Genomic DNA, 72,089 nt, shown 5'->3' with positions numbered 1-72,089 from the left:
TAAAATAAATTAATATTTTATATTTAGGATCAAATTAAACTATTTCTTATATATTAACAAGCAAAGGTATTATAAGACAAGACTTGAATTCGAGGGATGGATATGAATTTGCTTTTCCAGAGAGAGACTTTCCCATCTGCCAGTGTTATTCCAACTACTATTCTTGCTTTTGGACTCTATCGATCTCTAATAATTCCCCTTTTCTCAATTGTACGTTAAGAAACGATACGAACTGCGCAGTCGATGACGCAGAATTTTGATTCTTGTAATGTCATTTCATATCCCCAGCGACTTCAGCGACTTCAGCGAACAAAGCATTTAGCAACTTCGGTGCAATTTGTAAAAATATCCACGTTGATCATAAAAAATAATTTATTAAAAAATCCTTCAGAAATAGGAGTAAGCAGTTTCTTTTTTTTCTGAGTAAATAAATAAATAGTTTCTGAATTTGGTCATTGCGAATAATTTTTCAATTTTTTATGATCCCTTTGCTTTTTTAAATTGTCCCCTTAAAAATTAAAAAGATTTCAGTTTCATTAAGGACTCTTCAAATTACAATTTTTCTGCTGACTTGTGCTTAAAAAAGTGTGCACACGCACGCATGTGCGTGTGTTCGTGTGCGTATGTGACGATTCTTTTAGATTGGTAAGCTTTTTCATGTTTAGGGTCCAGTATTTACGTGTTTTTAATCTTGACAATCAAAAATATTTTTTAGAACAATTTAATATCCAATCTCACTGCCCAATCCAAGTTTTAAGTATAGTTGAGGCTAAAAAAAAAGAGGGTTTTGAGGTTATGAAACTCCAAAATATATAGGGATCATTTAGAATAGTTTACAAGTAGCTTTTTTATTCGTGATTTACAGAATATTAATAAATATGTGAAATTAGTTTTATTTTGGCTCATGTAAAAATATATTTATAAATGATTTCTATTATGATTGCAAATGCGGGGCCATAATTGAGGGGTGCTTTCCGACATATAATTTTTTCCCCCTAAAAACTCATACTTAATATGGGTTTTATTAAGTCTCTTCCACTTAGAGGGTGTTTTGGTAACCCTATAATTATTTTTCAGAAGTACTTTTTTACAAATTGAGATAAACTCTTCCTCATATTTATTTTGTATACTGTAAAAGTACCTCTGAAACTATGATTTTGTTCTTATTCAAACACCCCTTTAATCCAATTATCATTGATTTGGAATATTTCTGTGTGTGTATATAAGATAGAACGAGAAATTGAGAAGGTGTTAAACTTCACTGGTGGGGTGAGGCATATGTGGAGGAAAGTGCTCCTTTGATTGTTTGGGTGCTTCCGAGAAATTACTGCGTAATTGAAATGCGACATCACGCCCATTTGAAATCATATTCCAAAGCACTTATAAACGTTTTTTTTACTCAAGTTAAAATAAAATTTTTATATTCTTATATCATATTTTGTAAATTATAATTGAAAAATTAATTATAGGAGTATTTAGATACTATAAAAAATATTTTTTTAAAATATTTTTTCACAAATCAAAATAAACTCTTCTATATATATACTTTATATGATATAAAATTATTTTTAAAATTTTAATTTTAATTCCATCTAAACACGCTTTTTAAGCAAATTGAAATTGATTTGCTCTCTTTTTTTTCACTTTCGGTGCGACAGCACTTTTCAAAAAGCAGAAGTGACGACAAGAGCCAACGGCTATTTCTTTTTAATTTCTGTTTGATTCTTTTTTTCATATTTTATTCCAAAATTTATGCTCATGCACCTCTGTCTTATAAAATGTCATTTTAATAATATTTTTTATAATTTATTTTTCTTGTATATACTACTTCCGATTCTTAATATAAGATCTTGTTTGACTTTTATTTTGATTCTAAATATAAGACCCAAATCCACTTTATCTCTCATATTTATGTATTTTTTTCAAGATAGTCTTTCCAACAATAGTAGCTCTAACCAATATACTTGATTAGTAAGAATATTTTAAGAAAGATAATATATATTTATTACAAATAACTAACTTAACTTCTTTCCTTAATCTCCTCAAATTAGTCAACTAGCTTTTATAATTAGGACTAAAAGTAGTACTAAAAATATAATAAAAAACTTATTTTATTGCATAATTTATTATTTTGTACATATTAAAAATATAAACAATATTATCATCAAAATATAAAAGCACAGGCCACAAATTATTTTGTTTGGAATTTACTATTATACATAAATTAAAATTCAAAAATAAAAAAATTCATTGAATTGCACATTTACTCTTTTTTTAATACAATTTGTGTAAATTACAGCTAATATTAGGATTATTATAACATGCAGGGCCTGTTGCTTTAAGCGATTAATTAGGAAAAATCATGCTTAACAACTAATATTAGGATTATTATAACAGGCGGGGCTCTTTATTTTACAAATTACTCCCAACATCCCAATTTATAAGAAACATTTGACTAAATTACATAAATTAAATAGATAGTTAAAATTAGTTAAAAACAATAAATATGTAAAAAATTATAATTTTTTTCAATAATTTTTTTATTTATGAAGGAGAGAGTACAAGGTAGAGAATAAAAAAATTATTAAAATGAAAAGAATGATACTTCAAAAAATAAGATGGTAAATAATTGTGTATTAAAATAAATAATTAATGGGACAAAATTTAAAACAAACTAAGAAAATTTACGATATCTTGCGAATGTTTTTTAATAAATGAGGACAGCATATAGAATGTAATTGTCTCTGGACGGAGGGAGTAGCAACTAGGGATAGGAAATGCAAATCATGCCTATTAACGTGGTGCCAGGGTGATACTAAGAATATGTCCCCCACAAGATGAAAATTAAAATGCACGATAGTTGGGTGCCCCTATTTAATATTTATAAAGATAATTTATGCCATAATTAATATTTTTTTAAGAAAATGATGCTTTTGATCGATTAAGAGAAAGAATAATACATAATAAGTAAGGAATTTTTTTTGGAAAAATAATGAATCATTTTAAACACAAAAATTAATTTTCTTGGTTTGTTTAAAGTTGATAAAATTGTCTGATAAATACAAACCAATAGGGTAGATACTCACCTAGAGATTTTATAATCACAAATATTGTAAAATTGTCCGATGTGGAAGTTTTTGTGAGTAGTAAAGGAATGGGATATTCGTTTCATCTGAACTCATTTGGGGTGGAGACGGACGCCGATACGGCGGAGCAAACGGAGGGTCTGACCGCTAAGATCAGAGCGTTCATTGATGGCCACTGAAAAATGAACAAAAGTTTCATGAGTGGTCGTTATCCTTCTAATCAACGATTCATGATTCACGGGTCGTGGGGGTGTGTTATATTTACATTTACATTTTTATTTCATATGAGATACGGTGTAACGATAAAATAAGAATAAAAATATGTAAGGGCTGGTTTTTTATTTTCCCTTCTTTTAATTTTTTGGCAGCTATTTTCTCTTCTTTTACGACTTTATACATTTCACACCAAAAATTTATGTTGGAGTAAGACGTAATGAATTTAGTTTTACTGCTCATCATCATCGATCATCGTTAGTGTTTTTTTAAAGAAAATTTATCTCTTGGTTCTTGAAGTTTTAACCCAGTTATGATTTAGTATCTTAACTATAACTTATCTTAACTATAGCTCAGTTTAATTCAATTGTGATGTTCCTCCTATCCTAAATATAAGACTTTTTTGTAATGTGTTCTAAATATAAGATCATTTTGTAATGTAAGTTATATTATAAAGGTTTTATATTTAGGACAAGAGAATATTATTTATTATATGTTGTTATCAACTATTATATGTATCGAACATGACAAAATTACGTCCCATGAAAATTTAAAGAGGGAAATTAAATTTTGGATTGGCGCCAGTGAATTCCTTCTACACATATCCCTCACTCCCTTATATGATTTTTTTCCAAGCCTTTTAAATAGTGATTTTTTTTGAGAAAATAATTGAAAAATATGAAATTATATTATCAGCAAAAAAAAAAGAGAGATAGGTGTCAAAAGCATAGAATTTCTTGAAATGAATTTTGAAAATAATTAATATTGTTTTTGACCACGTATTGTAGAAGAATTGCTCACAATTATATATCCTATGCCTGTTGGAAGAATTTCCTATGCCTGGACAAGGATGCGATGGGGTGTAGATAGACGAAAGTCTTCCTTTCCTTTGGCCGTTTGGGTGCTTCCGGGAAATTACGGGCTAATTGAAATCCGACACAACGATTGACTTGCATTTCCATTCTTTGCTTTCGGTGCGGCAACACTTTTTTCGTATTTCTTTTTAATTTCTGCTTTATTCTTTTTTCGTATTTGATTTCAGAGTTTATACTCAGGCTAACGCACCGTCTATCTCATAAAATGTCATTTTAATAATATTTTTCATAATTTATTGCTCTTGTATATACTAAAAATATAATAAATAACTTATTTTATTGTGCAATTTATTATTTTGTACGTATTAAAAATATTTTTTAATTTTACTGTATAATAAATAACTCACGCTGAAATCCCATATTTTTATGAAATTATGGTTTGGATCCAAAACAATAGTTTGGCCTACCTAAACCATGGTTTTATGAGAAACAGAAAAATTTTTGCTTCTTGGAAGGTTAAAGATGGTCCTTTTCTTCTCTGCATTGTAATGGTACCCCAATGCTTCGTATAAAAATTAGTTAACTAATTTGAGTAAATTAAAAAAATTACTTAAATTAATTATTTATAATAAATAGTTGTTGTCTTTTCTAAAATACCTCTATTAATCATGTGTATTAGTTAAAATTAGCATTTGATAAAATATTTAATATGTGCAACTATTACAATGACTATTTTAAAAAAAATAGATAAATATAAGAAAGAAAATAAATTGGGTTTTAAATTTACAGCCAAATTTATTATGTTGGAAAAATATATTATTAACAAATTTATTACTTCAAATAAAAATATATCTTTATATAATTATGATATTAACTTATGTTACATAAAAAAAAGTGTTTATGATAAATTAAAGATGGAACAAGAAATTGAGAAGTTTTTAATGCTTCACTAGCGAGTGTGGGGCATAGAGAGGCGAAAGTCTTTAGTTGGTTGTCGGGAACTGTGGATGGTTCGAAGAAATTGCTCCGAAATTGTAAAGTACAAGATGAGGCTTGAATTTGAGTGATGCATGTGAACTTGCTTGTCCAGAAAGACTTCTGAAAATTCAACTTCACCACCGACCAGTCATCCAACAGCCATTCTTGAATTTGTCCTTTACCTACCTCTAATAATTCTCCCTTTCTTGTTCGTGCTTTGAAAAACGATATGAACCACAAGCGAGGATAGAGTATTTTGATTCTTATTCTATCCCAAGCGATTGGAATATTAATTAATGGGGGAAAAGCCTTCAGCAATTCCATGGCAATTTGTAAAATATCGAAGCTGATAGTAAAAAAGATAAGATATTACATGAAAAGCAGCTAGAAAAATAATAACATCAAACAATTAGTTTTTAATTGATTGTTTTGCACTTTTCCCCTCTCAGCACAGGTTACTAGTTCCATATTATTCGAGGCAGCAAAATAAACCATAAGAATATAAATAATAACTTGTGTTTTTGGGCTAACGTTCATAACCTATGGTTTTCCAGAAGAATTCCCAACTCCTGTTGGAAGAATTTCCCCTTTTCACATTCGTTCCTCTTTTGTTTGCCATAATTATTTGGAGGATTCATCTCAATGGTATGCTCTTCTTTTACCTTGCGAGAGCCCCATTCAATGTAACAATATTACTTCACCTTTTGTTTTTTTAATCCTACTTTTGCATCATCATATTGTGCTTAGAAAATTTTGGAAATATTACTAATAAAGACTAAATTCACAAATTATTTATTTCTTTTGATTAAGTTCAGGTTTTTATCAACCCTCAGATTATGAAAATTTACAAGCATTCATTCAAGCGTTTCATACTTAAAAAGCCTATAGAATAAGTAGTTTCTGAATTTGGTCATTGTGAATAATTTTTCAATCTTTTTCATGATCCCTTTGCATTTTTAAATTGTCCCCTTAATAAATTAAAAAGATTTCAATCTCATTAAGTGCTACTCTCAAAATTATAATTTTTCTACTGACTTGTGTTTAAAAAAGTGTGCATGCATGCACGTGCTTGTGTTCCTGCTTGTATGTGATGATTCTTTTATGCCCCATTTGGTGGCATGAAAGTGAGGAGATGAGAAGTGGAATTGGAAGTGGAACCCAAAATTTAATTGTTTGGTATGGGGGAAGACACTTCCTTGATTGTTGGAATTTAGTCCCCCCCAAAAAAAAAAAGAGCTGGGTCTCTGACCATTTTGCCCCATCCCCATTCCTCTTTGTCTGGCACCCACCATGCCAGCAACCACGACCTCAGCTAGCACAACAGCCGACGGCACCGACCCCGATGAGCATGAGATGATGGTGACGACTTCGATAAGCACCATGGCAGATAGTGCCTCCTTTGCCAAGGCTCCTGGATTCCTCAAAGCCCCAACGATGTTCCTGCCAGTGTTAGATCTGGAGCAAAGCGACCCAACGTAACCAGTGGTGCTCATGAGTAGGATTGGGCTGAGATTCACCTCAACCGAATGCCCAACTCGATGTGCAATACAAGCCAATATCGGTACCTAAATGATAGTGTCGGACTTTGACCCAACCAGAAACTTTCTTGAAAAAATATTTTAGAAATATTAAAAAAAAATTATTCATCAAGAAAAAATTGTAGTTAACATCATTTAAAATACATTCTTTATAAAATTAACTAGATTTCATGCCGCACGCAATGCCCAAAGACATTAATTCTTTATTCGATTAGGGGGGATGAAGGGGAAAGGAAAAAAAATTTAATAAGTCCGATTAAAACACTTGATAATTGAGGTTATAAAATTTAAAAGGATAAAAGAAAATGTAAGATGAAAGAACGATATAATTGTAATATAAGTTATGATTGACATGTTTCTTAAGCAGTAAATATTAGTTGACCTAATAGCTGTGGTATTTTTGTACGAATGTAAAAATTTTAAGTATTTTTGCACCCAAAAAAAATCTATGGTATTTAGTGCTCCTGTCAAATTACTGCCCGAGTAACTTTGCATTTGAAACCTTTAAAAAATTTTAATTGGAGGAAAAACTTTTTTTGCCATCAGGACAAAAGGACTCATTAATACTACATCTTATTCTTAATATAAGAACTAGTTTGATTTTTATTTTAGTTCTTAAATAAGATCTCAATCTATTTTGTCTCTCATATCTATCCATTTTTCTAAAGTAATCCTTGTAATAATTGCAAATATTAAAGATTCCATCAAGTGGTAGTTATAACTAATACGTATGATTAGTAAGGGTGTTTTAGGAAAAATAATATCTAATTATTACAAATAATCAATTTAACAAATTTTTTTAATTTATTCAAATTAGTTAACTGACTTTAATATTAAAAACTGGAGGTAGTATAATGCAACGCACCATAAATGTAATTAACTATTGAATTGAAAAGTGGCCTTTATGCATCTTTTTTATAATTTGTAAACTTTTAATATAAATTTTTCAACGCGATACAAGACAATTTGAAATTGACAGCTAAATTTGGAAAACACTTGGGACTTGATTTTTTTTTTTTTGAAAAAAATCATGAACAAATTTTGGGCTGGTTATTCATTTTTTTTTTTGACCAGGGCTGGTTATTCATTTAGTATCTGTGATGGGGTGATTTTTTTTTTTTAATCCTATCGAGTGACGTTGTGATGTTATTTAACATATTGTTATCAGCTATTATACATATCGGGCATCATAAAATTACGTCCCATGAAAATTTAAATGGAGAAATTAAATTTTGGATTGGGACGTGCGGATTCCTTCTACATATGTCCTTTGCATGATTTTTTCAAGTCTTTTAAATGGTGATATTTTTTTCAAGTTTTTGAGAGTAATTTTAAAAATCTGGGGTCTTCTTATTTATAGATAATTGATTTAATTGTATGATCCTTTTTTCCTAGGGTCGCTTTGTCGTGATGCCTAGATCGCAATATCGTCCAGCAAGTCTCGAGCCTTAAAGACTTCATGTTTGAGTCCGTAAAGCCACTTCTTCACACGATGGCCTCTGTATTGCCTTTCCTCTGCATCTTCAACAATTTTGTCCACAGAAATAAGGATGACAAGCAATTTTCTCCGTAAATCATTATTGATCTTTCTTTCTCTAAACTAGTTGTTTAGAGAATTTTGATTCTTATTTTATCCCAAGCGATTGCAATATTAATTAATGGGGGAAAAGCCTTCGGCAACTTCATTGCAATTTGTAAAATATCCAAGATGATAGTAAAATAATAAGATATTACATGAAAAGCATCCAGGAAAAAAAAAAACATCAAACAATTAGTTTAATTGATTGTTTTGCACTTTTCCCCTCTCAGCCCATGAATTAGTCCAGCGAAAGATGCCTATTTTTATTTGGGCAGCTTTTACTGGGTTGGGTTGAGTGCTTTTCTTGCGGGCTCGGACGGGCTTATTGGACATGTGGGTTACATGCACACCCCTAATTAAAACACTTAATTAAATTAGATCCTAATTAATTTGTAGTTTAGGATCGACCTAAATTATTACTTCTAAAGAGCAAGTTATAGGTTTCTTTAGATAAAAATTTAGATAATAAAAAAAATACAATAAATAGGACCTTAAACTAAAATGCAAAATTCTAATTCTAAATGTAAGATGCAAATATCCTAAAATCTATATGAAACTTAAATCAAACTAAATGAATGCTAATGCAATTTTTGGGGGGATTTTTTTAAAAAAAATAAAAATAATGAATAAAGAAAATTAACTAGAGAACAAAAGAATTAATAGGTAAAATTGAGAAAAAAAATTTTCAGGTACGGTAAAGGGAACAACTTAGAATTTAGATGAATCTAACCTTCTTAACCTTAATCAGTTAATTAGACCACAAGAAAATGATAAGAGAGTGAAATTAATAAATATAATCATCTACTTGAAACAAAAGGAACCCTCAATTTTAAAAACTCTTAAACCATTAGAGAACTCATAACAGTATAAGGTTGGTTAATTAAACTTATTAAAACCAATAAAAATAACTCAAATTAATTCTGAAAATCATGTTTGAAATTATCCAATTAAACAATTAGAAAATTAACTAACTTAATTAAACAATTAAGAGGTAAAAAAACCCAAGTTTTGCAATTCAAACCATATTGATACTTAAATTCATAATGAAAACTCAATTATAAATTCAATTAACAATACAAAAATTCATAAACATAAATTCCATCAAGTGTCTCAACACAAATAAAATCCAAATATCAATCCAATCCAAGCATAAAGATAACAATCTAGAACTAAATTGTCTCACAAAAAATACAACTTAAAATTATTTAAAACTAAATAATCTCAAGACCTTGAATTAAAAAGATAAATAAAATATCACTCTTTTGTGGTCTTCAATTGCTAGCTCAAAGCTCAAGCCTCCTCTATCCTTCTCCCAAGTTGCCTCCCAAACAAGTTCAAACTGCCATGAAAATTATCTTTACGGCCATTGAAGGAAAGCGGATGAAAGGTGGAATGATCGGGGACAAGGTCAAACCGATGCAATTGTGGTGGGTGAGTGGAAACAGTATAATAATAGAATTGTGGGGATCATGGGGCGAATGGAAAAAAGACCAACAACAAGTGGCTACAGTGGTATATGTTGGAACCGTGAGGTATAGTTGGTTTTTTCTTGAGCTTTTTTTAAAAGATAGGTGGCGGCTAACACATTTAATAGGAGGAGAGGGATTCTTTTTGGATCCAAAACTCAAACCTATTAATAATTAATTGACCAACTTGATATTAGTAATTGGATTGTGCTTAAATTCCAAGAAATAATCTTGCACTGTTGGATTTCCTATATTCTCTTTCTTAACCTACAAGAATTTGAGTGCATTCATTAATATTGATTATATCCAAATATAATAAAATATATATATCAAAAACTAAATATTAGATATACACAAAAATTAGGCAAGAAATTGTAAAACTTTCTAAAAATAATCTTTTTAAAAATATGAAACTTGTTTCCAAAGAAATAGGAAAATTAATTCCAAGTCAAAAATAGGAAATCATAAAATATTTAAATTTTTAATCCAAAATCTCAATTTTTATAAAAATCCAAAAATCAACCAATTAATTTAATAATGCATAAAAATCCATTTAAACTCAAAATTGTCACTTAAATCCTAAATTAATGTGGGATAAAATGCATTAAAAATAATGAACTAGTTCCATATTAGTTCCATAAGAATATAAATAATAACTTGTGTTTTTGGGCTAACGTTCATAACCTATTGTTTTCCAGAAAAATTTCCTCCTCCTGTTAGAAGAATTTCCCCTTTCCACATTCGTTTCTCTATTGTTTGCTATAATTATTTGGAGGATTCATCTCAATAGTATGCTCTTCATTTACCTTTCGAAAGCCCCATTCAATGTAACAATATTACTTTTCCTTTTGTTTTTTTAATCCTACTTTTGCATCATCATATTGTGCCTAGAAAATTTTGGAAATATTACTAATAAAGACTAAATTCACAAATTATTTATTTCTTTTGATTAAGTTGAAGTTTTTATCAACACTCAGATTACGAAAATTTACAAGGATTCATTCAAGCGTTTAACACTTAAAAGCCTTTAGAATAAATAGTTTGAATGTGGTCATTGTGAATAATTTTTCAATTTTTTTCATGATCCCTTTGCATATTTAAATTGTCCCCCCTAATAAATTAAAAAGATTTCAATCTCATTAAGGACTACTCTCAGAATTATAATTTTTCTACTGACTTGTGTTTAAAAAAGTGTGCACGCACGCGCGTGCCTGTGTTCCTGCGCTTATGTGATTATTCTTTTAGAATTGTGACCATTTTCATCTTTAAGGATAGTCTTGCATTTGTGTGATTAATCTTGACAATCAGAAATATTTCTTTAGAAAAATTTAACATCCAATATCACTGCCAAATCCAAGTTTTAAGTATAATTGAGGCTGGAAAGAGAGAGAGAGAGAGAGTTTTCAGCTCAAACTAAAAAATATATAATTGAGTCTCCAAAATCTCACACACACGGTCAACTCACTGGTGACTGTTGCCGTAGCTCCATCCCTGGCGGACAGCCGACTGCCGGTGGTGGCTGGATGCCAATGGGTCTCCTGCAAGAGCTGTTTTCTTTTCTTTTCTTTTTCTTACAAATGGGAGTATTTTAGTCTTTTCCCTAATATTTCGAAATTCATAATTAAGACTTATTTAATAAGAATGACAAGTACTTGTTTTCCGCAAATCATCATTGAGTTTTCTGTCACGACAGTAGTCGATATTTTGAATTTCAATTACATTAAGTTTTCTGCCATGACAGTAGTCGATATTTTGAATTTCAATTACGCAATAATTTCCCGGAAGCACCCAAACAACCAAAGGAAGACTTTCGTTTGTCTATGCCTCAACTCTCAGTAGTGGAGCATTAGCACCTTCTCATTTCTTGTCTTTTTTTCCTTCCCACTGAATATTTTCTGTTAGCTTTTAACGTGGCCGAATTGGTGGTTGGAGCGTTTCTTTCCTCTTTTCTTCAGGTGGCACTTGAGAGATTTATGGATAAAGGGATGGCAAATCATGTTTAACAGCTAATATTATGATTTATTGTCACGGGTGGGGCAAGAGGAAATGCAAATTATCCTTATTAACATGGTCCAGGGTGAGTGGTGCATAGTTTGGCCAATTGTTCGATGCTGACATCAACACTAAGAATACAAATGAAGATATAATAGCTAACGCTACTGCTATGTTAGATAATATTAAGCGTCATCAGAAAGCACTTTCGGGTGCGTCACTTCCGGAAATCCGACGGGCTACTAGGAAGCATGGCTGGCAACCCCCGGCACAAGAATGGATTAAAATCAATGTGGATGGAGCTTATTCTTCTGTTAATCACAGCTGTGCGTGTGGTGGTTTACTACGAAATGCAGAAGGAGAGTTTCTATGGGGGTTCCTACATAATCTGGAGCATGGGGATGCACTTCATGCAGAACTATGGGGGTGCCTACATGGAATGAAGCTTGCTTGGGATTGTGGGTACCGTAAGATTATCTTGGAGTCTGATTCAAGCAATGCTATTGAGCTTATCACTTCTGATGCTGAGGAACACCACTATGAGCATGATGTCATTCGTGATATTCGCTTGTTGATGAGCAGGGAGTGGGAGGTGAATATTGAGTACGTGAACAGGGAATTTAACGAAGCTGCTGACTTCATTGCTAAACAAGGACTTGCTGCAGCGAGAGGTTTTCATGTTATTGTTGATATTCCCAGGGAGTTATCTTATATTTTGGTTGGTGACCGCAAGGCTATGGCAAGCGGTCATGTAGGCTCTGGATAAGGTTTCTCATTATGATCCAAAAAAAGAAAAAGAATACCACCCTATTTATATACTACTTTGTATCCTTATATAAAACTTAATTGACTAATTTACAAAAATTGAAGAAGTTACTATATTACTTTAAACTATTTATATTTATTGTTTTTTTTAAACTAATTTGCCTTACTTATAAATTGATATATAATTTAGTGATCTACATAAATATTTTAGAGAGATTATGTAACGCTTTATAATTAAGTAATTTAGTAATTTCCTTAAATATTTTTGAAGAAAAATGATGCTTTTAAATAATTAAGAGAAAGAATAAGAGAAAATCACAAAACAAGACCGTCAAAATAGAAAAATTACAAATAGGAACCCGTTACAATGTTAGTATAGGTTTTGATAACAATAATATAGATTTTAACAATAATTTTTATGGATGGGTTCTTGTGTGTAATTTTTTAATTTTAGCAACTTTTTGGTGATTTTTCCAAAGAATAATACATAAGTAGCCGTATTTTAGTGGAAAAATAATGAATCCAACGTAACTAGGGGTGAGCGTAAGGAGGATTGGGCTGAGATTCACCTCAACCCAATGCCTAACACGATGAGTAATAGCGTTGGACTTTGACCCAACCAGAAACTTTGTGAAAAAAAATATTTTAGAAATATAAAAAAAATTATTCATCAACAAAAAATTGTAGTTCAGATCATTTAAAATCATTTTAAGGACAAATTTTGTTTTTTCAAATAAGAATTTTCAGTTATTTTCTCAAAAAACAATGCATTCTAAAAATTGAAACAAATTTAAATCAAGTTTCTCATATCTATCATGTTAAGTTCTCTAATTATACAACATGATCATGTGTTTTTTATTTCATGTAAATTTATAATTAAATACTACTCTAGTTCAATTTATAGGACAGAGAGAAAAAATATTTTTGGATCCTATTTATAGAGCGTTGAGAGAAATCTTTTATATAGATGTATAATTTTGTTTATATAAGGTATAATGTATATTAAATAAGGATAAAGTTAAAAAATTATTAAATTTTAAATGAGAATTAATAAAGTTCATGGTTTTACTTACTCTGTGTGAAACATGTTGAGAGTGACTTATAAATAAAATCAAAAAAATATTAAATACTAATATTTTAAAAATAAAATACATAGTAAGTGTGATTGTAAAACCTTAACATAATAAAAACAAAGAACTTGACAAAAGTGTTGTCTTTACTAATCTTACTATTAATTAATGGCTATAAATTTGGCCAAAAAATTAATTACCATTTATCGTCCTTCAAAATATTACTATTAATTAATGGCCATAAATTTAGCAAAAAAAAATAATTACCATGATGATTATATATAAAACCCTTTCACACTGAAAGGTTCAAAGTCTGTCAATCGTCACCCTACCAGTCTCCCACACTGCCATTCCTGTCATGGAGACTCCAAAGAAGCTCATTGACCAAGTCGGAAATTGGCTCAGGCTCTATGACGACGGCTCTGGGATCGCTCCTGGACCGGCCCTCCTGAGTTCAAATTCCTCACTGAACCGGTTCTTTCACACCCTGAATTCCTCGACGGTGTTTCCACCCATGACGTCGTCATCCCCAACTTTTCCGGCCTCCGTGTAAGGATTTATCAACCGGAGACGAAGCCGGGTGATAAGCTTCCGATTCTCCTCCATTTTCATGGCGGTGGGTTTGCATAACCCAACCCAACTGGGTTTTGTACGCCCATTTCTACAGCCGGCTCACCCGAACTGCCCGGGTCATCTGCATGTCGGTTTATCTCCGCCTCGGCCTGAGAACCGCCTGCCGGGGGCCATCGATGATGCTTTTTTCGGCCTTCTTTGGCTTCAGTAGGTGGCAAAGCATGAGACAAACCCGCCGGCATGCCTCGCTGATGATGGTGCCGACTTCAGCCGTGTTTTTCTTATCGGGGACAGCACTGGCGGGAAGCTAGTTCATCAGGTCGCCGTGAGAGCCGGGAAGCATGACTTAACGCCACTGAGGCTAGCTGGAGGGATAGAGCTCCAACCAGGATTCGCCCGTTCAAGGCGGAGCAAGTCGGAGTTAGAGAATCCCGAGTCACCGTTCTTCACATTAGACATGGTAGACAAGTTGTTCATCTTGGGGTTGCCAGTTGGGAGCAACAAGGACCACCCGATAACGTGTCCGATGGGGGAGGCGGCGCCGTCACTGGACGACGTGGAAGTTTCCGCCGCTTCTGGTGTGCGTGGCGGAGAAGGACTTGATCGTGGATACGCAGTTGGAATACTGTGAAGCGATGAAGAAGGCGAAGAAGGAGGTGGAAGTGTTTGTACTAAAGGAATGAGACATGGGTTTTATCTGAACTCACTGGCGCTGGAGACGGACGCCGATGCCGCGGAGCAAACGGAGTGCCTTGTTGCTAAGATCAAAGAGTTCATTAATAGCCACTGAAAACAGACAGGCGACGTTTCATGAATCCTCGTTATCCTTCCAAGTTCCAATGATGGGCTATTTTGTATGAGATATGGTGTAACGGTAAAATAAGAATAAAAATACGAAAGGGCTGCTTTTATTTTCTCTTCTTTTATTTTTGCCAACTATTTTCTCTTCTTTTACGACTTCATGCATTTCACTCCAAAAATTGGTATTGGACGCAATCGACTTTAGTTTTAGTGTTCATTAGATAATGAACACTGGAATCTTTCAATGGTTTGGATTTATTTTGTTTCCTTCATGTTTTGTTGGAAAAATTATTGTAAGACGTAAAGAGTCTAAAATAAAGATATTATCGTAATTATTTTTTTCAAAATATAATTTCTTTCACTTAAAAATAATTAATTGATCAGAGATTAACACTAAAATTGTCTGGCAAAAAAGACAAACACCAAAACTGCTTCCGACACCCTAACATTAATTAAAAATGTTCTCATTATAAGATTTAAATTTGTGTGATAATTCGTGTGCCAAGCCTTATCACTTAAATGAGGGCATGCTTAAAAAGTTATTAGTGTGATAATTTATGATTTTTTAATACAGTGAATAATAATCAGTGTTTTTTCCCCCCCAATACATGCAGTCAAGCTAAGCAATGGCTCACACAATTGTGACAATAATAATCAGTGTTAAATATAAAGTCAACGTAAAATAGAGAATAATAATAGGAAATGTTCATTTTAAAAGCGACACTTTGTGCATTTCAGATAAATTTGTTAGCTTAATATAAGATATCTTGAAATTGACAGCTAAATTTCGAAAAGGCAAGTTGGAACTTTTTTTGGGGGGGGGGGGTGTTGGGGGGGGGAGTAATTGCTAATTTTCAATTTCCCATCCACCTTGGACTATTTGGTACCAACTACCAAGGAAATGGGGAATGATACCCGTAAATTTTTTGTGAAATCTTTTTAAAAAAACTCACATATTGTCAACTCCCCATCATTAAAATTGATTAAAAAAAAAAGAAATTCACTGTTAAATTTCGTCTATGTATGTCATTGTATGATTGTTTTTTTCCCCCTTCAAGTCTTGTGAAGACTAGGGTTTTTGAGAGTAAATTTAAAAACTTGGAGTCTTATTATATATATATATATATAATTGATTTAATTATATGTTCTCTCTCTTTTTTTTGGTGGAGTCGCTAAAATCCATTCATTACCCCATTGATAACATGAAATGGTATAGGTTGTGAGATAGCCACCCACCTTAAAAATTACAAAGCTGGGCACTTTTAATTAATTTATACTTAAAAACTAATTAGTAATTAAAAAAATAGTTTTCATGTCAATGGACTTAGAGCATAATAGCATAAAAACTCCATTATAAACTTGAGGTTGTAGGATTGATCTCACTTATAACGTTAAGTCATTAGTGCTTACCTCTTTAACTTAAAACAAAAGTTATAAAAGCAATTCAAATACCAGTATCTAATGCATGGCTTAGTATATTATTCGAAAATAAGAATATAACTATTGTTATTGATTATTTGAGATCCAAAGCATAGATAAGAGTAGAACAATTATTATCATTATTGAAGCAATGAGGTGAAGATGATCAAATTAAATGAGGAGGTCCCTCACAGCAAACACAAAAGCCACCCTTGCACCTGCTGACTGAACCAGGCACATCACATGTCCTGGGACAGAACTTGACGCAGTCTTCATTCTTCACACATGACTGCCCCTGTGCTCTTATTTTTGGCACCATTCCTACATATCCATACACACAATATGTGAATAGAAATAGATGAGTCCTATTTAGTTTTTTTTTTGAGTAAAACTAATTATTAAATTTTTATTTTTTATAAGTAAGTTTTTTGGATACAAGAATCAATAATCTATATATTTATTATATAGATTAAAGTGTAAATTTGCTTCAGAAGTTTTTGCTAGGCATTGAGAGTTTTTTTTCTCTGCAAATTTTCCCGAGAAGTTTAAAATTGTAACAATATTGTCTCATACTATTAAAAAAATATTATTAACTATTAAAATAGTGATATTGACAGATAACATTTTTAATAGGAGAGGTATTATTGCTATGATTCTAAACTTTTAAGGTAAAGTTGCACCCAAAAAATAAAATTCTGGATGCCCAGTGCTCTTGAATGAAAACTTCCAAAACAAATTTATGCCTTAAACTTATATATATAATACAAAAATCCTTTACCAATTAGATTGTTCATGATTCATAAATAGTGCGACTCATTTATTAATATCATGATTCATTTTTTTTTTTCATTTTTCATCCATTAGAAAGAACTCACAAAATCATCATACTCTATTGTCTTACATTTGGAAAAAAGAATTGAAAGAAGTACTTAGTGTCATCGTGTCAAAAGGCCCGACAATTCAAAAGTATGCTTAAAAGATTTATTTTCAGCCTTAACTTGTATATAACTTTGCGCAATGTTTATTGCACACATATTGGCGCTGTCGTTTTGTTATTGTAAGAAATATTATGAATTCCCCTAATCTTTGAGATCAATCCCCCACAATATATATATATATATATATATTAAACCTGAAATTTTTAAAAATTTACATTGTTAATAATTCATGAACTACTAAAATTTTTGAAAAGAAGGGGGAGAGAGAGATTTACCTGATGCAATGATAAACAAAACCATTAAGCAAACCAACTTGTGTGAAACTTTTGCCATGTCTTTGATCTTTTTTCTTTGGCTATCAGCACCAGAAAATATTGTTTTTGTTATGTGTAGGAAGGAGAATGGCTTCGAATATATGTGCGAAACCAAGATGAATTACATGGAAATAATATATTTCATACAATGAATATTTAATTGTTCATGCAAGAAATAAATATTATAGTTATGGTTTTACAAATTTTGAATATATAATTCTTTAAATGATTGATTTCCAAAATAAATTAAATGGATTCATATTTTGATGAGTAGTATCTGATAAATTTAATTAAATACCTAGTTATTGTGGCAATGATAATGTCTAACAACTTTTAGGATATGCTTGGTTGTCGCGTGCTTGTCCTCAAAATTAGAGCTGGTAATTTAGGTAAGAAAAGTGCCAAAATCTTTAGGACCCTGCTCAGAAAAGCTAAACTTATAATTATGCCGTTTGTTTACCTTTTTTTTTTTTTTGGCTACAAATAGCCTTGCCTTGTCAGTTAGCCTAAATTGGGGTAAAAGAAAGGTTAAAGCCCATTTAGGTTTGGATTAGCCCAAATTTATGTACCTATTGATTTTACATGTTAACTAATTATTAAACTTAATATGAGTTAAAAAAATAATTATTATATATATAAATATAAAGGAGAATCAATTTTCATTGTTTTGTTTTATATGTCTACTCTTTTTTTTTTTAATGAAGAACTGGATTCATCAAAAAATAGTACAAAGGCTATCAGGCCTAGGTCTTATCATCAAACTCCTCATCTAGTTGCATATGTCTACTAATTTCAATATTGTTGTATAATTTTTTTCTTATTTATCCGTTTTTATCTCTCTACTTGATCCAAAATTTTTCCTTCCTACCTTTTCTTCTTTTTCCTAATGTTCACGGAGAAGAAAACTATTGTAATCAGGAATTTCATTAGTTAATTAACTGTATATATTTATCTCATTTTTTAAATATATGTGAGGCATGTATTGGTATCTTAAGAAAGTATGCATACGCACGCACATGTTTGTGTTCACACGCGTGTATATAATTTTGAAAATATTAAAATAAGATCCCACCTGAAAATCATTTACCGACTTCCAGCACCAACAGCCCCCAACTCTGACCAAACAGTGCAGGTCATACTGGTGCAGACATATGCTATCGACATTTGGGAAAAAATAAATGCAAAAGATAAATAACTTCTGAGGGTGTGTTTGGTCGGAAGGGAGGGTAGGGGAAATGAGCCCCTCTCCTCGTTTGATTAAAATTTTCGAGAGGAGGGTGGCCAAAATGTCCTCCTCCCATTTTAGCTCCTCCCAAATCGAGATTTTTTGAAGGGAGGTTAAATTTTTAAACCATCATACCCTTGTGTTTTTTTAATATTCCATCATTATCCATAAAATATATTATTATAATATTTATTTCAAGTAAAAAATATATTATCCTAAGTAAAAATATATATATAAATTATTATAATTAAAAAATATATTATAGGAAAAATTAATTAAAATAAAAATTATAATATTATAAAATTAATTGTTTTTTATAAATATATTATTTGTTAAATATATTTTAAAGTTGAAAAAAAGGATAGCCTAAGAGAATAAAATTTCATTTTTCTTAGAGCATATAAAATTTGTTAATTTGATTATTTCAAATATATTATTATATTAATTAAAATAAAAAATTACTATACCAATTTTTTAATGCACATATTAGCATGATAAGACGGATTTTTCACTAAATTATATAATTTAAATTAAGATGTAAGTTAATTTATATAATATATCAATAAAAAATATAAACTAATATGTAAGGATAAAATAGTAAATTGATTATTACTATCCCTTTCCTCTCCTTCTTGAATCAAACAAAAGATCATTAAATATCCCCCTCCTTTTCTTTTTAATCAAACCAAATAAGATGAGGATAAAACCTCCCATTTCCCTTCTTCCCTCACCCTCCCCTACCGTCCCCTCAAACCAAAACGACCCTAACAAACTCTGAGTTCAACCGAAACGCCAGCTACATAAAAAAGTACTTCACAGCAGTAAATGGGGTGTGTACACCCAGCTTGAGAATAAAAATTGAATATAATACAAGTACATAAACAACAAAGAAAATAGTTCTTTTCCCAAGTCATAGTAGAATAAGCATAAAGATAACAGAGCAAAAGCAAAGATGAATATAAATACACACACATATACTATCTCTAATTTTTAATATAAGATTTTATTTAATTTTTATTTCGCTTTGAAATATAAAATCCCAATTTACTTTATCTCTCATATTTACATATTTTTTTTCAAGGTAAATATGTTGTTAGAAGGATAGTTATATTTTGATGACTATACTTTCAATTGTCAATACATACTTTAAAAAATACAATTTGATAATTAAATAAATAAAATTTATCACAAACTTCAAAATAATTTAATAATTTTAACAGATTTTTTTGTATTTAATTCTTTTAAACGGGACCTTATTGTAATTTTTTCCAATTTCTTTTAGATTTGATAACCTTATTCCTCCATAAGGATAGTTTTGTATTTTCACCTCTGTGGCAAGTCTTATTACTTGAATGAGGGTATGCTTAAGAAGTTATTATTAGAGTGATAATTTATTATTTTTTAATACAGTGAGTGATAATCAGCGTTTTTTATTTTTTAATACAGTCAAGCTAAGCAATCGCGCGCACAATAATAATCAGTGTTAAATATAAAGTCAATGTAAAATAGAGAAAATAATAGGAATTGTTCATTTTAAAAGCGACACTTTGTGCATTTCTTTTGTATATTTTGTCAATTTTTTAAGATAAATTTGTTAGCTTAATATAAGACACCTTGACAATTGACAGCTAAATTTCGAAAAGGCAAGTTGGAACTTTTTTGGGGGGGGGGGGAAAAAAAGTAATGCACTAATTTCAATTTCCCATCCACCTTGAACCATTTGGCACCAACTACCGAGAAAATGGTGGGGAATGATGCTCGTAAATATCTCGTCAAATCTTTTTAAAAAAACCTCACATATGGTCAAATCGCCATCACTGAAATTGATTTAAAAAGAAAAAAAGAAATTCACTGTTAAATTTTGGATTAGCGCGTGTGAATTTTTTCCATGTACGTCATTGTATGATTGTTTTTTGTTCCTCCAGTCTTGTGAAGACTAAGGTTTCTGAGCGTAATTTTAAAAATTTGGGGTCTTGTTTATGTATAATTGATTTAATTATATGATTTTTTTTTTTGGGTAGGGTCGCTTAAATCCATTTATTACCCCGCTGATAACATGAAAGACGAAAGTATATATTTGGTCTACTAAAAGTTTATTTTTTAAAATTAATGGATCAAAATATAACTTTGCGTAAAATTAAAAGATTAAAAATATACTTTAGCCTAATATGAAATGATATAGGTTGTGAGATACTCACTCACTTTAAAAATAATTAGTAATTGAAAAAAAGTTTTCGTGCCAATGGACTTGTGGCTTTATAGAATAAAAACTCTATTGTAAACTGGAGGTTGTAGGATTGATTCCACTTATAATCTTAAACCATTACTACTTATCCTTTTAATTCAAATATACAATGCATAGCTCAATATATTATCCCAAAATAAGAATATGACTATTGTTATTGATTATTTGAGATCCAAAGCATAGATAAGAGTAGGACAACTATTATCATTATTGAAGCAATGAGGTGAAGACGATCAAATTAAATGAGGAAGTTCCTCACAGCAAACACAGAAACCATCTTTGCACCTACTGACTGAACCTGGAACAACACAAATTCTGGGACAAAACTTGACGCAGTCTTCATTCTTCACACACGGCTGCCTTGATGCTCTTATTTTTGGCACTATTCCTTCATATCCACACACACAATATGCGAATAGAAATAGATAAGTCCTAATTATTAACTTTTTATCTTTTATAAATAATTTTTTTTGGAAGCTAGAATCAATAATCTATATATTTATTATATGGGTTAAGACACAAATTTGTTTTGAAAGTTTTCACTTATGTTGGGCACCAAACAATTTTTTTCTGTACAACTTTGTTTGGGAAGTTTAAAATCCTAACAGTATTGCCCCAGTACTATTAAAAATTTATCGTTGACTGATCCAACAAAAGCTAACAGCTTGGAAAGCAAAGACCTTATCTTTGGCTAGACGGATCACTCTTGCCAAGTCAGTTTTGTGTGCAATACCCTTTTACACCATGCAAACCACTCTCCTTACTGCTAGCTCCTGCAAGTTAATCGAGAAAACAATACGAAGCTTCGTATGGGGGTCAGATGAATCCCATTGAAAGTTAAGCCTGGTCAATTGGGATGATATGTGTCGGCCAATGAAATATGGTGGCAGTGGACTGACAAACCTCAAGCAGCAAAATCATGCTTTCCTGTCCAAACTGGCTTTCCACCTCATTAGTCAGCCTAACAAGCTTTGGGTACAAGTTCTTAAAGCTAAGTACAATTGGGGGCCCAGGCAGAACTATGTTTTTAAGACAAAAATTGCTTCACATGTCTGGCAGAGCATAGCTACCGTTTGGCCCAACACTGAATTAAATGTCACTTGGGCTGTTGGAAATGGTAGAACTGTTAGATTTTGGCTTGACCATTGGGTTGGTGATATGGGACCCCTCAAACATCTTAGCTATTCGGATGTGCCAGATTCAGACATAAACAAGACAATAAGCAATCAGCAACTACATCAATAGTCAAGAGGAATGGGATTGGATCAAATTCCAACATCTCTTTCCACTGGATCTAAACCTACAAATTGCTGTGAAAGGCCCTCCACAAGAGCTAAATGTAGAAGACTCATGCTACTGGAATCTCACAGCTAACAGCGCCTTCACGGTCAGCTCAGCCTACCAAGCTAACCAACAGCTGGAATGGGAAACTCCTGATAAATGTTGGACGTGGATATGGAAATGGCCTGGCATTTAGAGGGTACGCACCTTCCTGTGGCTAACAAAAAAAAATAGATTGCTCTCCAACGCAGAAAGAATGAGACGAGGCCTAACCATGGAAGGCACCTGCAAACTATGCGACACAGCTTGTGAAGATCTTGACCACATACTTCGCTTTTGCCCTATAGCGCACGCATGCTGGTTGCAATTACTACCTCATAGTAGGACGCAGGAATTCTTCTACAAACGTTTTGATGACTGGTTGCTCTGGAATCTCAATCCTCGCTGTATGGGTACTCATTGGAGACTCCTCTTTGGCACGCTATGTTGGAAATTATGGGATAACAGAAATAAACGCATCTTCGCAGACAATCCCCTTTCCCCTGAGAGCATTGTCATATTCGTACATACTTTTGTTAATCACACCTCCAATGCAAGGCGCCTTTTAGATACTATTGTTAGCACGAACTAATTGGCTTTTTGTGTAACTGTCACTCTGTACATACTTCAGTAATACATTCTCATTTTCCATTCAAAAAAAAATTTATCGTTGACTATTAAAATAATGACATTAATCGTTAAAATTTTTAACAATAAAGGGCATTATTGCTACAATCCTAAACTTTCAAGGTAAATTTGTACCAAAAAATTTTTTTTTTGAGTATCCAGCATTCTTGAGTGAAAATTTTTGAAACAAATTTGCGCTTTAACTCTGTATATGTAATACAAAAATTCTTAACCAATTATATTGTTCACAATTCATAAATAGTGCGACTCATTTATTAATATTATGATTTGATTTTTTTTTTCATCCATTAGAAAGAACTGACATAACTATCATACTCTATGATCTCACATTTAAAAAAAAAAAAAAAAGACTTAAGAGAAGTACTTAGTGTCATCGCGTCCCCAACGATTCAAAAGTATACTAAAAAGATTTATTTTCAGTCTAAACTTGTACATAAATTTTTTTGCCCAATGCTTATTGCACACATATTGGCCCTTTCGTTTTGTCATTCGAAGAAATATTATGAATTCCCCTAATCTTTGAGATCAATCCCCCACCAAAATATATATATATATATATATATATAACATAAACTTTTTAAAAACATACACTGTTAATAATTCATGAACTATTAAAATTTTTCAAAAGAAGAAGGGGAGAGAGAGAGTTACCTGACGCAATGATAAACAAAACCATTAAGCAAACCAAATCGTGTGGAACTTTTGCCAGTCTTTGATCTTTCTTTTTTTTGGGCTATCAGCACCATAAAATATTGTTTTTGTTATACGTAGGAAGGGGAATGGCTTCGAATATATATGCGAAACCAAAATGAATTACATGGAAATAATACATTTCATACAATGAATATTTAATTATTCATGCAAGAAATAAATATGATAGTTATGGGTTTACAAATTTTGAATATATAATTCTTTGAATGATTGATTTCCAAAATAAATTAAATGGATTCATATTTTGATGAATAGTATCTGATAAAAATAATTAAATACCTCGTTACTATGGTAATGGATACTAATATGTAAAAAATTTTAAGATATGCTTGGTTGTCATGTGCGTGTCATTAAAATTAGAGTCGGTAATTTGGATGAGCAATTGCCAAAATTTTAGGACTAAACTTAGAAAAGCTGAAGTTATAATCATGCCTTCTGTTTTTTTTTTTTGGGCTTCAAATAACCTTGCCTTTTCAGCAGGCCTAAATAGGGTTAAAGCCCATTTAGGTTTGGATTAACCCAGATACATGTACTTATATTTTTTTTTGGGTGCAAAGATACATGTACTTATTGATTTTACATGTTAACTAATTATTAAACTTAATGTGAATTAAAAATAATTATTATACATATATATAGAGGAGAATCAATTTCCATTTTTTTTATGTCTACTAATTTCAATATTATTTTATTTTTTTTATTTATCCATTTTTATGTCTTTGCTTGACCCAAATTTTTTCTTCCTTTCTTTTTTTCTCTCCAATGTTCACGGAGAAGAAAACTATTTTATTCAGGAGCGATCGAGAATAATTGTATTATGGTATTAATTTCATTAGTTAATAAACTGTATTATATATATTTATCTCATTTGTTAAATATATGTGAGGTGTGCATTGGTGACTTATATTTAAGAAAGTGTGCATACGCGCATATATGTCTCGTGCGCGTGTATATAATTTCTTTCAGATTTGAAATCCTTATTCCTCTATAAGGATAGTTTTGCATTTTCACCCTCTGAAAAATTTTAATTGGAGGAAAAAAACTGGTTAATATAATGAAACACATCATAAATGTGTTTAATTGTATGATCCTTTTTTCATAGGGTCGCTTAAATCCATCCATTACCTAATTGACAACATGAATTGGTATAGATTGTGAGATCCTCACGCACTTTAAAAATTACAAGCGGCCTTAACTTAATCTATACTTAAAAATAATTTAGTAATTAAAACATAGTTTTTATATCAATGGTCTTGAAATCTAATGACATAGAAATTCCACGATAAAGTGGAGGTTGTAAAAAACACTAGTACAAAATGTTAGTTTGAAGGAACAGAAATAATTTTACCCATGGCTTCTATTGCTTTAAAAACAGAAGCCGTAAATAAGATTATCATTCTATCACCACTGTTATATATACAACAGGCGCCATACATAAATATATCAACTATATATGCACATGTAAATTAACTCTTAAAAATTTTAAATAAGATGTAAATAAATTGCCACTTAAACTAATAAATTTTTTTAAAACATGTTAATCAATATATCATATAAATCTCATCCCCGAAGCCGATCATCCAAACCAGCTCAAATTCGGCTCCTGAGATAAATATGCACTACACGGTATGTGCATGGCTCAATTGCAAAAAAAAAAAAATTATGTGGCTCCGTGCCTGTCCTTTGTGGCTCAGCAACTTGTTTTGGGCTGCTCCATACATATGACCAGTCCTTGTCAAATGTTATTCAAATTATCCCGCCATTTTGCCTACTGGCATTAATGTATGTTTCACATTTGAAAAAATCATTTTCCCAAATGTTTTGTAAACGCTCGGGAGAAGTCGCTCAACCCGCAGTGTTGGATGGCCTCAACGTTGGGAAGATAAAGCATCGGTAGGTGATGGTATGGGTAATATTTGTGTTGGAACTGTTGTTCTCCCAAAAATCTGTGAAGGTATGTCCTTAATGAGATTTGATGGTATTCCATTTGTCCCTTCAGTACCACCGTGCTATTAATGGATCATTAATATGGGTGTGCAGATAGGGAGTGTGGTGGTTGCCATTTCAAGTCCTCCTACCCGTTCGCAATAAATGGTTCCAGCGTTGAGAATGATTTAGGAGAGTTCTTCAAACCCTTTTCATTCCTATTTAAATGGTTCACAAACTCTTGTGTGATCATCAAACAGTTGCATACTGCAGGACTTCAAGCGACCCAACGTTTGATTAAACATGCATCATGGAGGTGACATTTTTATCTCAGTCTCACATTCTTGCTTTCATCAATATATCATATAAATCTCATCCCCGCCATTTTGCCTACTGGCATTAATGTATGTTTCACATTTGAAAAAATCATTTTCCCAAATGTTTTGTAAACGCTCGGGAGAAGTCGCTCAACCCGCAGTGTTGGATGGCCTCAACATTGGGAAGATAAAGCATCGGTAGGTGATGGTATGGGTAATATTTGTGTTGGAACTGTTGTTCTCCCAAAAATCTGTGAAGGTATGTCCTTAATGAGATTTGATGGTATTCGGTTTGTCCCTTCAGTACCACCGTGCTATTAATGGAATCAACGCCTTCATCGACGACAGGAAGCTTGGAAAGGGGGAAGAGATCTCACCTGCGCTTCTTGAAGCCATTGAGAGATCCAGGATTTCCATTGTTGTGTTCTCTAGGAACTATGCTACTTCCACATGGTGCTTAGACGAACTCGACCACATCATTGGGTGTAAGAAGGTGAAGAAGCAGGTGGTTATGCCCGTCTTTTACAAGGTCGATCCGTTAGATGTTCAATATCAGAGAAATAGCTTTGAGAAAGCCATGGCTGCTCTTAAAGATAGGTTCAAAGATGACTTAGACAAAGTGCGCAGATTGAGCTCTGCTTTGTGTGAAGCTGCTAGGATTTTTCTTTTTATCCAGTTCAAATTTTTCTTTATCTAGGATTTAGATTTTTTCTTTTTATCCAGTTCAAATTTTTCTTTATCTAGGATTTAGAGCTCTGAATTTCAATTTTTTTTTGTTAATTACTTTTCTTTAGTCATGGAGTTATGGAATCTTACTTTTCTATTATAGCTATCCCTGCTTCTTTGAAATTTTGAATAAAAACTGTTATGCGTTCAGCTCAACCTAACGTGACTTCTTCTTATAAAATAGTGTAGAAAATGAGTGTTTTCTGTCACTAGCTAACTGTCGCACAATTTTCATTTTGATTTATGAGTCGAATTTTTAGTTCTAATTTTACGTTACTCAAGGTTAGAAGTTTTTGAGTAGAATCCCTGTCTTGAATTAACTTTTTGAACACGATTTTTATTATTTTAATACTGAGAAGTTCACTTTTGTTGTAACTTCTTTATTCTAGATTTACTTAAATGTTACTGTGACAAATATTTTACAAAGAGCAAATAACCAAAACTAATTTGAATTTCTATAGATGCAAACTTGGGTTTATCGAAAGGATTGTGGAAGATGTATATGCTAGGCTACCACCCAACCCTTTACATAGCGTTGATCACCCAGTTGGACTTAAGTCTCGCATTGAAGAAGTGAAGTCACTTTTGGATCAGTCTCATGATGGCGTTTGTATGTTGGGGATCCATGGAACTGGTGGAATTGGCAAAACAACAATTTTGGGTGTGGCGATCGTCCTTTATAGTTCACGACGGTTTCAGCTAAATATGTTGAATATTTTTCACAATATCATATTACAACTTAAGTGTGAAAATGTTTGAATATTTCATTTGTTATTTCGAGGGAATGGCGAGTTCAAATGCATGGCTGGAAGTGTGATCGCGGTAGGATCATTTGACAGGGTTATCATCTTTTGTTACTGTCACACTCTTCAATCATTTCAATGTATTCGCTGGTCACAATTTCTGTTCATATGTCTCGTAATATAATATCAATGGTGGAAATAATTTCATGCCATTTGTAAAATCGTGCAGCTAATGGTAGGCAGTATAAGGGGGTAAATAAGGGTCATGAGAATTGTACCCATTTGATGACTACACTGTTCAAATATAGTAGGCAAATTTCACATTTTCTATTGTTGACCTTATGCCGTAAGGGTATAAGCCCATTAATGTAAGTGCCTATGGAATTGCATTGTTATCAAAGGATGATTGTGTTATTATATGAGGCCCAATTGTTTGTGAAGCTTAAATATGAACCAAACATGAATCAACTATTGATAACTTAACTTAACCATTCAAAACCCAAAAAAAAAAAAGGAACACATAAGCCACATAACATTGAACCCAACCTAAACATGCACTACGTTGCTTGACTCTAAATCATGGAGCCTGATAACTAAAAATTACAAGCTAATATGGAATTGTAACTTGACCATGAAACCTTAAAAAGCAAAATATGATGGGCTAAAGTCATAAGTTAGGCCCGATAAGGAAGAACCCGACATATTCATGTCAGTGGATCTTGAAACCTAATTAGACGCCGGCATAAGTTAGTTTCACTCATCATCACTTGTGACATAGCCTAGCTCTGGGTCAAAATCAGATGAAGAAGGCAATTTGATTGAGTCCTCCATTAAATCTACCTCCTTTACAGTGATGTTGTGATGATTGTGGGAGGTAATGGGATTTGGGGAGACTCTACGGTAATATGTGCGTACGGTTCTTCGTCTTCTTTGTCTGTATATCGGTATGATATTCATATACGTATCAGCCGCCATGTCAAAGATTGTCAGTTGTTCATCATGTCTCCATGGGATTATGACATGTATATCTGGGCTGTGCGCCCTAACGATACTTTTGTACAAGTACGAGGAAGCAAAATCATATGATTCTGCTGATTCGAAGTAATGGCAGAATAGACCTTCTGATCTTATGAATCCATATAAGCACCGAAGTAAAACATAACGTGAATCATACCATCGCTTGGATCCAACCCGCACCCGACCTCCTTCTGCCGCGTTTATAATCTTTTCGTTTGTTGATTCATCACGTGTTATTAGAACCACAAGTGGACCGCAGACGATGCGTAGCCAATTCACTCCACGATTCTTCCAACGTCGGAGGGTGTTGATGAATTCTTCCTCTACGAATATATTGACCTCAGACATTGTTCGAAGTATGAGTGTTTTCTGCGTCTACCTCGCAAACTGGGTAATCCTTAGTTATTTGGGATTTAACTGGAGAAGCTTATAGGTGTTCCCTGGCTTTGATATATATAATATTATTTCACATGGTGTAGAGGTATGTTCTGCTCACAGTATGTAACTAAGTATTTTGAACCCTGATGACAAAGGTTATCCATGATTTTCCATGTTTTCTAATATTTTGTGGTCAAAAGATATTTTGGGGCCTTGCCTTTAAACGATAACTCAAAATGGATAACACTTTCTTATTCTGCAACATCTGTTAATATAATTCCTTTTATGAGTAACTTTTTTTTTGGACTCTGTACAAGGTTCTGTTGTGTTGCTTTGACAATCGTGTTGGAGCAAAACTTCTCTATAGCCTATGTCGTTCGGATGACATAATGTCAGGCATAGCAGAGGTAAATATCATATTGTAAGCTCTATATCAGTCTTACAAAATGAAGCATTGATCAGAGGAACAGGTTCCATTTTGTATTTCACATTAATTTATATTAGCTTACAAAATGAAGCAGAGAATCGTCAGCCCAATTGAGTTGTCCTCTCAGGATTACTTATTTATTATATTATTTGTGACCTGGTCATTTTATACTGCTTACCTCAGACTGGATAGATGCGATGTGGTCTTTCTCTATGTTTGAATTTAGTTCCATGTTAATGTAAGTATCATTAACTACCCTGTAATGACGTGTTGTTTTGCTACCATTCTGCGTTTCGTTGGAATATGTGTTTATGGTAGACTATTGCAGTGGGTTGTAAGACACTTTGAATTATACCCTTTTTGAGTGATATTTGAATTATACTTCCGAGGACCAGCTGCTAACGTTCCATTTGGTTTAATCTGTCCAAAATATGCTGCCAAATGATGAACAGAGCTTTATTTATTTACCACATTAGTGTAAGTTTTAAGAGATCATCTTTAAAGACAATACCCTATAAGGATCCCCTTATTATCTTATGATGAAATAAGTCTGGAGAAACATAGGTGGACCTTTTGACCAAGTCGTACGAGTAATTGATTACAAGCTCGGTTTGATAGGTCTCAATCTGCTTTAAAAAAATTCTTCTGATATGCTGGGTTAATAATTTACACTGCATTACACATATATCAATATAATATAATATAATTATTTTATGTTGTCGGATAGCATTTGCTTGCTTTTTTATTAAGCATACAGAGTGTTTCAAAGTACTGGAAAAGGCTGAAGTTTTGCATATGGGTAACACTAAATGAAAAGAACATAAAGCTTCTCCATACAAGAGTTGTACATATCGTCCAATGCATTTATGAGTAAATATTGTACTATTCCAAATTTTAATGGTTTATTTTTTTAGGAAAAATATTTTTAATTATAAAGGGGTATTTTAATCTTTTAATAACATTCAAAAATTCTTAATTAGGCCTCATGCGATCTGAATTTTATTACAAGGGGTATTTTAATTATAAAGGGGTATTTTAATCTTTTAATAACATTTATGATAGAAGACTTTTATTACAAATATATGATATATGATGTATAAATATATGAATATCTGAATTTGTTAAATTTATGATTATTATGCATGGATATGATATATAATGATATTGTATTTAATTGAGGAACATAGGAAGGAAAACATATTGGTTGGTACTGTTTTTAACTGTGATAATGAAGCATGCCATGAAGATGTCGCCAGTCCTGACAATCGCATGGGCAGGTGTTGGTTTACTATGTGGGCTGCAATGATAATATTATATATTATATTGCACCTGTCTTTATTGGTTGGTGCTATTATTTTCCCATTTTTTGCATTTTACACACATGTGGGTCACCAATGCATTTCTTCGTTAACCATTAATGCATTCTGTATGATGATGCAGAGTGATGATGTAATCCTTTAGCATCCTTTTGCTTTTCCTCATGCATACCTATGTAGAGTGCTTTTCAAATATTAAATGCATTTGGGCAGTTTGCATTAGAAAGGTTTCCTGTGTTGCCCTACTTATTTTTCATCATACAGTTGACCATACCTGGGAGTAAATGATAAATTTAGAATATTATCATGCCTAGGCAGCAGAATCATGTCTTTATCATATCGGTACGAAGCTGTGGGTTCAACTGTGTTGTAGGGATCTTTTGGTGCAAGGAAGTTGTCCAGCCCATTATCTGTGGCATATGAGTAATGATGCATGACAATATTTGATCGACACAAATCGAGGTCTGTATAATAGTGTTTTCTAAAAAATTGATATGAACATTTTGGCAGGAAGTGCAGCACTACTCACTGGCTATATAATATTGAATGGGTTGCTAACTATTCCACATCCCCACTTGTAACTTCATCTTTGTTTTGAAGTATTCTCATTTACTTCTTTCACATCATGTCTCGTGTTTCACTTTTGAAGGACCTCAATGAAGGGACCGATAGGTGGAGGATCATAACACGTGTGTTTAGGAAATGGAGTGTTTATCAAAAGTTTGCCCCTGCTGATTTGTTTTGTATCACTATGATATTGGTTGATGAAGAGGTTAACCAGTGAAGGATTTGAATATTATAGTTTTATTCTTTATATGCTTCATTTGTTGTTAATTGAGTATTGATTATTGATATTGATATTAACTTTTTTGTTGTCGTTGAGCAGGGAAATAGAATTCAAGCAAGTGTTCTGAGCAGGCATTTACTTGATCAATTCAGAGATTTTCCAGTTGAAGGGGAAACCTATTTTATTGCTAATTTCATTGTATCTTCCAACAACAATCAGTACAGGGGTACCAATAATCCCTTCAAGATAACCTTTACACAGCAAACCTACATCAAGCCACAAGATGGACCAATTCCGATTAATGCATACTCCTTTACACCTATTGCTGAGGTTTTGAAGTGCACTGAGAGAACCTGTATTGACTACCTGATTGGTAATTGATATTGTTCGAAATATGTACAACTGGAATGAAAATATATGATATGTTTATTGCTAATTTTTTATTACTGATTCCTGATTACTAATTGCTTATTATCTTAATATTGAAACTCATTGTAGATGTTATTGCCTTTGTGCAATCTATTGGCTTGCTGGAAGAATATAGGAAGGAAAATGACACAAAGCATAAGCTGCGCATGGTTTTAGTTGACAATGAGTAAAATTTTCCTTCATTCTCATTTCATTTCTCTTTATATCATAGACACTGTGGGTTGTTATTTTACATAAGTATCATCCTCGTCCGTTGTTCTTAGGGAGAATGATATTGAATGTGTCCTTTTTGATGAGTGCTCCACTGATGCATATGCTAATTATTTGGAAAATATGGAGACGCTAGTTGTTGTTGTGATCAATCTTGCTAGGGTTGGTTTTGCTGAAGATGGTATGTTTTCACATGATACTTTGAAGTTGATACTCAGTTAAAGTGGAACCATTTAATGAAACCTAATAAGCAACTTTGTTTTATGAAAATAGGACGTCCACAGCTGTGCAGTTCATTCAGTGCTACGAGGGTGTTTTTCAACCCGTGCCTACAGGAAGTGAAAGACTTGATTGCAAAGTATATTACAAGAGTTTAAACATGGGTGTCATAAAGAGTCATTATTATTCGTTACTAATGCAAGACTAACAAGTAATGTGACATATTATTGCAGTGCAAAACAAAATTCTTCTCCCGTGATGACAGCCCTTACCCAACCAATCCCTACTCAGTCAGGACAACCTTCAGCTGATAACATGATGAGGAATAATACAAGAGTTGTCATTTCTGAGATTGGAAACCAGCGCATAGTGAGTTAATTGGATATTATGCATGCCAATTTTATTAGTGGTTTATTTCTTTATGAAAATGCTACCTAACGTTTTATGTTTGTTTTGATAGGATGCGACATTTATTATTATCTGTGTTATCATGAAACTGGAAACCCGACATGGATGGACATATGATTGCTGCTCTAAATGTGGAAGTAAGCCCAAGATGGAAGATGGGTCATGGTACTGCATGACATGCAAGAAGAAGCCTGAATCAATTGAGCCTAAGTAATATTGGACACTTCAATATGATAATGAAAGTAGAGACATGTTGTGATTCTGTTTGCAATTCTTTCACCTCATAGACTTTGCCTTTTTTTTTTTTAAAGGCTGAAGGTCCATTACGTTGTTGAGGATGAGTCAGGAAAAACTTCTGTTATATTTTGGGACAAGTTGGCAGTGCAGCTGTTCAACAAAAATGCCACAGAAATGAAAGTTTTACTTCAAAAGGTATCATTCAAATCATATTTAATATTTTAAACATATGAAACTGTATTAAATTTAACTTTGAATTAACAAGTATTCATTAGCAGGCTCAATGTGAATATGATTTCCCGGATAGCTTGGATGAATTGGTTGGCAAGCGGATGATCCTCAAGTTGAAACTTAATGACTATAACAAGAGGTACCCCTCTTCTAGCATAAGTGTCCTGCAGTATACCATTTGTGAAGACCTTATTGAGCAGTTCATACATGCAGCGATAGAGGTAATGGATTCATTTGTAATGTGATATTTAATATTTAATGCTTAATTAATACTTAATTTAATATTTAATATTTAATATTTGATTTATTTTTTTATTTCAATCAATATTTAGTGCTTAACTAATTAATAATTTATATCAATTATTAAATATTAAATGTTAAATATTAATTAAATATCTAATATCTAACATTAATATTAAATATTGATATTTATTATTTATTAATATTTAATACACAATGCTCAATAATTCAATAAATCAATATTCATTAAATAATCAATTATTAATTAATATATTAATAATTTATTATTTTCTATTACTAAATCTTTGGCATTTTTCTGTTAATAGAATCAGGTGCCTGCTAATGACAACCCAGCTGAGGTTAGTTATGTCATATTTCATACTCATTTTGATTTTGATTTCATTGGATACTTGAAGCCTACCTAAACGCAACTATTCAATGTGATCCCAATATATTAAACTTATAGTTTGACTGTTACCAAAACTAAAAAATTTATATCTTTCTAGGATGAAGTGTGTAATGATGACGACCCAACTACTGAGGTTAGTTGGGTTATATTTTAAATATATCTTTATTTTATTTGATACTTGAAGTCAGTCATTCTCCGAATGCCATGCATTTTTTAATGAACCTGTATTATTTATTATCATATGTAGCTCAATGAAGTAAGAGGTGAAGATCCCCGTTCCCCAGAGGTGGAAATTTCTATTCCAACCCAAAACATAAATGAGAGTGCCTATGTAGAGGGCAATATTGCATCTCCTGTGCAGTCAGCTCAAGTCGAAATTGATAGTAATGCAGATGATATGACTTTATCACAGTTGAGTGACAGCATGAAGGCTCCCCCAACTAAAGGTAAAAGAAAGGGTTCGGGCAAGAGAGTCGCCGCACTTGAAGTGTCCAAGACTATAAATACTCCCTCCTCATCTGTTCCAGAGGACAGGGTAGTTAAAGTTATCAAGCAAGAGAAGAAGTAGTCTGTTGTCTTTGTTCTTCAATTAGGATGAGTTGTATTATGTTCCACTTATGTTATTTTCTGAGAGTGTTGTCGTATGTGCTGTGTTTCGTTGATCGTGCTGCTAGGTTACTTGTGTTGTTGGTCATCTTTATTTACATTGTAGCATGTTGTTTTGAATTTATGTCAGTTTCATTTTGTGTTTACTTCTCTCTTAGTTCTATCTTAATTTTTGTTATCTTAATTTATATTCGATGTTCTCCCAAAATCATTAACAGCCATGCAAGATGACATTCAAGGGAATGTTCCGGATGTCTTTCAATGATCTATTAAATATTAACTATTTAAATTGAATTATAAATTAGAAAGTTTATGAATTTATGAAATAAGTAAACGTAAATTTGTACAGATACCAAATTTAGTCAATTTATAGGGTATAGAATTGAATGGTCATATTCATTCGTAAGTTAGTCACAAATTCAATAGTCATTCCGAAGTTAAAACCACATGAATCAAATTAATTTTCTATAATTGAGTAGTTAATATGGAATTGAATTAATATTTCAAATATGTAAAGTAGATGAGTTGGTGTACTTCATAGGCTACTGTTAAAGAAAATAAATTAATCAATTAATCAATTATTCATTAATAAGTGATTAGTATTATTTGGTTGGGAAAATTTTCTTGACGGTAACACAGTGGCAATTTAAATCGATGAAAACAAAATTAATATAAATTGATGTATAAATTAAATATATATTAGTTTATTACATGCAGTACATAATTGTTGATTGATTAATTAATTCTTATGAAGTGCTTCCACAGTTCCCATTATTAGTCTCAAATACAAGTAGATTAACCTTGTCTCGTGGGATATGTGCATGTGTTGTCATTGTCCTATACAACTGTCTAATTGGTTATGTCTATATCATACTGTACGCATTACGTCATACGGTCAAAACTTTCTAAGTGTTTAAGAATATTCGGAAGGTATCATTCACTTACTGTTTTATTTTATTATATTGATATATGATATATTGGTTATGTTATATGCATGGAATAATTGTCTCCACACTACAGGAAAGGACTTAGACACCATGTCCTCACAGGCATCAAGAACATCGAGAAGGAAACGCAAAGATGCTAAACCGCAGGTTTATGAAATCATTTCAATGGAAGAGTTCACACCGTTATCAGGATGTTCAACTTCATCTGCACCTGACAAAAACCCAGGTATGTCTCATTAGTTTTTTGTGATATGGAAAATTGTTTGCACAGATACTTATTAGGTGATAACTGTGCGACATGTTGATGTAGATATTAGACCACCTACTAACGGTGACCAACCAAAATCATATAGAATGAGTGAAGACAAGCCTATTCGAAGGAAAAGGAGAAGCATTCTACCTCAAGTTATTCAAATATTTTCACTTGAAGATAACCCAGTGTCAGCGTCGTTGTCTACCAGTAGTCATACTATAGGCATCCCAGAAGGTAAATATTGCAGTACAAATTTTTAGTTAGACACATTTTGGTAACATTGTTTGTAAGACATACTGGTCAAATATTGGGAAAATATTGTCTTGCAGTCACATATACCGTAGACGCTAAGAAGATCACTTCATGTGAGTTACCGTCCCAACAGAATCAATTACAGACACAGCCTTCAGAAGTTATAAGTATTGGTATGAAGGACTTCAGGCGGAAAGATCAACAAAGCTTGTGTCCTCTGAAGGACATTACAAACTTGGCATCAAACTTGAGTAAGAGATTCAACGATGAGACAGTCCCAGGTTTGTTTGAAGTAGGAAATGAGAATAATAATAGAATATTGTGTTCCTTACATGGTCGAAATTTGAAGTATGTAATTTATCTAAGTGAACAGTTTATGCGGCAAGAAGTTTTTACGTTTAGGCTTACATGTGAGTTTCAGTCCAATGTGAAAGACAAGATGGACATGTGGTAAAAGATTTGTTTGTTATTTGGGTTTTGTGTTGGTTTAATTGGACAAAAGTGTGAGCCTATATGATGCGTTAATTTTGGGTGGTTTGCATTAGATATTAGATGGTGAAAAATGAAAACACGAGAGCCTATAGTTTTGCTTTTCATGTTTCCGTTGGTTAAAGACATGAACAGCACATGATAAAAGATAGATTAATAATGAAGTAGAAAATATTAATAATGAAATTAAGTTAATAATTACTTAATAAAAATAAGTAAAATAATTAATTAATGGAGGAAAAATTTAGAAACTATAAAGACTTGTAGATTAATTATCCCTAAAAGATATGCCTATAATTTGGGTTTAAGTGTATTATGGTTCATGAAAGTGTTAGTTAGTACACATTGTGTTTTTCTTTGTTAGGCGTAAGTTAGTTTCCAACATTATTAGGCTTCAATAAAATTGGTATAAAGTTGCATTTTCTTTGGTGTCCGTGCATCATAAATATTCACTTAGTAATTGCAATTGGCGGTATTAAAATCAAATACAATAATCTCTCATTCATCAGGAGAAATATTACTATTTAATTCCAACATCAAAAATAACATTTCTTTATTGATATGTTGAGGAATTGGTGACTGTAACAGGAAAACCACCACAGCGTAAAAAGTCAAATGACGAATCAATGCAAGCTACACAAATGACCAAAAGATTGGTTGCAAACTATAGAAACATAGGACAATCAGTTGGTGAGCTTTTCGTTTTAACAACTGAAGGTCATTAGTAATAATAATAATAAATTTGCAGCAGTTTATTTGCCTTGTATTTAATTGATGTGTCTTTATTTTTCACACAAGTAGGTGATATATTTGCTGGCAAATTACATCCGAGTTCCACTAGCAGTGTACCTCAGGATCCTTACTCAAGTACAATACGAGCAGCGCAATGCCAATCAATGACTGATACGCAAGCTGGTATGTTTATTTGATTGGATGGTCTACAAGTGTCGATTAGCGTTATTGACCTCATTTTTTGTGTTATACAATTGATTTACAACATCGCTCACCATATTTCTTTTATTGTAGCAGAGATAGTAGATTATAGCAATATTGACTTCGCTTATGGGTCGGATCATGATGATGAAATTAGAAGTGATCGCATTGAGGAGGACAGTAATATAGGTATTTACTCATATAATTAGGATAGATTGATTTAAACATTGAAGATCTATTGCATTTGAAAACTTAGCTTACTACTCACGTTTATTATCATCAAACAGAAGCAATGGCAAGTACACAACATGAGAGGTTGGGCAAAGACAAAACAATTGAAAATGTGACAACCATTGACGAGTTTGGATCCACAGGTAATAGCATCGGCTTTTAAATATAATCTTTGCATTTTAAAGGTTAAATTAAAATTGTCATGTCAATCCTTTTGACCAATTTGACTTTTATTTTGTAGATTACATGGATGAAGGTGATCCTATACACCAATGCAAATACTGTCAAGCATTACTTTGGTATAATGAAAGGGTGAAGAAAGACCAAAAACGGAATGTGAACATGTTCTCAATTTGTTGCCTACAAGGGAAAGTTCAAATACCATTCATGAAATCACCACCACCAATCTTGCATGATCTATTTTTCAATAAGAATTCTGCAGAGTCTAAAAATTTCCATTGCAATATTAGGCAATATAATAACATGTTTACATTCACGTCATTGGGAGGTAACATTGACCACTCAAAGAATCGTGGTGGTGGTCCTTACTCATTCATCATGCATGGAGTAAATTACCACAGTATAGGAAGTTTGCTTCCACCAGAAGGTGCGAGGCCAGTTTTCTCACAATTATATATATATGACACTGATAACGAGGTTGCCAATCGTATATCAGCTGTGTGGTAAGTTATTCAACCTCATGTTACTGAATTAGTATTCCTTTTTACCCTATGATTCAAATGCTAATAATTTTTTTCATTTTGTAGCAAGCATCAAGAAAAAACAAGCATTGATCCAAAAATTGTTAAGCAGATTAAGGAAGCTCTTGATGCTGTAAATCCCTTTGTTCAGCAGTATCGAGCAGCATCATCAAGGATAATTGGTGAAGACTGTCATGACCTTAAATTATGCCTGATAAGCAGCAGAGAACATGATGGAAGGACATTCAATTTACCATCTGCTTCAGAGGTTGCAGCATTAGTCGTTGGTGATGTTGATATGGCTTTTAATGTCAGGGATGTTATTGTTGAGCAATTGTCTGGATCAATTCAACATATTAGTGAATTACATCCTGCATACCTTCCACTCCAATATCCAATCCTATTTCCATTTGGAGAAGATGGATATAGGCATGACATCGAACACAGAGAAGACACCCTTAGTTCTACCAAGAAGAAAAAAAGGCTAAGCATGAGAGAATATTTCACTTTCAGGTTGATGGTGCGGGAGAATGAGGCATCGGCATTACTACATGCACGAAGATTACTACAACAATTTGTGGTTGATGGTTATACAATGATTGAGTCACAAAGGCTACTTTGGATTCGAACGCATCAGAAAGAATTGCGTGTTGATTTGTATCAGGGATTATCAGATGCTTTAACAAGTGGAGAACGGGATGCAAGTTCCACTGGTAGACGCATAATATTACCTTCATCATTTACTGGGGGTGCAAGATATATGATACTAAATTACCAAGATGCAATGGCTATATGTAGGTGGGCAGGATATCCAGACATTTTTATTACATTTACTTGCAATCCTGCTTGGCCTGAAATAACAAGATTTTGCAAAAAACACTCATTACAGCCCTCAGATCGTCCTGATATACTATGTAGAGTGTTCAAAATGAAGTTGCAAACATTAATGAAGACCATTAAGGAGGAAAAGTTATTTGGCACTGTTCGTGCAGGTAATTGTTTGCACAAATACTATAATTTCAATTTGATTTGTTGATGTATAGAATAATCTGTTAACAATATGATATATACCATTTTCTCATGCAGAGGTTTACACCATTGAGTTTCAGAAGCGAGGCTTGCCACATGCCCATATATTATTATTCCTTGATCCAAGGGATAAGCTAAAGAACCCGGAAGATGTTGATGCGATGATATGTGCGGAAATTCCAGACAAGAACACTTCACCATTGTTATATGAATTAGTAAAGAAATTCATGGTCCATGGACCATGTGGTGCAGCAAACCCGAAGTCACCATGCATGAAAGATCATAAATGCAGTAAGTACTTCCCTAAGAAATACAACTCACATACAACTATTGATGATGATGGTTATCCAACATATAGAAGAAGGAATGATGGGCGTATCATAGATACAAAATCTATCCCACTAGATAATAGATATGTTGTCCCTTACAATCCACTACTACTACGTAGATTTCAAGCTCATATCAATGTTGAGAAATGCAATCAATCAACCGCAATCAAGTACTTATTCAAGTACATTAGTAAAGGGAATGATAGAGTGGTTGCAGGCATATTTGATGACAACGGGGGAAGGGTGTTTGATGAAATACAGCAATATTATAACTGTAGGTACATATCAGCGTGTGAAGCTTCATGGAGAATATTTGGATTTGACATTCACCATAGGCATCCTTCAGTTGAAAGATTGAGTTTCCATCTTCCTAATCAGCAAGCAGTGATTTATTGTAACACCGATGATGTTGCTGATCTATTAGATAAACCAAGGGTTTCTGAATCTCAATTCCTCGCATGGATGAAGCTTAATATCATAGATGCTTTTGCTCAAACTCTAACTTATTCAGAATTTCCAAATCATTATGTCTACAAGCGAGATAAACGAGAGTGGAGGAAAAGGAAGAAGGGCTTTGCAGTGGGTAGAATAACTCATGTCTCACCAACAGCAGGAGAACTATATTACCTTCGAATTCTTCTAACTAAAGTAAGAGGTCCACGTTCATTTGATGAGATCAAAACAGTTAATGGTGTTGTACATTCTACATTTAGGGAAGCGTGCTTTGCATTGGGATTACTAGATGATGACAGAGAGTATATTGTTGCAATTAACGAGGCATCTTCATGGGCATCTGGAAATGCTTTGAGAAAAATGTTTGTGAGCATGTTATTATGCTGTTGTCTTAGCCGTCCAGAAAATGTTTGGAAGGAGACTTCAAAGCTGCTTGCTGAAGATTTATTGTACATTCCTCGCCAAGATGCCAACACTTTTAGTAAGTTAATTTTGTAATGATGCCATAAATGTTTTTTCCTTCTGAAATTTATTATTCTTTATATAATGGAAAAAAATTTTACATTGCAGGCGACTTAGTTTCATTGCATGAGAAGGAGCAACTTGCACTAATTGAGATTGATAAATTGCTTCAATCTAATGGGAAGAGTCTTGATAGTTATCCTACACTTCCTCGCCCTACTTATAGAGAGCCTTTAGATGTCACAAATCATCTAATCTTACAAGAATTGAAATACGACCGACAAGCTCTTCAGATAGAAGCTGAACAACTTATTGCTGCTTTGACTGTTGAGCAAAAGGACATTTTCAACAAGATTTTAAATGCATTGGAGGGTGATATGGGAGACTTTTTCTTTGTCTACGGATATGGAGGCACAGGGAAAACATTCTTGTGGAATGCACTTACATCATCATTGAGATCAGCAGGAAAAATTGTCTTGACTGTTGCATCAAGTGGAATTGCAGCTACGTTATTGCCCTCCGGGAGGACTGCTCATTCTAGGTTTGCTATCCCAATCCAAATAACTGAATATTCACTTTGTTCAATAAAGCATAATTCTGCTTTGGCAAAACTGATTCAATGCACGAAATTGATTATTTGGGATGAAGCTCCTATGGTTCAACGTCATTGTATTGAAGCCTTTGATCGAACTCTTAAAGATATAATGCATTGCTCTCATCCATTTGGTGGTAAATGTGTCGTTATGGGAGGTGATTTTCGTCAAATTCTTCCTGTTATCCCTAAAGGCACAAGAGCAAGTGTTGTCAATGCATGTATAAGCTCATCATTCTTGTGGGGTCATTGCACGATGTTTCAATTGACAAAGAATATGCGTTTGCAATCATCTGCATCTAACCAAGACAATGAAAGGTTAGAGAGGTTCTCCAATTGGTTGTTAGCTGTAGGTGATGGTCGTCTAGGTGAAAGTAATGATGGTATTGCTGAGATTGAAATTCCACCTGAGTTGTTAGTATCAAAATTCTCAAATCCAATAGAGGCAATTGTTTCTTCAACCTATGTGGATCTGATGGGAAATCTTGGGAACAGCGAATACTTCAATAACAGAGCAATTCTTGCACCCACGATTGACCATGTGAATCAAATTAATGATTACATGTGTTCTTTATTGCCTGGTGATTCTTATGAGTATCTTAGTTGTGACACTGTTTGCAAGTCAACTGAAGACAGTGATAGCTTTGACAACTTGTATACTACTGAATTCTTAAATACTATCAACAGTTCAGGCTTACCACCACATAAGTTATACTTGAAAGTAGGTGCCCCTATTATGCTATTAAGGAACATTGATCAAGCATCAGGCCTTTGCAATGGTACTCGTCTCCAGATATCTAAGCTTGGGAAGAATGTCATTGAAGCGATTACTTTAAATGGATCGTGTCCCAACCACAAGGTATTGTTGCATAGGATGGATATGAATCCATCAGAGAGTCGATGGCCATTTCGTATGCAACGGAGGCAATTCCCAGTGACACTTTCATTTGCTATGACTATTAACAAAAGTCAAGGTCAATCATTGAGGAATGTAGGCTTATTCTTGACTAGGCCAGTTTTTACACATGGACAATTATATGTCGCATTGTCTAGAGTTCGATCAATGGATGGCTTGAAGATTATTGTAGATGAGTGTGGATGCAGCATGAAGACGACAACAACTAATGTTGTGTACAGAGAGATATTTAGTAATTTGTTGCAGTAGGTTAGTTAACTTTTTTTTTTGTAAGGTGCTGCTGTTATTGTGATTCAATATTTGCATGCGGAATGACTATAGTTGTTGCACATTAAGACATTTGGTTGATTCCGGAATTGAAAATTTTGGTATGTTCATCTCATCGTTTTCTGCTTCCCGTGCAGCGCACGGGAGAGCACATGCTAGTTTTAAAATAGAACAATAAATTACGCACATTAAAAAAATTAAACAGTAATGGTGCCTGATTTGTTTTGGAACAGATGCCATAGGTGAATGAACATTATTAAAAAGAATTGTTATCACACCTATTTGTGTTGTAACAGGTGTCATAAGCTGTCCGAATAAGAAAAACCGTGTTTTTTGTTGGGCCTGAGAATAAGAAACAATTTTAAACAACTGAAAGTTTAAAAAAAAGATCATAACGTCTCTCTTTTTTGGGCCTGACACCACATGTTTATTTTTTTTTAATTTTTATATGTTTCACGTCTGATCCTTTCAATGACCGGACGCGATAAGTGCTTTTTTATAAAAACATTTGTCCCTCTTTTCCTCCACAATGCCTCATTTAGTATTTCAGCTAGCGCCTTAATTTTGGACTTCATTTTCCTCCATAATTTATAAACTTAGGCCGCTAATACTTTCATTTTTAATTCAAAATAAAAAGTTATAAAAAAGCAATTCAAATTTATAATGGGTAAATGTGCATCGTAATCTCATTTTCGAGGTGCATCTAATGCCCCATTCTTTTATATGGTGATAGTTTTTTATTCTCTCACATTACTACCGACACAAGTGCCATCAGTCTTGACAATCAAAATATTTTCTTTAGAATAATATGATATCCAATATCATTGACTAATCCAAATTTTAAGAATAATATTTTCACATATCTTATATGCATTATAATTGACAAGCTAAGCTTATAATTAACCATCATGTCATGTCAAATTTTCATTTCGGACTAACGGAAGAAAGTGTAAAGAGCCATATTCAAACATGAGATAAAAATAGCCTGCATAACTTGTCCCCAATAAGATATAAATATTCTTATTCATATTTATTTCAGATCCAGAACACAAAAGCAGAACAAATATGGATCAAGCAAGAGAGAAAAAGAAGAAGAAGCAGGAGGTCTCTGACAACAAACACAACACTTTTTGAAACCGCATGATGCGTTGCGGTGTCCATCGTTCCCGTAGCTACTGGCATCTTCTCCACCCTGTCCTTTTTTCTTTTTTTTGGCTCAAATCCTACAGACCTACACACGCACATACAATAAAAAGTGTGTTAAAATATAAATTAGTTTTCAATTTCTGGCCTTAATTTAGTTTTGATTAATTTTATTAGTGAGAAGGATCATAAATTTTTATATACAAAAAGTATCAGTATACAGCATTGATACTATGATAATTAGGTCCTTCTCACCAATCAAAATTTTTTATAGGAGATTTTTTTTCCTAAATTTCTCTTTTAAAATTAATCATATTATTCTTGAGCTATGTATATTTTTAAGGCCCCATGCAATGCTTTAAGCAATCATTTGGCGGGGCATTCCAATTCTTATTATTAATTAATCTTTTATGTACAGAGCAAATATAGTGGAAAGAATCCATGATATTACAGGGCAGCATGGGACATACAACATGAATATGAATGTAGATGGTGTGTGTGTGTGCATGTTGACATGCCATGGAGGAACTTATTTGTATGTAACTTAAGCTCAACATCTGTTATGAATAAGTATAGAGGAAGTACCTTTCAGAGAGTCTAGTGTCTTCATGTCTACATGAGGGATATGAGCAATTTTAGGCCAATCTGGTCCTTTCTCCTTTTCACACCTCTCCTTCAGCAACGGACATCCATAACCAATAGTTAAGTGAGAAAGGGATGGAGGTAAAGCATCTTCTTCTGGCATGCCTTCAAAACTCACTTGATGGCACCACCTAAACGATAAGGAAGTGAGAGAATGGAGGTGCACAAGACCCCTATGGTTTATTCTTCTCAAATTGGTACAATAATTGAATGACAGAGATTGGAGATTGGGCGGCAACAATCTCTCTTCTTCAGGGAACCACTCCATGACGTCATCACTAATTCCAAGTTCTTTCAAAGACAACAACTCATGCAAACCCCAATCCCTACCACACGCAATGACCTTGGAACACCAATGGATTGTAAGACGCTGTAGGCTGGAAAGCATACCTCCTTGGGGAAGAGATTCCATTGCTGGACAACGCCATAAAGATAGGTCATGGAGAGGTGGAAGCACATCTGAGATGCTCCATGTGGGCATATCTTTTACTGATATCTTCGTACACTCCCCTAAAGACAGGTTCTCCATGGAAGAGGACCTGGGAAGTGTCGCCTCCAAATTCCCACATCCCGAAATGACTAGTGTTTTTAGACAAGGAAGGTGTTGAGGCAGAGACTTTGTCAGTCTAGGACAATTATATATACAAAGTTGTTCAAGGCGTGGGAAACTTTGACCTTCGTAGCATATATCCCATTCTTCCCATTCGTCCATTCTAGAAAACTCTAAATATAAGAGGGAAGGAAATGGTTGAGCAATTGAGGAGCCATTCCCATAGAACTCTTCACCTATCACCTTTATTCCACCAAGTTGGTAAATCACGAGTGTCCGGAGGAAACGTAGTTCCCCAAGTGGTGGTAATAAGCTCACATCGTTGTTACCACTCAAACATAAACACACTAAATTGGGTAAAAAATGTGCAACACCAAGAAGCCACTTTGGAAATCTAGTACCTCTGTATCCCTTGACGACGAGCTCTTCCACACTCTGATTTGGCTCAACTGCTTCCAATACGTGCTCCTGGCGTCGTGCCTTTTCACGACTATAGCTGTCCCCCTGATACAACAATGTCAATTTATCCAATTTCTTTTCTTTCAAATTGGCCTCCCTCATATCTGTAGGATCACTTACGTGCTCCATATTTGAGATGGTTAGTGAGCCTGTTAAGTGGTTAAAGGCTCCTAATTCTTTTATATTTGATCCTCCTTTCTTTGCCACAACAAACTTATTCATTGTTTGGAGCTGATTTAACTTTCCCATACCTCTTGGCATCTTCCGTATGTCACAGCCTTTCAAGTCAAGATGACGCAAGTTGATGAGTTTGTACAAATTTGATGGCAACTCAGTCAAGTCACCACAACCTCTTAATTTCAACGTTTGTAAATTAATCAACAAGCACATTGAATTTGGCAATTTCTCAACTGAAGTGTAGGAAAGATCCAAATAATGCAGGTGCTTTAAATTGCTAATGCCGGCTGTCAAGCTTCTCAAATTTGGAGATCTCTTCAAAGATAATTGTCGTATGTACTTGAGACAACAAAGCCTGGACATTATATCATTGCCAACGCCAAATTCATAACTGCCAAAGTGGATAAAACTACGTAATTGGTGGCATTTTAAAACTTTCTCAAAAATGTCAACATTATCACTTTTGCATCTTATATATGAAAAGTAGCGAGTCTTGGTTGACATATCTTGTACTTGAGCAGCATCAAGTGACACAAAAAACTCTCCTGCCACAGATTTTGCTAAATCATTCAACAGATCATGCATGATGAAATAATCACCACCTTTTTTTGATGGCTCAAAAAAGGACCTAGACTCCAAATCATTGAAAATTTCATCACCTGTTTCTTCAAGGCTCGTACTTCTTTGAGTTGGATATATTAAACCATCTGCCATCCACAATTGGATTAGGACATTCTTATCTATGTCATAATCTTTGGGAAAGATTGAGCAATATGCAAAACAACGCTTCAAATTTGAGGGTAGATAATGGTAACTCAATCTTAAGGATGGAACAATATTGCTATGATCTTCTGACAATGCCCAAAACTCACTTTTCAAAATCTTATTCCAGTGTTGAAAAGAGAGTTTTATATGCAACAAACTTCCCAGTGTTTTTATTGCTAAAGGCAATCCTCCACATTTCTTTATGATTTCTTTACCAATCCGTACAAGATCTGGACCAACAGCATCGGGTTGGTTGTTAAATGCATGTTTCACAAATAAATTACAACAATCTCCATCTTGTAATGGCTTCAAAGGATATGTAAAGGCACAACACATAACTTCCGCTACTATTTTATTACGGGTTGTGATAAGAATCTTACTCTGTGGTGCCACTTGTCTCAAAGGAGCGGTGAAAACCTCCCAAATTTGACAATTCTCATTCCAGACATCATCAAGAACGAGAAATAATGTCTTGCCCTTCAATGTCTCTTTCAGTTTAGACTGATTTGAGTGAAAATCTTGTTCAGTTGGACAACTAAGTGACTGAAGAATTGCTTTTGTGACACAATCAACATCAAACTCTTCAGAAACACACACCCAAGCTTTATGTTGAAAATGATCCTTCATCCTTGGATCTTCATAAACAAGTCGTGCAAGGGTTGTCTTACCCATCCCGCCCATACCAGTGACGGCAATCACATCCATAGGCAATTGATTCCTACATCCCATGTTCTGTGACAGTAAAATCTCTACAACCCTCTCTTTATCAACATCTCTACCATATATATCGGATTCATCTATCAAATGTGTTGAAGGCAATCTTCTGTATGCTCTCCTGTTCATCACTCCCGATTGATCACCGGCAGATGGCCCTTCTCTTAATCCCAATATCTCATTTTGCTTCATAAGATTCTTTAGGTTGTTAAGCAGTTCTTTTAACTCTGACTCTATCTTTTTGTCAAAATGATTTCGACTAGCAAGAGTAGTACAGAAGCCTCGTACCTTGCGGATACCAGTAGAACTTTGCGATTCGGCATCCAGCTTCTGTTGTGATGCCTCAATAGCAATGTCGTCCAGCAAGTCTTGAGCCTTAAAGACTTCATCTTTGAGCTCGTCAAGCCACTTCTTCACATGATGGTCTCTGTATTGCCTTTCCTCTGCATCGTCAACAATTTTGCCCACAGAATTAAGGGTGATATCCAACTCTTTGAGCAAGTTATCATTGAGCTTTCTGCGACGAAAGTATTCAACAAAGTCATGAGAAGCCAATCTCTGAAATGCCACCTGAAGGAAAGACGAGAGAAACGCTCCAGCCACCAACTCCGCCATGTTAAATCTAATAGAAAGTATTTAGCAGCAAGAAAGGAAGAAAGCTGGACAAAGAGGAACGAGAAAGCAAGAGTTGTTAATGCTTCACTAGTGTGCGAGGCATAGATAGGCCAAAGTCTTTCTTTGATTGTTGAGAACTTTGGATGGTTATGAGAAACTACTCTGAAATTGTAAAATACAAGGCTTGAATTTGAGGGATCCATGTGAACTTGCTTGTCCAGGGAGACTTTTGAAAATTCAACTTTGCCATTTGCCAGTCTTCCAACAGTCATTCTTGTTTTTGTCCTTACCCACGTCTAATGATTCTCCTTTTCTTTCGTGTCCTTTGAAAAACGATACCACAAGCGAGGATAGGGAATTTTGGTTCTTATTTTATCCCAAGCGATTGCAATAATTAATGAGGGGAAAGCCTTTAGCCACTTCATTGCAATTTGCAAAATATCCAAGACGATAGTAAAAAATAATATATTACATGAAAAGCATTCAGAAAAATAATAACATCAAACAATTAGTTTTTAATTGATCGTTTTGCAATTTTCCCCTCTCAGCACAGCTTGTTTTTAATCCTACTTATTCATCATCATACTAGAACTATGATGATGGCAAATACTAAATATTATGTCAACATAAATTTTAAATTATTCTAACACTTTTCTTCTGGGGAAAAAAATCATATATTTTCCTATCAATTCTGCCATGTTGAAGCTAACAGAAAGTATTCAGATCCTATCCTCCACGCTCCTTTTCTCTTTATCACAGTTTGGACCAAAATTCCAATAGTTTATATTTAATATTTTATAAAAATAAATATTAATATAATTTTATTTAAAAAGTACATAAAAAAAATTTAAACTATTAAAATCCAATCCAAATAGTTCAATTGTGGTGAAAAATAAGGGGAAAAATCTACTTTATGATAACATATAATTATGAATTGTTCAGATCAAATTTTAACAATTCAAATTTATTTATCTATTTTTATCTGTAATTCTAATGATATTTTTTTATTATAAAATGTTAAATGTGAATCATTGACGTTTTGATCCAACGACAGTGAAAAGAAAAAGAGAGAGAGGAGGGGCGGAACTGAGAAAAGATAGAGGAGAGGATCGTAGCCTGGGACCCAAAAATAAATGAGAATCTTGGTTGTTGGGAACTTTTGATGCTTTTAGGAAATTATCCTGGAATTATAAAAGACCACCTCCGGTTCTTGATATGCATGCTGTTCTTGATATAAAATAATTAATTAATTTGAGAAGATTAAGAAAATTAGTTAAATGAATTATTTTTAGTGAATAGATAATTGTTTTTAAATGACTATTATTAATTATGTGTGTTTGAATTATCAATTGACAATAACTTTTTAACATATGCAACTATTATGAGAATTATTTGAGGCTAAAATTGATAAATATAAAAGATAAAATAGATTAAGATTTTATATTTAAGATCAAATTAAAAATCAAATTAAACGAGTTCTTATATTAAAATATATAGGTAATAGACTTGAATTCGAGTGATGCAGTCTTCCAACTACTATTCTTGCTTTTGTACGCTATCGATCTCTAATTCTCCTTTTCTCATTTGGACGTTGAGAAACGATACGAATTGCGCAGGCGATGGTGCAGAATTTTTCAATTTTTTATGATCCTTTTGCATTTTTAAATTGTCCCTTAAAAATTAAAAAGATTTCAGTTTCATTAAGAACTCTTCGAATTACAATTTTTCTGCTGACTTGTGTTTAAAAAAGTGTGCACGAGCACGCATGTGCCTGTGACCCTGTGCGTATGTGATGTTTCTTTTAGGTTGGTAAGCTTTTTCATGTTTAAGGTCTTGTATTTACGTGTTATTAATCTTGACAATCAAAAATAGTTTTTAGAACAATTTAATATCCAATCTCATGCCAAACCCAAGTTCTAAGTATAGCTGAGGCTGAAAAAATGACGGCTTTGAGGTTATGAAATTCCAAAATATACAGGACTCATTTAGAATAACTTATAAGTATTTTTTTTAATTATAATTCATGAAATGCGGATAAGTATATAAGATGAATTTTGTTTTGACTTATGTAAAACTGTGTTTATAAGTTATTTCTATCATGATTGCAAACGGGGCCATAATTGAGGGGTGCTTTTCCGACATATAATTTTTTTCCCCTAAAAATTCAAACGTAATATGGGTTTTATTGAGTCTCCCCCACTCAATCCAGGCATCCAGCTATCATTGATTTGGAATATTTCTCCGTGTGGGTGTGTGTATAAAAGATATGTCAAGCTTACTTTACCGGACAAAGATAGAACAAGAAATTACTGCGCAATTGAAATGCGGCATAGATAGAGGAAAGTGCTCCTTTGGTTGTTCAGGTGTTTCCGAGAAATTACTGAGCAATTGAAATGCGGGCTTGTTTGAAATCACGGTCAATATAAACTAGCCCCATATAATTCAAGACAGTGAAATAAGCCATAAGAATATAAATAATAACTTGTGTTTTTGGGCTAACGTTCATAACCTATACTTTTCCAGAAGAATTTCCAACTACTGTTGGAAGAATTTCCTATGCCCGGACAAGGATGTTAAAGCTGACAGAAAATATCCACTAGCTGAGAGATGTTAATGCTTCACTACTGAGTGCATGTTAAACCCTATCCAAATATAAATTGCATTACATTAACTTACTTTTACTCTAATTTTAGTTACAAAAATCAGTTAGATTAGAAGTCAGTTTTGCCTAATACCAATTCAAATACATCCTGAATGGTGGTAAGGTATGGATAGACGAAAGTCTTCCTGTGGCCGTTTGGGTACTTTCGGCAAATTACTGGGTAATTGAAATCCGACATAACGATTGACTTGCTTTTCCATTTTTGGCTTTCGGTGCGGCAACACTTTTCCAAAAGCTAAAGGAACTGCGAGCCAACGGCTCTTTCTTTTTAATCCCTGCTTTATTCTTTTTTCATATTTGATTCCAAAGTTTATGCTTACGCTATCGCACCGTCCCGCTCATAAAATGTCATTTTAATAATGTTTTTCATAATTTATTGCTCTTGTATATGCTAAAAATATAATAAATAAATTATTTTATTGTGCAATTTATTATTTTTTACGTATTAAAAATATAGGCAGCATAATCATCAAAATATAAAAATGCAAGCAACAACTTATTTTGTTTGGAATTTATTATTATATATAAATTAAAATTCAAAAATTAAAAGGAGTTTTATCGAATTATTGCACATTTACGCTTTTTTTTGTAACAATTTATGTAAATTGCAACTAATATTAGGATTATTATAACAGGCAGGGCCTTTTGCTTTAAGTAATTAATTAGGAAAAGGGGATGGCAAATCATACTTAACAGCTAATATTAGGATTATCATAACAAGTGGGGCTCTTTATTTTAGTATTTAGGAATCGGAAATGCAAATTATCCTCATTAATAACGTGGTGCCGGGGTGAGGGGTGCATCGTTTGGCCAATTGTTTGGTGCCGACATCCAGAACACTACCCTATTTATATCCTACCTTCGGTCATTGATATAAATTCAATTGACTAATTTTAAAAAATTAAAGAAGTTACTCTATTTATATTTATTATTTTTTTAAAAATAATTTGTCTCACTTATAAATTAATATATAATCTAATGATATATGTAAGTATTTTAGAGAGATTATGTAACACCTGCAATAATTAAGTAATTTAATAGATTTTTTAATCTCTTCAAATTAGTTAACTAGGTCATATATTAAAGACCAGATGTAGTAATAATTAATATTTTTTTTTAAGAAAAATGATGCTTTTAAATAATTAAGAGAAAGAATAATACATAAGTAATGGTATTTTAGTGGAAAAATAATGAATCCAACATAACTAAATGATAGCATCGGACTTTGATCCAACCTGAAACTTTACTGATAACATGAAACGGTGTAGGTTGTGAGATACTCGCTCGCTTTAAAAATTACAAAGCTAGGCACTTTTAATTAATTTATGCTTAAAAATAATTGGTAATTAAAAGATAGTTTTCATGCCAGCGGACTAATAGCTTAATAGCATAAAAACTCCATTATAACTCGGAGGTTGTAAGACTGATCTCATTTATAACTTTAAACTGTTAATACTTACCTCTTTACTTCAAAACAAAAAGTATGAAAGCAATTCAAATGTATAATGCATGGCTCATCAATATATTATTCCAAAATAAGAATAAAACTATTCTTATTGATTATTTGAGATCCAAAGCTTAAATAATAGTGGTACAATTATTATCATTATTGAAGCAATGAGGTGAAGATGATCAAATTAAATGAGTAGGTCCCTCACAGCAAACACAGGAACCAGCCTTGCAATGGCTGACTGGACCAGCTGCATCACATTTTTTGGGATCATAGAACGATATGCAGTTTTTATTCTTAGCACATGCTTGCCCTTGTGCTCTTATTTTTGGCACCTTTGCTACATATGAGAAATAAAAATAGATAAGTCCTAATTATTAATTTTTTAATTTTTTATGAATAATTTCTTTGGAGGGTCAATAATCTATGTATTTTTATACATATATATAATGCAAAAATTTTTAACTAATCACTTGATTCACCAGCTTTAAACAATGCAACTCATTTATTAATAATATGATTCAATGCTTTCCCTCCATTTTTCATTTATCAGAAAGAAGTTATACACTCATCATACTCATTAAAGGGTCGGACCTACAATCTCACACTTAAAAAGGACTTAAAAGAAGTGCTTAATTAGTATTGGACAATTTAAAATTATAAAAATTCATTTTCAGTCTAAACGGCATTTTAGTGGAAAAATTATGAATCCAACATAATTAAATGACAGCGTCGGATTTTGACCCAACCTGAAATTTTCTTAAAAAAATATTTTAGAAATATAAAAAGCATTATTCATGAACAAAAAATTGTAGCTAACATCTTTTAAAATACATTCTTCATAAAATTAACTAGATTTCATGCCACATGCGATGCCCAAAAACATTAATTCTTTATTCGATTTTGGGGAATGAAGGGGAAGGAAATTTTTTTTTTTTTAATAAATCTGATTTAAAAAATTAGATAATTGAGATTATAAAACTTAAAAGGAAAAAAGAAAATGTAAGATGAAAGAACATTATAATTATAATCTAAGTTATAATTGACATGTTTGTTAAACAGTAAATGTTAGTTAATTTAATGGTTATGGTATTTTTGCACCAATTTAAAAACATTCTAAGTACTTTTGCATAGAAAAACATTTTTTTTGCCGTCAGGAGGAAAAAGAACTCATTAATATAATGAACCACGTCATAAATGTAATTAACTATTGAATTTTTTTAGTCTTAAGTGTTGAATTTAAAAGTGGCATTTGTGCATCTTCTTTATATTTTGTAAATTTTTAATATAAATTTGTCAAGCCGACACAAGACAACTTGAAATTGACAGCTAAATTTGGAAAAAAAACTTGTGACTTGATTTTTATTTTTATTTTTTGAAAAAAATAATGAACAAATTTTGAGCTGGACATTCATTGAAGTATCTGTGATGGGGTATTTTTTTCCCCGATCGAGTGACGTTGTGATGTTATTTAATACTCATCTGGTTATAGGGTATAATTTAATTGATTTTAGTTCTAAATATAAGATCTGTTTTTATATTTATCAATTCTTTTTAAATTACTCTTATAGATATTCTCTCACCTATAATTAAGTAAAGAGGAAGAGAGGATATTAAGGAAGATGATTATGACGTTTTAGGAAAAATATGTCATATTTCTTATAATTAACTAACTTACTTAATTTTTTTAATCTAATTCAATTAATTAAATAGGTCTTATATTAAGAATAGGAGGAGTATATTATCATCAAACTATTACATCGATCATACCAAAATTAAGTCCCATGAAAATTTAAAATGGAGACATTAAATTTTGGATTGGCACGTGTGAATTCCTTCTACATGTGTCCCTTGTATGATTTCTTTCAAGTCTTTTAAATAGTAATTTTTTTTAAAAGCTTTTGAGAGTAATTTTAAAAATTTGGAGCAGGGTAGCCTAAATCCATCCATCACCTCATTGACAACATGAAATGGCATTGATTGTAAGACACCCACTCACTTTAAAAATTACTAGCCACTTTTAATTAATTTATAATTAAAAAATAATTTTTATGCCAATAACCTTGGCAAAAAAACTCCACTATACACAGGAGGTTGTAGGCCCGATCGTCCCACTTGTAACCCTAGAAAGCAAATCAAATAGATAATATATGGCTCAATTTAATATTCCAAATAAGAATATCACTATTCTTATTGATTATTTGGGATCCAAAGCGCAGATCAAAGTAGTACAATTATTATTATTATTATTATTATTATTATTATTATTATTATTATTATTATTATTATTATTATGTACTTAAGCAATGAGGCGAAAATGATCAAATTAAATTAGGAGGTCCCTCACAGCAAACACAAAAACCAGGGTTGCAGCAGCTGACTAGACCGGGTGCTCTTATTTTTGGGACCATGCCTATTTCCTACATATGAGACATATAAATACGTAAGTCCTAATTATTAATTTTTTATTTTTTACGAATAATTTTTTTGGAGAGTCAATAATCCATATATTTATATGCATAATACAAAAATTCGTAACTAATTAATCGCATGCTTCATGAGTTATAAACAGTGCAACTCATTTATTAATATTATGATTCAACGTTTTTTCCTATTTTTCATCCAAAAGAAAGAAAAGCAGAAAACTGGATAAAGATAGAACGAGAAATTGAGTAGTTGTTGATACTTTACTGGTGGGGTGAGGCATAGGTGGACGCAAAAGTCCTCCTTTTGGTTATTTGGATGCTTCCCGGAAATTGCCGCGTAATTGAAATCCGACATAATGATTCACTTGCTTTTCCATTTTCACCTTTCGGTGCGGGAACACTTTTCAAAAAGCAAAAAGATTTTAATAATATTTTTTAATAATTTATTGCTCTTGTGTATACCAAAAAATATAATGACCACCTTATTTTATCGTACAATTTATTACTTTGAACGTACTAAAAATATACGCAAATCATCATCAAATTATTTTGTTTGGAATTTATTATTATATATAAATTAAAATTCAAAAATTAAAATTTTTTTTATTGAATTATTGCACATTTACTTCTTCTTATTCTTTTTTTACAAGTTATGTAAATTACAGCTAATATTAGGATTACTATAACAGGCAGGGACTTTTGCTTTAAGTGATTAATTAGGAAAAGGGGATGGCATTGTAAAAAAAAAAAAAAAGGAAAAGGGGATGGCAAATCAGTTGGCGGCAACACTTGCAAAATACTCCTCCGGTCTTTATTATAAGACCCCATTTGACTTTTTATTTGGTCCTAATTATAAGACCCCAATCCATTTTGTCTCTTATATTTATGCATTTTTTTCAAGATAATCCTTCTAATAATGATAGTTTTAGCCAATATACTTAATCTCCTCAAATAAGTCAACTGGGTTTTATAATTAGGATCGGAGGAGTAAATAGTTAATCCGAGTCACATCCTAAGAACGCTGTCTTTAAGAGCTATTCCGCAACTGACAGATGAAGATGCGGCATTCTCCAAGATTAAACGGATCATTTCTGTAAAATAGAGTAAGCAAAACAACAGAAAATAGTAGTAAATTCAACAGGTAAGAGAACACACAGAAAAAAAAAGAGAAGAACTCGAAAACTTTAAAACTGCGTGTCTTTTACACCTTAGCCAAAGCTTTTTATATAGGTTCCAAAAAAAATGAACGTTGACGCCATAAAAGCATAATATCCAATGACCCGTTTTTTCCATTGAATTCAAATCAATTCAAATGAAATATATGAATATGAATTGATGATTAGTACAAACGGTGGAAGTACGATGAGTTGCCATAATACATTAAAACATTTGTGATTTGATTGTTTAGATATTTGAAACCTTCAGGACACATTAAGGCTGAGAGAAACCGTTGATATTAAGGCTAACAAGGTGTTTGGCTAATTCAGAACTGTTTTTCAGAAGTATTTTTTTGTAAATCGAGACAAACTCCTCTACATATTTACTTCGTGTACTGTAAAATCACTTCTGGAAGTCCAGAAGTGTTTTTACAGTACACAAAATAAATATATAGAGGATTTTTTCTTATTTTGCAAAAAAAAACTTCTACAAAGACTTTTAGGTGTTTCCAAACACTTTTTTTATTCTTACCCAAACATCTTTTAAAAAGAAACCGTTGATATTAAAGCTAAAAGAAACCATTCAGCTTTAATGCTTTGGGATGATTAAAATAATTGGATTGGAATTCAAAACCAACTTTAAAGCGTGAAAACTATTGATGATGATTTAATATTCAGTTTTTCTTCACTATTACTGATAATAAATATTATTTTAATATGCTCTTTCATTTTAAAATAATATTTGAATTTTCACAAATCCTCGTTAAGAATGTGCTCACTCTAACTTCCATATTATCAATTAATGTGATGTTTTTTTATTGACACACCTACACAAATATTACAATAAAATCATGCTTAACAGCTAGCATTAGGATTATTATAACAGATGGCTCTTTACTTTAGTAATTAGTAAATTAGTAGTTAGTAGTTCGGAATAGGAAATGCAAATTATCCTTATTCACGCGGTGCCGCGGGAGCGACACATCGTGTGGCCAATTGTTTGGTGCCGACATCCACATTAAGAATACGATGTTTATTTATATACCATCCGGTACTAAATATAAAACTTATTTTTATAATATTATACTGCAAAAATAAATTTTATATTTAGAACTTAGAGTACTATTTCCACTATTTGATATATGACTCAATTGAATAATTTTAAAAAATTAAAAAAAGTTACTCTATTTATATTTATTATCTTTCTCCAAACTAATTTGTCTTACTTATAAATTGATATATAATCTAATAATCTAATAACACATGTTATAATTAAATAATTTAGTAATTTTTTTAATCTTTTCAAATTAGTTAACCATGTTTTATATTAAAAACCATATGCATCAAAAGGGCTCACCAATGCCAGAATATGTCTATAAGCTTAGAGAGCAATTACATAGATATTTATTAATCACCCACCAATAGGGTCTTCATATTAGCAGTGAGAATCGAATTCACATCCTTATGGGTTATGAGCCGACTCCTTACTAATTGAACTAATTCTTGTTAATCTTAAACCATAAGTGGCTGCCTCTTTAGTTCACAACAAAAGCTATAAAAACAATTCAAATATATAATACGTGGCTCAATATATTATTTCAAAAATAAGAATATAACTATTCTTGTGGATTATTTGAGATCCAAAGCATAGATGAGAGTAATGCAATTATTATCATTATTGAAGCAATGAGGTGAAGATGATCAAATTGAATTAAAAGGTCTCTCACAACAAATACAGAAACCAGCCTTGCAGTGGCTGACTGGACCAGCTGCATCACATTTCTTGGAATCATACAACGATATGCAATCTTCACTCTTCGCACATGCCTGCCCTTGTGCTCTTTTTCTTGGCACCTTTGCTACATATGGAAATAAAAATAAATAAGTCCTGATTATTAATTTTTTTATTTTTTATGAATAATTTCTTTGGGGGGTCAATAGTCTATATATTTTTATACATATATATATATAATACAAAATTTTTTAACTAATTACATGGTTGACCAGCTTTAAACAATGTAACTCATTTATTAACACTATGATTCGATGTTTTCCCTCCATTTTTCATTCAGAAAGAAGTTATACACCCATTACACTTATTAGGGGGTCGGACTTACAATCTCACACTTAAAAAAAACTTCAAGAAAGTGCTTAATTAGTACTCCTCCGGTCCTTAATATAAGACCCAATTGTTGAGTTGAGTTTGGTCTTAAATATAAGACCCATTTCTCATATTTATCAATTTTCTCTAAACTACCCCTATGAATACTCCCTCAACCATAATCAAATAGAAGAAGGAGATGAGGTATTAAGAAAGATGATTATGGTGTTTTAGGAAAAATGTGTCACTTTTCTTATAATTAACCAATTTACCTAACTTCCTTAATCTAATCAAATTAGTTAAATGGGTCTTATATTAAGGACCGGAGGAGAATTATTGAGTTAGAGGATCCCACAATTTAAAATTATAAAAATTTATTTTCGGTCTAAACTTGTATAAAAATTTTTTTAGCCCCCTCTTTATTGCACACATATTGGCCCTTTCGCTTTGTCATTGTAAGAAATATTTATGAATTCCCCCAATCTTTGAAATCAATCCCAAAAAAAATATAACCTAAAATTTATAAAAACATACACCATTAATTTTTGTTTTTTATTTGGCCAAAAAAATACACCATTAGTAAGTCATGAACTATTAAACTTTTACTGTAAAAAAGAAGGTAGGAGAAGGGGAGAGAGAGAGCTACCTGATGCAATGATAGACAAAACCATTAAGCAAACCAAACTATGTAAAACTTTTGCCATTTTCATTGACCCTTTTGTGTTTTTGGGCTATCGCCTATCAGCAGCAGAAAATATTGTTTTTGTTATATGTAGAAAGGAAAAAGGAAAAAGACAAAGAAATGAGAAATTAACTTGGGAATCACCAGAACGTCTACTGAATTTACAAAATGCCATTTTGGTCATGTGAGACTAAATTACCATTTTCATGTCAAATAAAAAGATCAAATTGCCATTTATTTTATTTATTGTTTTTAAAATACCAAAGTTCCCACTGGCTGGCTAGTCGCCGGAGCTCTTGCAGCGGTAGTCACCGAAGCTCCGGCGACCGGCCGATAATTGGTCACCTGAGCTCCGGTGGTCGGAAACAATTTTTTAAAAAATTTTCACAACTTCAGTATAATTGTTAACCACTTTTATAACGCTATTAACAACTGGTTTTTTGAAAAATTCAACAAGTTTCGATGGCCGGAAACAATTTATTTGAAAATTTTTACAACTTCAGTATAACAGTTAACAACTTTTATAATGCTATTAACAACTTTAGTATAGCAGTTAATAACAGGTTTTCTGAGAAATTCAACAAGTTCTGGTGGCCGGAAACAATTTTTTGGAAAATTTTTACAATTCAGTATAACGGTTAACAACTTTTGTAACGCTATTAACAACTTCAGTATAGCGGTTAATAATAATTTTTTTGGAAAATTCAATAATTGGTCGCTGGAGCTCCGGCGGCCATAAACAATTTTTTTAAAAATTTTTACAACTTCAATAGAACAGTTATCAACTTTTGTAACACTATTAATAATTTCAATATAGTGGTTAACAACAAGTTTTTCGAAAAATTTAACAAGTTTCGTTATAATTAAGGCTGGAGGTAGTATATGCGAATCCAAGATGAATTAGATGGAAATAATATATTTCATATAATGAATATTTAATTATTCATGTAAGAAATAAATATCAGAGATATGGTTTTACAAATTTAGAATATGTAATTCTTTAAAGGACTTATTTGCAAAATAAACTAAAAAGGTTCATATTTTGATGAATAGTATCTGATAAACATAGTTTTGTCCACAAAAATAAAGATGACACACAATTTTGTCCTTAAGTCATGATCAAGCTTTCTGTCACGAAAATAATCGAGAAATCAGAAAAAGGTAATCTCTCAAATGCCGCGTGAAGGAAAGATGAGAGGGACGCTCCTGCGACCTGTCCCGTCATGTTAAGGCCTAACAGAAAATATTCCGTAAGAAAGAAGAAAGGAAGAAACTGGACAAAGGTGGAACAAGAAATTGAGTAGTTGTTGCTGCTTCTCCGTTTGGTTATTTGGGTGCTTGCTGGAAATTACTGCGCAGTTGAAATCCGACATAATTTTCTTTTTTGATAAAGATTGAAATCCGACATAATGATTGACTTGCTTTTCCACTTTTGATCTTTCGGTGCGGCGGCACTTTTGGAAAAGCAAAAGAAACGACAAGAGGCTATTTCTTTTTAATTTCTGTTTTATTTTTTTTCATTTTTTATGCCAAAGTTTATACTATAGGACCACTTGTCTTATAAAATGTAATTTTAATAATATTTTTTATAATTTATTTCTCTGGTATATACTAAAGACATAATAAATAACTTATTTTATTGCACAATTTATTATTTTGTACGTATTAAAAATATATAAAACATGATCATCAAAATATAAACAAAGCAACAAATTTTTTGTTTGGAATTTATTATATATCAATTTAAATTCAAAAATTAAAAAAATGTTTTATTGAATTCTTTCACATTTACCTTTTTTTTTTTTTAACAATCTATGTAGTCTTACAACTAATATTAGGATTATTATAACAGGCAGGGCCTTTTGCTTTAGTCATGCCTAACAGCTGATATTAGGATTATTATGACATGCGGGGCTCTTTACATTGGCAATTAGGAATGGCAAATGCAAATTATCCTTATTAACGTGGTGCCAGGGTGAGTGGTGCATCATACTTTGACCCAACCTGAAAAATTCTTAAAAACATATTTCAGAAATATAAAAAAATTTATTCATCAACGAAAAATTAATTATAATAAAATTTTTTTGCACTTATTAAAAAAAGAAAAATATGATTATAAAAAAAATCATAATTGACATATTTGTTCAATGGTCAATATTAATTGATTTAATGGCCATAACATGTTCACACCTATTTAAAAACATTTTAAATACTTCTAGTCCTAAAAAAAGTTTATGGTATCTGGTCCTCTCACCATCAAAGTATTTTATAAGTACATTTGCATTTTGACCCTTTGAAAAAATTTATTTGGAGGAAAAAACCCCTTTTTTGGCCATCAAGAGAAAAAGCTCGTTAATTTAATGCAACACATCATAAATGCAATTAACTAATGAATTTAAAAGTGGCATTTTTGCATCTTTTCTATATTTTGTAAATTTTTAATATAAATTTTTCAGCCTCATACAAGACAACTTGAAATTAACAGCTGAATTTGGAAAACACTTGTGACTTGATTTTTTTTTTTGAAAAAATAATGAACAAATCTTGAGCTGTTTATTTATTGAAGTATCCATGATGGAGTGAATTTTTATTTTTTATCGAGTGACGTTGTGATGTTATTTAGTACATTGTTGTCAACTGTTATATGTATCGAACATAATAAAATTACGCCCCATGAAAATTTAAATAGAGAAATTAAATGTTGGATTGGCACGTGTGAATTCCTTCATATGTCCCCTAGTATGATTTTTTTCAAGCCTTTTAAATAGCGATTTTTTTCCCAAAGTTTTTCAGAGTAATTTTAGAAATTTGGGGTCTTATTTATATATAATTGATTTAATTATATGATCCTATTCCTGTTGGAAGAATTTCCTATGCCTGGACAAGGATGTTAAAGCTAGCAGAGAATATTCAGCAGCTGAGAGTTCAGGTGCAGATAGACGAAATATACTTTTCCAGAAGAATTTCCAACTACTGTTGGAAGAATTTCCTATGCCTGGACAAGGATGTTAAAGCTAACAGAAAATATTCACTAGCTGAGAGTTGTTAATGCTTCACTACTGCGTGGTGAGGTGCAGATAGACGAAAGATGAATTAGATGGAAATAATATATTTCATACAATGAATATTTAATTATTCATGTAAGAAATAAATATCATAGATATGGTTTTACAAATTCTGAATATATAATTCTTTAAATGATTGATTTGCAAAATAAATCCAATGGGTTCATATTTTAATGAATAGTTTCAAATAAACAAAATTAAATGCCTTTTAGGATGTGCTGGGTTGTTCGTGTGTCTTTCAAAAATTAGAGCTAATAATTTGGGTTAACAAGTGCCAAATATTTTAGGACGAGGGCTTTTAAGTTAGCCTAAATAGGTGCCCAAAAAAGGTTAAGCCCATTTAGGAATTAGCCCAATACATGTACTTATTGACTTAAATTAACGAGGTTGAAGTTCACCTTGCTTCAAAGGTTCAAAGAACCTTCGTGGTTGATCTGTATGTGAAGCAGGCCACCACCAAGCAAATGTTCTTCCTGCAACAACCAATGGAATTACAGCTCATGGCGAGGTTCAAGAGGAGAAATACTTATTGGATGTTTAGATTATTTTAGGTAATTTTGTATTGTAGGTGATAAATACGTAAGAGGATGTTATCTTGTGGAACGTAAAGTAATTTTTTGAGGAAATGCTAAATTTGTCTCTAAAAGATAGGAAGAATTATAATGAGTTCTTAAAGAAGAAAAATAATTACAAACCAAGTTTCAGAAGTTGTTATTTTCTACTCTAAAATTTGTTATTACAAACTGCTTAAATTGTTAGTAGAATTTTTTAATAATTATTTTTTTTTTCAGGATCTCATTGTAATTCTCTCTAAAAGATAAGTAGATAGACCAAGTAAAATTCACGGTATAACTCGGCTTGGAATATATATGCGAAAGCAAGATGAAATGGATGGAAATAATATATTTCTTACAATGAATACTTAATAATTCATGTAAGAAATAAATATTATAGATATGGTTTTACAAATTTGAATATATAATTCTTTAAATGATTGGTTTGCAAAATAAATTAAATGCATTCATATTCTGAATAGTATCTAATAAATTAAATATTTAGTTATTATGACAACAAAGAATAATGACTATCAACTTCTAGGATATGTTTGGTTGTCATGTGGGTGTGCTCAACTAGAGTTGATAATTTGGGCTAGGCCACATAAGTCTAAAAATTTTAGGACTAAGTTGGTGAAAAAGGAGAAAAATTTTAGGACTAAGCTTAAGGGAGAATTGCTATGAAATTTCAAGAAAGAAATATAATTATTAAAATGTCTCAAATCCCAATGATAATAGAATAACCTACAATGACAAGTTTCAGAATAGTAAATGACAATTTCTTGCTTATTATTAGGACTTGTTAGTAATTTTTTTTTTTTTAAGATCCCATTGTAATTCTCTCAAAATTTAACATATAACCAGGCTTTTCATGTTAGCAAAAATGACTGGCCCAAAAAAAAAAAGGGTTGAGCCCGTTTAGCTTTGGATTGGCCCGAATACCTGTACTTGTTGATTTTGCATGTTAACTAATTATTATTTAACTTACTATGAATAAAAAATAATTATCATATATATATATAGGAGAATCAGTTTTTATTGTTTTGATTTAAGAATAATTTGATATCCAATATTATTTAATCCAAAATTTTAAGAATAGTATTTTTCCAAATCTTATATGCATTATAGCTTATATATAACCATCATGTCAATTTTCATTTTGGAGAGTCAATAATATATATTTATATAAATAATATGTGCTTTGTATCATTGAGTGAGACGATCGGATGATTCAAAATTATAAAGATTTATTTTCAATCTAAACTTGTATATAAATTTTTTTAGCCCACTCTTTATTGCACACATACTGGCCCTTTCGCTTTGTCATTGTAAGAAATATTTATGAATTGCGCTAATCTCTTAAAAAATATGACCTAAAATATATAAAAATATGCACTATTAATAGGTCATGAACTATTAACCGTTTTTCAGAGAAGGGGTTTTTTTTTTTTTTGGGTGGGGGAGTTACCTGATGCTATGATGAAGAAGACCATTAAGCAAACCAAATTTTATGAAATTTTAGCCATTTCTTTGATTTATTTTATTTTTTTTGCTATCAGCACCAGAAAATATTGTTTATGTTATATGCAGGAAGTAAATTAAATGGATTGATTTCCAAAATAAATTAAATGGATTCATATTTTGATGAATAGTATCTGATAAATTTAATTAAATACCTAGTTACTGCGGTAATGGATACTAAGATCTAAAAACTTTTAAGATATGCTTGGTTGTCGCGTGCGTGTCCTCATAATTAGAGTCGGTAATTTGGGTTAACAAGTCCTGAAAATTTTAGGACTAAGCTTAGAAAAGCTAAACTTATAATCATGCCTTTTTCTCTGTTTTTTTTTGTTGCTACAAATAACCATGCCTTTTCAGTTAGCCGGTTGAAAAAAAGCTAAAGCCCATTTTGGTTTGGATTAGCCCAAATACTCGTTCTTATTGATTTTACATTGTTAACTAACTATTAAACTTAATATGAATTAAAAATAATTATTATATATATAAATATAAAGGAGAATCAATTTTCATTGTTTTGTTTTATATGTCTACTAATTTCAATATTGTTGTAAAAAATTTTTCTTATTTATCCATTTTTATGTCTTTGCTTGATTCAAAATTTCTCCTTCCTTTTTTTTTTCCCTCCATAATGTTCATGGAGAAGAAAACTCCTGTAATCAGGAGCTATGGAAAATAATTGTATTATGGTACGAATTTCATTAGTTAATATCATCCGCTAAGGGCAATATATCATCTGTTGTGTGTAATTGCACACAGCGGATGATATATTGTACTCACGGATCATACTTGTATTTGTACAAATCATATCCTTCTAGCCAATTAAAATTTTAAACACGGATTTTTACTAATTTTTCCAGTTATTAATTCATCGAAGTATATATGTGACGGTTTTTTTTTTATTTTTTTATTTTATCGAGTGACGTTGTGATATTATTTAGCATATTTTTATCAACTATCATATGTACGGAACATAACAAAATTCCGTACCCTGAAAATTTAAATAGGGAAATTAAATTTTGAATTGCTTCTACATATGTTCCCCTGTATGATTTTTTGAAGTCTTTTAAATAGTGATTGTTTTTCAAGATTTTGAGAGTAATTTTAAAAATTTTGGGTCCTATTTATATATGATTGATTTAATTATATGATCCTTTTTTCGTAGGGTCGCTTAGATCCCATCCATTACCTAATTGACAACATAAAATGGTATAGATTGTGAGACACTCATCCACTTTAAAAATTACAAGCGGCTTTAACTTAATTTATACTTAAAAATAATTTAGTAATTAAAAAATAGCTTTTCTATTAATGGCTTTGAAGTCTAATGATATAAAAACTCCACGATAAACTGGAGGTTGCAAAAACACTAATACAAAATACTACCTACGGTCCTAATTATAAGAGCCAGTTAACTAATTTGAGAAGATTAAAAAAGTAAGTTGAGTTAGTTATTTGTCCTAAATAGGTGCTGTCTTTCCTAAAATATCCTTGTTAATCAAGTGTATTGACTATAACTATCACTGTTAGAAGGGCTACTTTGGAAAAAAAATGTATAAGTATGAGAGACAAAGTGGATTGGGGTCTTATATTTAGGATCAAAATAAAAGTTAAACAGGATCTTATATTAAGGACTGGAGGTAGTATTAGTTTGACTACTAGATTTTGCTTCTGTTATTAAAGAAGCAGAAGTAATAAGAATATATGGCTTTTGTTGCGTTAAGAACTGAAGCAGTAAATAAGATTATCATTCTATCACCACTGTTACATATATAGCAGGCGCCATACATAAATATATCAACTATATATAGACATGTAAATTAACTCTTAAAAATTTTAAATAAGATGTAAATAAATTGCCACTTAAACTAATAAATTTTTTTAAAACATGTTAATTTTGAAATAGAACAATACATTGCGCACATTAAAAAATTAAACAGTAATGGTGCCTTTGGAACAGATGCCATAGGTGAATGAAATTGAGAAGGTGTTAATGCTTCACTGGAGGGGTGAGGCATAGATAGAGGAAAGTGCTCCGTTCAGGTGTTTCCGAGAAATTACTGCACAATTGAAATGCAGCTTGTTTGAGATCACGTTCAAAAACACTTATAAACATCTTTTTACGGAAGTCAAAATAAAATTCTTATATTCTCATAAATCACAATTAAAAAATTGATTCAGGAGGTGTTTGGTCAATTTGGATACCATGAAAAATACTTTTTAAAAATATTTTTTTAACAAATCAGAATAAACTTTTTTAATCAGTTTTAAAATCATCATTTTAATTTCATCTACACACCCCCTACAGGCGATTTCGCATTGATTTGCTCTCCCTTTTTCCACTTTCGGTGCGGCAACACTACCCAAAAAGCAAAAGTAATGACAAGAGCCAACGGCCATTTCTTTTTAATTTCTGTTTTATTCTTTTTTTTCATATTTTATTCCAAAATTTATGCCAATCTTCCCACAGCCATTCTCGTTTTTGTCCTTTACCTGCCTCTAATAATTCTCCTTTTTCGCGTTTGTCCTTTGAAAAACAGTACCAACCACAAGCGAGGATAGAGAATTTTGATTCTTATTTTATCCCAAGCGATTGCAATATTAATTAATGGGGGAAAAGCCTTTAGCAACTTCATTGCAATTTGTAAAATACCCCAGATGATAGTTACAAAAAATAAGATATTACATGACAAGCAGCCAGAAAAACAATAACATCAAACAACTAGTTTTTATTTATTGTTTTGAACTTTTCCCCTCTCAGTACATGTTGTTATTTATAATTCAAGACAGTGAAATAAGCCATAAGAATATAAATAATAACTTGTGTTTTTGGGCTAACGTTCATAAGCTATACTTTTCCAGAAGAATTTCCAACTACTGTTGGAAGAATTTCCTATGCCTGGACAAGGATGTCAAAGCTAACAGAAAATATTCACTAGCTGAGAGCTGTTAATGCTTCAATACTGATTGCATGTTTGGATTACTGTTTGGAATGAAAAAAAGTCCATAATAAAACGTGAAACTGTAGTTTGTGACTTATTTAGGACTAAATAGTTACTTGGATGGGGCTAAAAGCCTAACCAATTTCTGGCATTCAATCTCAATTGGACTTAACGAAGGAAAATATGACTTTTTCATTTCAAACTGCAGTTTCACACTTTTCCATAGATTTTTATAATTGAACTCACTTTTCTATTTAATTATCCAAACAACTTATAACTTTTCTAACTGACTTTATAGAAGCACCTATCCAAATATAAATTGTATTACATTAACTTATTTTTACTCTAATTTTAATTATAAAAATTAGTTTGATTAGAAGTCAGTTTTGTCTAATATCAATTCAAATACATCCTAAATGGTGGTAAGGTATGGATAGGCGAAAGTCTTCCTGTAGCCGTTTGGGTACTTTCGGCAAATTACTGGGTAATTGAAATCCGACATAACGATTGACTTGCTTTTCCATTTTTTGCTTTCGGTGCCAAAAGTGTTGAAGCCAACAGAAAGCATTCAGATCCTCTCCTCCACGCTCCTTTTCTCTTTATCACTGTTTGGACCAAAATTCTAATAGTTCATATTTAATATTTTATAAAAATAAATATCACTATAATTTTATTTCAGAAGTACATAAAAAAAATTTAAACTATTAAAATCCCATCCAAATAGTTCACAATTGTGGTGAAAAAATGCGGGAAAAAATCTACTTTATGATGTCATATAATTATGAATTGTTCAGATCAAATTTTAACAATTCAAATTTATTTATCTATTTTTATCTGTAATTATAATGATATCTTTTTTAATTATAAAATGTCAAATGTGAATCATTGACGTTTTGATGCAACGACGGTGAAAAGAAAAAGAGAGAGAGGAGGGGCGGACGTGAGAAAAGAAGAGGAGAGGATCGTAGTCTGGGACCCATAAATAGATGAGAATCTTGGTTGTTGGGAACTTTTGACGCTTTTAGGAAATTATCCTGGAATTATAAAAGACTACGCCTGGTTCTTGACATGCATGCTGTTCTTGATATAAAATAATTAATTAATTTGAGAAGATTAAAAAAAATTAGTTAAATGAATTATTTTTAGTGAATAGATATTTTCTTTTTTAAATGACTATTATTAATTATGTATGTTTGAATTATTAGTTGATAATAATTTTTTAACATATGCAACTATTATGAGAATTATTTGAGACAAAAATTGATAAATATAAAAAATAAAATAGATTAAAATTAAATTAAAAATCAAATTAAACTAGTTGTTACTCCCTCCGCTCCTTATTATAAGAGGCATTTGATGCTTATGGCATGTTCCCATATATAAGAGACACTTAAAAGTTATCTCTATTTTTTTGTATTGATTTCCTATTTTACCCCTATTTATTTTGTCTCCAACTCATACTCTCTCTCCTTTCCACTTCTCTTTTTTTAATAATTTAATTGTTCTCCCTCATACTCTCTCCCCTTATTAATAGGGGCATTGTGGGAAAAAAACATTATACTTTTTACATATTAATTATTCCCAACTAATTTTAACTGTTTTTTTTATTAACGTGATTTGGTTATTTGTCTCTTATAATAAGAAACGGAGGGAGTATATTAAAAAGTACAGTTAATAGACTTGAATTCGAGTGATGCAGTCTTCCAACTACTATTCTTGCTTTTGTACCCTGTCGATCTCTAATTCTCCTTTTCTCATTTGTACGTTGAGAAACGATACGGATTGCGCAGGCGATGGTACAGAATTTTGATTCTTGTAAGGTCATTTCATATCCCAAGCGAGTTCAACGATTAACGGGGAGCAAAGCATTTAGCAGCTTCGCTGCAATTTGTAAAAATATCCACGTTGATAATAAAAAATAATAATATCAAACAATTAGTTTCAGAAAACGAATTAAATATATGATTGTGTTTGGACAGAATAACTTTAGGTAGGTCGGACTCACTAAGGGCTTGGACCATTTACACAGTCCTTACCACATCTGAATAATTTTTCGATTTTTCATGATCCCTTTGCATTCATTCAAGCTTTTAATGCTTATTAAAAAAAATCCTTCAGAAAGAGGAGTAAGCAGTTTCTTGTTTTTTTCCAGAGTAAATAAATAACTAGTTTCTGAATTTGGTCATTGTGAATAATTTTTCAATTTTTTATGATCCTTTTGCATTTTTGAATTGTGCCCTTAAAAATTAAAAAGATTTCAGTTTCATTAAGGACTCTTCGAGTTATAATTTTTCTACTGACTTGTGTTTAAAAAAGTGTGCACGCGCATGGATGTGCGTGTGTTCGTGTGCTTATGTGATGATTCTTTTGGATTGGCAAGCTTTTTCATGTTTAAGTTCTTGTATTTACGCGTTATCAATCTTGACAATCAAAAATATTTTTTAGAACAATTTAATATCCAATCTCACTGCCCAATCCAAGTTTTAAGTATAGTTGAGGCTAAAAAATGAGGGTTTTGAGGTCATGAAACTCCAAAATATATAAGACTCATTTAGAATAGTTTATAAGTAATTTTTTTCATCGTGGTTTGCGGAGTACGAATAACTATATGAGATTAGTTTTGTTTTGGTTTATGTAAAAATCCGTTTATAAGCGATTTCTATTATGATTGCAAACGGAGCTATAATTGAGGATGCTTTCCATTGTATAATTTTTTTCCCCCTAAAAATTCAAACTTAATATGGGTTTTGTTGAGTCTCTCCCACTTAATCCAACTATCATTGATTTGGAATATTTCTGTGTGTGTATGGGTTTTGTTGAGTCTCTCCCACGATGAAAAAAATTACTTATAAACTATTCTAAATGAGTCTTATATATTTTGGAGTTTCATGACCTCAAAACCCTCATTTTTAAGCCTCAACTATAATTAATTCTAATTGTGAAATTACCTATTTACCCCCTGTTAATTTGAACTTATTTATAATCTTAACAGTGGCTGTTAACAACCCGAGAAAAAGTGGTTAACAACCTCAGCAACACCCTTAGCATCCCACAGAGTGAGTTGTCAGGAGCACTGCCGAGATTGTTAATCACTTCTTTTCGGGTTGTCAACAGCCATCCCACAGAGTGAGTTGTCATGAGCACTGTTAAGGTTGTCAATCACTTTTTCTTGGGTTGTCAACAGCCATTGTTGAGGTTGTAAATGAATTGTTGCAATAAAATTAACAGGGGTAAGTAGGTAATTTCACAATTAGAATTAATTACACACAGGTCCCTAGGGACTTCAGAATCATTTCGTGATTTCCAGTGATTTTGTTGATATTAATTGTGTTCTGTGGGACCTGAGTGTAATTTTTCCTAAAAGATATGCCAAGCTTCCTTTACTGGGTAAAGATAGAAAGAGAAATTGAGAAGGTGTTAAATTTCACTGGTGGGGTGAAGCGTAGATGGCGGAAAGTGTTCCTTTGGTTGTTTGGGTCTTTCTGAGAAATCACTGCGTAATGGAAATGCGACGTCAGGCACATTTGAAATCATGAACAAAAGCACTTATGGAAATAAAATTTTTATATTCTTATCTCATATTTCATAAATTATTATTAAAAAATTAATTATAAGAGTGTTTAGATACCATAAAAAATGCTTTTTAAAAGTACTTTTTTCGCAAATCAAAATAAACTTCGTCACATATTTAGTTTGTATGCCATAAAATCATTTTTAAAATCATAATTTTAATTCCATTTAACTATTACTATGTTTGGATGGAGAGAAAATGAAGGAGGAAGGAAAACTAGGAAGAAAAATGGGAGAAGAAGTGGTTTTTTCCCTGTTTAAATAAGGAAAGAAAAGTGGGAGGAAAAAAAATTGAAGAGAAAATGAGGTGGGTCCCATAGCTTATTTTCCTCTCAACTTTTCTCTCCGTGTATGGAGAGAAAATGAGAAGAAAATATACTTTTCTTTTCTACCCTTGCATATGTTTTTTCAGCAAAATAATACTTTTTTTTCGTTTTTCACTTTATTGATTATTATCAAATCTTTCTTCTATGTTTGCTTGATTGAAAAATAAAATAACTAAAATTGCAAAAATTACTCTAAAATGAACTGAAAGAAAAAATAAGCAGAGCTGTTTTTTTTTTAGTATTACATTACACAAAATGTTATTTTTTTTCCTTTTTTTACGAAGTTATTTGATATTAAAATATAGTAACATGATAATATATCTTTATCAAATAATTTGATTTTAAATTATATGATTCTGTTAATGTAAATATGGTTTTTTATTATGATATTTAATTTGATTTTAATCAAGATATATTTTGATATAAGAAAGTATATTCTAGTCATTCATATATTTATTCATTTTTTTTCCTTTCTGTTTTTTCTTGTCCATCAAAACAGGAGGGTGATAATATGTTTTCTCTAATTTTCTCTTCTCTCTATTTTCTCTCCTCTTTTTTTTTTCCTCTCAACTTTTATTCCCATCCAAACATAGGGTACCTCTTGGGTGAATTCAAATTGATTTGCTCTCCTTTTTTTCACTTTCGGTTTCCAAAAGCAAAGTAACGACAAGAGCCAACGGTTATTTCTTTTTAATTTCTGTTTTATTCTTTTTTTCATATTTTATTGCAAAATTTATGCTCATGCACCCTTTGTCTCATAAAATTTCATTTTAATAATATTTTTTACAATTTATTTCTCTTGTATATACTAGAGATAATTAACGGGACAAAATAAAAAGCAAACTAAGAAAATTTAAGGCATGTTGCGAATTTTTTTAATAAATGAGGACAAGAAATGGAATGTAATTGTTTCTGGACGGAGGGAGTGGTAAAGTGGCAACTAGGGATAGGAAATGCAAATCATGCCTATTAACGTGGTGCCAGGGTGATATTAAGAATATGTCCCCCACAAGATGAAAATTAAAATGCACAATAGTTGGGTGCCCCTATTTAATATTTATAAAGATAATTTATGCAAAAATTAATTTTTTTAAAAGAAAATGATGCTTTTAATCGATTAAGAGAACGAACAATACATAATAAGTAAGGGATTTTTTTTGGAAAAATAATGAATCATTTTAGACACAAAAATTAATTTTTTTTTGTTTAAAGTTGATAAAATTGTCTGATAAATAGAAACAAATAGGGTAGATACTCACCTAGAGATTTTATAATCACAAATATTGTAAAATTGTCTGATGTGGAAGTTTTTGTGAGTAGTAAAGGAATGGGATATTCGTTTTATCTGAACTCATTTGGGGTGGAGACGGACGCCGATACGGCAGAGCAAACGGAGGGTCTGGCCGCTAAGATCAGAGAGTTCATTGATGGCCACTGAAAAATGAAAAAAAGTTTCATGAATAGTCGTTATCCTTCTTAATGGTTTTTGGGCATACTTGGTATGTTCCACGTCTTCAGATAGCTACGCAGAAGTCCGGTTACGATATTGATCTTGGATTTAGAGACACAGCAGATGCACTCTGGAGGAAACAAAAAAAAACAGAGAGAGAACTAGAGGGAGGAGACACAAGGACCGGAAAAAACGATTTCAAATTGATCCCTTTTATTGGTTTCTTAAGTCCACGTTGAAACCGAAAAACTGCCTCTATTTGAATTGATTTCCACAGTTATTTAGCCGTTTTAAAACCAAAAAGAGTAAATTGCAATTCTCAACCCGAATATTTTGTTATTTACATTAGAACCTTAAAATTAATAGTTTTGGATCCAATCCACCAAGAGTGGACTGATCCATTTTCTTACACTTCTAATCATGGATTCATGATTCATGGGTGGTGGTGGGGGTGTGCTATATTTATATTTACTTTTTTATTTATAAAATAAGAATAAAAATATGTAAGGGCTGTTTTTTATTTTCTCTTCTTTTATTTTTTGGCAACTGTTTTCTCTTCTTTTACAACTTTATACATTTCACACCAAAAATTTATATTGGAGTTAGACGTAATGAATTTAGTTTCACTGCTCATCATCAGTGTTTTTTTAAAAGAAAATTTATCTTTTGGTCCTTGAAATTTTAACCCAATTATGATTTAGTATCTTAACTATAACTCAGTTTAATTCAATTATGATATTATTTAGTATATGTTGTTATCAACTATCATACGTCGAACATAACAAAATTACAACCCATGAAAATTTAAATAGGGAAATTAAATTTTGGATTGGCACGAGTGAATTCCTCCTACATATATCCCTCGCCCCCTTGTATGATTTTTTTAAAAGTCTTTTAAATAGTGATTTCTTTTTTCAAGTGTTTGAGAGTAATTTTAAAAATATG

The 72,089-nt window shown here is 32.0% G+C and overlaps 3 protein-coding genes and 1 pseudogene across 7 annotated transcripts; 3 read left to right on the top strand and 1 right to left on the bottom strand.

The window, feature by feature from the left end:
- The first annotated feature begins 13,860 nt into the window (after positions 1–13,860).
- Positions 13,861–14,865, top strand: LOC114738743 (probable carboxylesterase 6; annotated as a pseudogene).
- Positions 14,866–28,217: 13,352 nt separating this feature from the next.
- On the top strand, positions 28,218–34,468 carry LOC114738356 (replication protein A 70 kDa DNA-binding subunit A-like). Of its 5 annotated transcripts, none has more exons than XM_028926392.1 (14): positions 28,218–28,816; positions 29,121–29,210; positions 31,196–31,318; positions 31,433–31,706; positions 31,832–31,928; positions 32,026–32,153; positions 32,246–32,330; positions 32,425–32,560; positions 32,652–32,809; positions 32,911–33,031; positions 33,115–33,288; positions 33,634–33,666; positions 33,814–33,849; positions 33,964–34,468. In XM_028926392.1, the coding sequence occupies exons 1-14, from the start codon at positions 28,688–28,690 to the stop codon at positions 34,282–34,284; spliced, it is 1,905 nt and encodes a 634-aa protein (XP_028782225.1). In that variant the 5' UTR covers positions 28,218–28,687; the 3' UTR covers positions 34,285–34,468. The 5 variants fall into 5 exon arrangements, with proteins under 5 accessions (XP_028782225.1, XP_028782229.1, XP_028782245.1 ...); XM_028926412.1 differs by having other exon boundaries at positions 28,737–28,906; positions 30,861–31,318; XM_028926419.1 differs by adding an exon at positions 30,861–31,008 and having other exon boundaries at positions 28,737–29,210.
- An 891-nt stretch (positions 34,469–35,359) lies between these two features.
- On the top strand, positions 35,360–42,158 carry LOC114738734 (uncharacterized). The gene is made up of 11 exons (XM_028926803.1): positions 35,360–35,495; positions 35,580–35,756; positions 35,852–36,055; positions 36,852–36,980; positions 37,065–37,178; positions 37,290–37,385; positions 37,484–37,570; positions 37,669–38,110; positions 38,195–39,120; positions 39,215–40,420; positions 40,510–42,158. Exons 1-11 carry the CDS (start codon positions 35,360–35,362, stop codon positions 42,156–42,158), a joined length of 5,166 nt encoding a protein of 1,721 aa, XP_028782636.1.
- Positions 42,159–43,869: 1,711 nt separating this feature from the next.
- LOC114738728 (putative disease resistance RPP13-like protein 1) lies at positions 43,870–47,070 on the bottom strand. The gene has a single exon (XM_028926793.1). The coding sequence runs from the start codon at positions 46,816–46,818 to the stop codon at positions 43,870–43,872; it is 2,949 nt and encodes a 982-aa protein (XP_028782626.1). The 5' UTR covers positions 46,819–47,070.
- Positions 47,071–72,089: the final 25,019 nt, after the last annotated feature.

The sequence above is a fragment of the Neltuma alba genome, unplaced genomic scaffold (assembly GCF_004799145.2).
Source record: "Neltuma alba isolate B1F8T4 unplaced genomic scaffold, ASM479914v2 tig00002811_pilon, whole genome shotgun sequence".
NCBI classification, from domain to species: domain Eukaryota; kingdom Viridiplantae; phylum Streptophyta; class Magnoliopsida; order Fabales; family Fabaceae; genus Neltuma; species Neltuma alba.
The sequence above is the reverse complement of the archived record's forward strand: the minus strand, read 5'-3'. Positions and strand labels throughout refer to the sequence as shown.

Coding starts and splice junctions, on each gene's coding strand:
- LOC114738356 (XM_028926392.1), top strand. CDS start 28,688: ATGCGTAGCCAATTCACTCCACGATTCTTCCAACGTCGGAGGGTGTTG. Junction 31,319..31,432: donor TGATATTGGTTGATGAAGAG/GTTAACCAGTGA, acceptor GTCGTTGAGCAG/GGAAATAGAATTCAAGCAAG. Junction 31,707..31,831: donor CTGTATTGACTACCTGATTG/GTAATTGATATT, acceptor AACTCATTGTAG/ATGTTATTGCCTTTGTGCAA.
- LOC114738734 (XM_028926803.1), top strand. CDS start 35,360: ATGTCCTCACAGGCATCAAGAACATCGAGAAGGAAACGCAAAGATGCT. Junction 35,496..35,579: donor TGCACCTGACAAAAACCCAG/GTATGTCTCATT, acceptor ATGTTGATGTAG/ATATTAGACCACCTACTAAC. Junction 37,179..37,289: donor AATGACTGATACGCAAGCTG/GTATGTTTATTT, acceptor CTTTTATTGTAG/CAGAGATAGTAGATTATAGC.
- LOC114738728 (XM_028926793.1), bottom strand. CDS start 46,818: ATGAAGCAAAATGAGATATTGGGATTAAGAGAAGGGCCATCTGCCGGT.